Below are 72,089 nucleotides of genomic sequence, written 5' to 3' on the forward strand. Positions count from 1 at the left end.
CACGATGAGACTAGACAATGTCTTGAGAGAAACAAGAGGAACCTTTTGAAATGACCTGAAGGGGATGGCAGAAATTCTCCTTATGCAAAAATGAAGGCAGCTCACTGCTCAGAATGCAAATTGCTCATGATACGGGTGCAGAGACATTATCTCTGTAGTCTAGAAAAGGCAGCCTTTGGAAGGTCCTGTTCAGTTACCCTTTACCAAGGCAGTTAGGCAGAATCTCTTATCTTGCACATGATAAGGGGGATGACAGAACTGGCCCTGTTAGGACAGAGGAACATGGTCCACTGGCTCACTCAGGCAGGAGCCAAGCCAGATTTTCTGTTGTGAACCTGAGGCTTCTGGCTACAGGAGGGTAGTAAAAGCTCTCTAACTACAGGGGACGGAAAACAGGGTTGGCCACTAGATCCATTCGCTGTCCTGTCTGAGAAGGGGATTGACTGTTGTGCCTGGCCCTCTCTTTCCACCTACAATGGGTCTCCCCAAGAAGCAAAGGAAGGTCGAGCCACATTCAGAGCCTCAGATCATCTCAGGCCGTTTCATTTGGTGGCATTGGTCCCGAGAGGAGCACAAGGATTAGAAATAGAACCTTTGTTAAAATGCCTAAACTGCCAGAAACCAGAACCTAGGGCAAGCTCTGGAGGGCACCAATGTCTCTGAAGTACATAGTGCAGTAAGCGATGGCCTGCTGGAAAGTGACTTCCAAGGCATCTACCAAGAGCTGCAGCCAAGTAGTGTTTCAGTGCACTACTCAACTTCTCTGTGCAACTGGATCTCTGGAGCTGGTGCCAGTCTTAAATTCCTGTGAGATACCAGACACCTAAAAAATTCGGGAGGTCTTAAAGCAATACAGATACCGGTCTTAGAAATGGTTCTTTTGAAGTTTGTGCTGGAATTATTTCCAAGTACGTTTTCCTTTCTCTTCCCTTCCCCTCCAATCTAAAAAAAAAAACTATTTGAGGTGAGCTGGCATAAGGATTAAGACTCCTTGAAACATGGAATCAAGATGAAGCTAAAATCTTCCAGAAAAAACATCTGAAGTTGTTGATGCTTCTTACAAACTCTTGGCTTAGAACCCCTGCTCACGGAGTGCTTCCCACTGGCTTTTTCCTGAATAGCATAAACACTGACAGTACTCATCTGATGGTCAGCAGTGGCTCTGACGCATCTGGAACGGCTTAAAGCTACAGTCTTTATGCAAAGACATGCCCACAAAGACAAGAAAGCAAATTTTCAGTTAGAAGGAAAAGTTTGGTAGCTCTGGCTCAACTGGACAGCTAGAAGAACAAGGGTGAAAGTGTCCTCCAACTAAGAGTGCACAACACGTGCAACAGACTGGGGAGTACCCTTACGAACATTGCTAGGGCAGAAAAGGATTTGGCTTAAGTATCAGGCATCTGCACATTCACAGTATGAATGGTTATACAAGCAATTGCTTGAAGGAAAAGTCTGGCTTTTTTCTTCTTGGCACATAATGAAACTGAAGACAAACAGTGTATAAATAAAACGGGGTGCTTCTGTAGTACGGAATGATAACAATCTCAGCAATTCATTGGCTCATGCCAGGAATTTCTCGCACACTCCTTACAGGTTACCAGCCTTATCAGATTGGATAAAAAAAAATAAAGTGACAGAAGCAAGGAGGCAAAAACAGTGTCTCCACAACAGAGCTTCCAAGGAGACAACAATGTTTTACATGGGGAAAATCCAAACTATGGCTTGGCAAAGGGCTGGGTTAGGAAGCACTCAGTATCCTACATACCTGTGTATCATATACATCGTATCCACAGCAGTCAGTTATCACTTGAGCAAAACCACTGAATTACAAATACTGAGAGTAGACACATACCTACCTCAGGTCTACTGCTCAGTGAAGGAATGGTGTCAGACATTCCCAGATAACAGAGACTAGTTCTTCTATTATGCTGCTCATCACTAGAGCACAAAGAATTTCACAAACGGATCGAGTATCATCATTCTTCTTTCACTAAAGGGAAACTCGAGCTAGCGAGCGGCAATGTGTCCAACTTATCCCACATCTAGCAAGTCCAATTCCAAGCAGCTCTTGGTGACCTTCTTACAAAGTCTGTGTCCCACTCTTAAAACTGAGACAAATTTACATATTCCTCCTAGCATAACATGAGAGCTACAACTAACACTATTCTGAAGATTAGAGACCTTATAAGTAACAGTTTTGATTCATTTTGGCAAGTTTTAAGAAAAAACTATGAAAGCCCTACTGAAGGTTTACAACCTTGACTGCCCAGATGCCACAGGACACCTGACAGGAGGGCAAAGGGAGAACAGTCTCACAAGCAGGTTGTGCCAGTGCTATTTCACCCACACCCGAGCTGTCCCATTGAGCTGTTAGGAAGCTCTGATGGGAAACCATACTAATGCTCCTCACACCACCAGCTGCTTCAGAGGTGAAGTGACACCACGAACCCTTCTTACGGATTTGTTTGTCCAGGTCCTCTGGGCACTGGCAGCAGTAATGTTGCTTCAGAAATCTCGACTGTGCAGAAAGTTCCCGTGTTGCTTCTCAGCATTTGATCTGGGTAACCAAATAAGTGCTCATATGGACAGTTAGAAACCCAAGAAACAGCACTACAGGTACGTATTCTCTTCTGCACAACTTGCACTAGTGTAGCCAGCCACGTTCATTCTAGGGCCTCTCCTAGATGTATTCTAGATACCTATGTACTTTTGACATCCAGCAAAGTCACAACACAGTTTTTCTGAGACAGACTCCTAAAATTCCCTTCTCTAGATGAAGTGACACAGAAGAGACTGATTCTAGAAGTCTTGGCTTCAGATCACCTGGTGTTTGAAACCCTTTTGTGATATTATTGTGCCTGTCATCTTTCCTGCCTAAACACTCAAAAGACTTAATCATGTAATATTTATGAACTGTGATCTCTGCTGCAAGTTTAACAGAATTAGAGCTTCATATTTCAAACACATCACTATAATAGGTAAGTTAATTCCCATAACTTTCATTTATTAATCAATTATGGGTTTACTTTAGCCAAGTTTAAGACTATTAACCTTCTGCACGTTTCAAAGAAGCCAAAACTACAAAGGCAATCTCTACATAAAACATCCAAAACCCCACAGTTTTGTTTCCAGGGTTTTGGTTTTCTGCTAGTTCACTAGTGATGAGAGATAGACTCCAAAGGAGCCTAGACTATACATATTTTTAGGAGAAATGCTCTAGAAAATATATAATTAACAAGTTAAGAAGCCTGAAATAATTCCACAGAGCAGCCCACAATACTTTTTCAGCTTGTCACATGACCGTTGCTGTGCCCAGCTATAACTCCTCACCAGCACCATTTTGTCTAGCTTTCATAATCTATAGAGTTTGCACTAATTTGCTTTAGGACTAGCTCCCCTCAGGCACAAAGGAGAAACTCTCTCAGTTTACAGGATGACAGCTACATCTGTTCCTTAGTTTGTGCTCTTGGGGGCTGTGCTCTAGAATACACAAATTTGTATCACAAAAACATGTACTCAGCCCACAACTGGGAAGAAAAAAACCCTTGAGATTTAAGTGAAAAATCGCTGAATTAAGAGCTTGCTGGAATTTCAGACTGTGATAAAACTTCTAAAGATTATAATTATCAGTGTCTGGATCTCTTCACTGAAGTATTTTAGATGCAACAGAAATGGACTGGAATAAACATAAGCTACAGATTATTTTGATCTAACTACTTATCCCTTTGACATGTAGACAACTAAGTATTTGTAAAAATATGTATTTAGAGTACAGACAAAATAAACTCATTAAAACTGCAACTTTTTGCTCCCAAATATAAAAAGAAAACAATATGGTAGTTTATACCCCATTTATTAAGATAGAGCCATCTATTACTTAATACACTGGTTGGGTAGCCATAAATCACATTTTCTTACTGTATTAAGACGCAAGACAGTTTGGCAACCAGATAACAAAGACAAGTTAGGCAGGGTGGAGAAACATTTAAGCTGCAGCAGGTTAAAAACCATCTAAACTGGGGAGACGTATACCAGCACAGTTATACAAGGTGCTGGCATTGGGCGATGCTCAGCATGGCACACTCGCCAGACAACTCCTTGAGTGCCCAACGGGCATGCCCAGGCCCCTTCAGCTGGAATGTCAGGAAAAGGTCCAGGGACCATCTGGGTGCTGCTTTTTTGGACACCTACCAAAGAGCGCATCACCAAAGCTACAGTTTTTCTGTGCAGGGATCGCATAGGTTTTTGTAAGAATGAAGGCTTCTGGTAAGAAAGTTTATAGTGCAATCTGAATAAATTTGTGCCCACAGTGTCATTATTCATTCTCCCAAAACAGGTTAGGTATAATTGTGTAGGAATTTGCTATCTCCATAAAGATATTACAAAGTAGTACTTATACAGCTAGTGACTACATAGATTCAATTTTAATAAATATATCTCTTCATGCTTTTGCAAAACTACACGTATGAAAGCAAGAAGTGATAAAGCAGCCAAGTACTTTTGTATCTTCCAAAAGCTATTAAAATTCTCAGGGCTACAAAAAAGTTAATATACCTTTATCGCACAGGAAGCACACACCACGTTCAATTTAAGAGCTGCTCAGAGAAGAACAAAACCTAATTCTGCTTCCTCTTTGCCAACATGCCACCAAGTTACAGCTCCTGCTGAGAAATCAGGGAGGTTGCTTTACTCCAGACAAGCAAGTTCAGATATGCTTCTGCTTGTCAGTGTAGCTGTGTGCTTATGAAGGAAATTTGCAATGTTAGCTATATCACACATACACAATTATGTTTGGGGTTTTTTCTACTGAAGACAGAAAAAAAAGGGTCAAACACCAGGAGCTTCACCTTATAAATATATTGTGTTGGCCCTAAGAAACCTGGCTGATAACAGCTGTAGCTTTAATGCAAATTTACAAAGTGAACATTTATTCAGCTTGAAAAGCATATACACAATAGTTACCTTAATAACAATAGATTTAAAGACAGTATCAGGTTAACATCCTATTGACAAACAATTTTTGTAAACGGAATATTTTATAAAAATAAATGGCAATGCTTCATTGCAATAACAGATTTAATATTTGCTTCCTGAAACAACCACTCTTAAATCAATATGGCAATATGCAAGCAAATTAAGGAAACACACCAGCTTTCTTTTCAGTCTTTAAATGATTGTAAGGTTAAAGGCATCAAGAGGTGGGTTTTTTCTTTAAAGAGTCTTGATTTAAGACATAGTGGGGGGGGACGGGACACGACATCTTCAAAAGCATCTTCAAGAGATCCTTACCTCATCACAAAACATTTACTTTATGTATCTTGCTGTGAAAACATTCTTTTTCTTTTCAAAGGCCACACTGGTAGCATTTTCAATTAAAAATTGAAACCAAACCTTAAAGTTCAGACATTTTAAGTCATCTACATTTAGTAGACACAACCCCATGGTCAAGGTAAATGATTCTTTGTACGGCACTATTGCAAAAAAGGAGAGCAATTAGCAGTGTTAATACCATGCTTTCTAAGAGTTAACACTTCAAAAGCCAACTGACCTGATTTCTGCCTATTGTAAGTTTTTTTAAAAAAGCAATTATGAACAAAAAAAATATAAGATCTCCTTTGATCAACAGTCAGGAGACAACTGTTTAGGCAAGTGTGGCAATAGCAGGAAAACACACACCAGTCAACTGGCTATAATATATACATACGGCTGAAGATACAGATAAAATAGTCCTTTTATTTGCAATGCATGCCATGCACAGACAGAAAGTTAAGAGAGAATTTTTAGAATTCCAATATATTACTGCTCACCAATATTAGGGTACTTCAGGTAGCTTCAAAAAAGACCATGAATGCACATATGCTTAGAAGCATCTTATTAACGTATATATATGGGCTATGTAGACTCTTGCAGGCTAAGGTTTGGCACATACATGATCATTTCACAGCACTAGGAAAATGAGACTCAAAAAGCATTTTCATAATTTTAAAAGTGAATAGTTTTAAAAGGAGACAAATAATGTTTAGAAAAAAATCACAGAAGATTCAGTTCATATTTTTCCATTAAATACTGTATTTCAAGGTAACCTTGGGGGAAGAAAAAAACACCAAACTAACCATGCTTCCTGCAGATTCATCTCTCTGGTACTCAGCAACTTCTGACTTGACAGCTTCAGTCTGACATGCAACTTTGCAGCAGAAACAAGCTTTAAAGCATTCAGCAAATATTTTGGCTTGCACACAGAAACTAAAGCAAATCACTTTTGTATCACAGAAATTCAGAATCTATCTTTGTTTCCAAGTAGTGCAGAACCTTAAATATGGACTTAAGGACCTGAGTAACTGTCACGATGACACCTAGCAAAGGCTTGAATTCATCTTACCAAACACTACTGACACTGCTTCCAATTTAAAGACTATCATTTTGTTAGCAACAAGTCTTCAAATACACACAAAATTTAAAGTACATAAATGCAAAACATGGCTTTGTAACTTACTTTAAGAGAAGCTTCATTCTGACAAGTAAATTATCTGGACAAGTGTCTACATGTCCTTAAGAGTATTTTCAGAAGAGTTATGCCTTTAAAACTGATAAAAACCCCCAACCTATAGACCATCATACACAGTCAAAATATAGTATAGTTACTTTTCTCCAATTCCATGGGGACATAAAGTTCTAAAAAAGATTTGGATTTACAGCCCTGATTTTTTAAATTGTAATTCTGTTCTACAAACAATGATCTGACTGAAGTAAAAACCCTCCATGTGCTACATGTCAATGCATTAATGACACTGTTTTATTTACACAATTTTCCAATGTTAGGTAACATGTTACATGAAACCTACAATTATTTTAATTTCCGTATTTTGGTAAACTGGAGCTGTTGCTGATTTCTAAAATATAATGATGTGTGTATTTATACACAATAAAACCACCAAGTTGTGCTAAGTATTCAAAGATCTTAATTCCCACACAGCACCACCACCCTGTTCTTTTCAAATATGGTCAAGGATCTTTGTAAGATTTTTTTTTTGCAAAATAATCCTACCAAGTGAGCCCTTTCTATAGCCCTTTCTGCAGAAATCAGAAAAAACGCAAAAGAATGCTTTACAAGATTGAGGCTCAAATACTTATCTGGCACGTAATCAAATTAGATTGGAATCATGCTAGCATACCTTATTACATTGAATCCTATTGTTAAAAAAAAATGAAAGATACATCAGTGGTTTGTGCACATCTTTTGAAGATGACGTGTAAGATTTTCTACACAAAATCAGAAGGTTAAAGCATAGTCCTCAAACGGAAATGAGGAATTAACTACTTGCATTCTCAACATACTAACATTTTAGCGCCTTTAGAACTGAAAATGTATTAGGAAATACACTGCAACTTGAGTAGTCAATGCTCAAGTCTACTATAATTCAAAAAGTGAGTATTTTTAGTATAACCACACTAGCAAGTTATTCTGTATATTTCAGTGAAGCAAAGCTTTAAAAAAGTTGTAGAGAAATAGCTCATTCCTTTTTTGTGTGGTTTAAGGGAGCAATAAATCCTCTCCATAAAGATTATTTACACAAAGGCAAGAGCAAACTTTCTGAGATAAGGGTTTGGGGCTTTTATTATTTTTTTTTTCCAAAGATTCCACCACATGATAAAAAAAATTAAATAAATGTGTTTTCCTGATCACATTGATAATGTCACAGCTAGAATCTCATCCGCTAGTTTATGACAAGCAACTGCAATGGGTGTAAACAAAAAACAGGTCCCCACATTGGGACAAAGCTTGGTTGCAGGTTGACTGTATAATACTAATACTGAAAGCGTGATTTAAAGTAAACTCATCTGGAATTCAAATCCAACTGAGGGAACAGTGAGAATGGCACAGTGAAGGTACACTTAGGTGCAATTTCATGCTGGTGACTTTCTTTCTCTTTCTATGCTTAGAGCAGATTTTAAACCAGGAGTTGCATATCCAATGACACATACACAAATCTTAAGTGACAATTAGCACATCTGTACACATACTTACATAAACTTATTATTTACATATTCTAAACAAAGCTCTATTTTAACAGTTGAAGTCTTTTAACACATGAAAAAAGATAAGCTACTACAAAGAATGCATAACAGGATCACAGATTTTCCACAAGCATATAAACACACATTTTAAAGTGCTTTCTGGGTGCTTCAGATTAACCCCTTGCAGTATGAGCTTCTACGTAGTGCCTTTCCAGTCATTACAAAAGTATTTAAACCATTCCCCTTCAGGTGCATTGTGAGTTCAAGCAAAATTACACCACCATCGATGTAAAAGTTTTAAGCTCTACCAACATAAACATATACATTAGTTAAGTTTAGATGAAGTTGTCAAATACTTTGGTTCATCATAGCTTGGGATAAATATTTGATAGAATAGAAATTGCACCTCTCCACTCTTAAGTTTTTTACTAAAAAAATACCCCAACATAAATTGACAGTATTCTTTGGTAAAAACAGGACATTTGGCCAGTTTGCGTATACTTCTATTTATTAAAATAGTCCAAAAGTGAACAAATGCCACTGCTGTACTGTCAATTTACAGGAATAACCATTCCTTACTCAGTGGGGAGTATCAAAACATTAAGCGTAGCAGTTAGCTATATAACGAGCTGAAACACCTTCAGCAACCATTTCAGGGGATCGATAATGTTTTCAAATAGTTTTTGCTTAACATTTATCCTTTACATTACAAAAACTGTAAAATGATCTATGTCTGCAGACAAGTCCATTACTTTTCAGTGACTACAGAAACATTATTCAATAGTGTACACTGTCAGGTTTCTGATAAGCATGTAACAAAAACCAGGAATAAGGTGTGCTGACCAACCAATATTCAACTGCACACTATTTGTGCATTACCTATACTAAGTACTAAGAAAAGCCTATTAAAAATTCAGTTAACTGCTACAAGTTACGTGAATATATAAAAACAGAGCAGATATACAAGTATAACACTGAACATACTGTACTTTATTAGCACAAAAAGCCAGAACAAGGCACAGCAAGCAGAAAAATACATCAATAGAAGGGTTAGCATAGCATACAAGAATAATGTTTATAGTACTTGCAGCCAAAATGTTCCCTACCTCGCACAGGTCACTGCCATAGAGAAGTAATAACATACTGTAGCAGCTGGTAAAGAAACTAGGGAGCACTCATAATTGGTATAAAACATTAAACAGGGGTCAGGGCATTCCAACAAAATTTTAGTGCAAAAATGTCCAAGACAGAACTATTTTAAGTTCCATCTCCAATTAAATAAGCAAACAGAACTTAGAATCTTGTTTCCAAGTAATCTGTTGAAACTATAATCAGTGCATATTAAAACATTTTTAAAAGCGCAAATGGAAAGTTATTTACAAATATAGTGTAACAGTACCTTTGAAACCTGACATTTATTTCAGATATGTCAGATTTTGTATTCTGATTATAATAATTCAACCACTCGTAATTTTCTCCATAAAAATATCAGACAACTTTAAATAATTAAACATTTTTTCTCTTCACTATTACCTTCCATTGTAAGTTACTAGCAGTCAGGACACCAAATTCTGTTCAGGCAAAAAAAGGCAACCTTTTGTTTTATGGCAATAATCTAAGCCCGTGTCCTGCCACTGAATAAGTAATTCACACTGGAAGGTATTTAACTGTCCAAGACAGTATTACTTTTGCTAACAATGCCACTTAAATCTCCAAGTGTTTTAAAATAGAATTACAGTACCGAGCAGGCATATTCAAGTCTTAACAATTAGGAAACCTTATACACTGAGAAAAGCATGATTCATCTATTAACATCAAAACACCATTAACTCTTAATGGACTGTTTCTAATGAACTGCTCTTCATGAAAAGAAAATACTCTCATTCACTAGTATTTGGAAACTTGTTTGTGAACTAAATTAGTACTTTGAGTACTGGAAAGTTTTCAAGAGATAATTTTAAAAAAATACTTCAAATATTAGCAAAACCACCTCTCTAATAATGCCTTTCTTTATTAGCATTACATGAATGCCCCATGGAAAATGCCTCATAGTTTCTTCATCCAATTACTACAGCTATAAAAGGGAAACAAAATATATAGAAATTAGCAAAAATATTTTCATTAGACCTTAATGAAAAACGTGCAGAATTGTGTCTGCTTATTGTTTCCAAGAGGCATCACAACTTAGTTTGATTAACAGCAGGCAGCATCTGACAGGATACTAACACTCAGCTTAAATAGGATATTGCAGAAAAGCTAGCCATTGTTGGTGCGCTTGCTGCAGTTAAACTGTAACACACATTTTCTAGAAGCTTATTCTGATTTCCATTTACTTTGTTTTTATAGGTTCCCGCTCCAGCCATCGCACCCTGACTTTTTGTTTATAGTGATACTCCTTTAGAAAGTCTTGCAACATTGAGGGTAGAGGAAGGTCATCAATTCCGTCATACGTAGTGCACCTGCAGATTACTGCCCGGCAGATATACTGCAGACTAAAGGGGAAAGTCCTGTTCAGAGATACAGTAAGTAACGGTTCAAAGAACATGCAAGAGCTAGGGTCTTTGTAGTGTTCCAGAAGCCCTGTAACAGTGGAGGAGTGAAACACACAGGGATCATGGGCATCAAAACTAAAGTTGTGATTCCACTGCTCAATGCGTGCATGTAGCGATCTGTTATAACGACGGAAGCTCACAGAGAAGAGGTAGTCCTCTTGCGCAGAATCCCTGAGCAAAAAAGTGCCTTCAGGTTTACCCTCCAGAAGTGCTTCTGCTTCATAGCGGTCCATCACACCCCAGTAACATGGGTTACCTGTGATCTGAAGTAAGTCTGGCACAAGGCAATGGATGTAATCAATCTGAGTATGCACTTTCCAAGCCCCCTGCCTGCTGATATGGCCATGGCTCTCTCCAGACGTCTGACGCTGCTTCTGCCTGCGTGACTGCAGACAAAGCGTTGTTGTGTCCTCTTCAGAGTCACAGTTCCCTGGAGATGTTATGTTTTTGTCCCCAGTCAGTTCAGTCATACCAGGGGCTAACTTTGGTCCCAATTTATATAATGGATTAACCTGTGCTGTAGCTTCAAAAGTATGTATTTGGGCATTGGGAGGGGGATCAACCCCTTCTTCAATACTAAGTCTACGTCTCTCTCTGAGCCTGTCTTCTTCATCTTCTGTGGAAACCACAGAAGGATCAAACGTGTCAAAAAAAGTTGAATGAGGACTCACAGGCGCTGTGTGTTGTTTAATCAGATGCCACTTCTGAGCCAGATCTGAGCCTGCAGGAAAAGGGCATTTCTCAAGCATTAGTTCAGAGAGATGGATCTTTCTTTTGTTAGAAAACAGATGTTTGGACTGTTTGCTGTAAGTTCTCATGGGAAAACATAGCCCAACAGTATCTTGTAGACGCTGTCGCAGAGAACGGCTACCTACTGTCCTGTTTGATACTGCATCCATATCATGGACAGAACTCACCCCATACCTTCTCTCCCTCCTCTGCAAACCACTTCGTGTTCTACCAAATCTTTTTTCAGTATCCAAGGAGCTCTGAGTTTTGGTAGAGCAGGAATGCTTCTTCTTCCCACCCCAAGGAGCATGCCGAGAATAAGAGTCCCTTCGAGCAAGTCTAGCTCCCGTGGTGACGCACGAGTCATTCTCTTTCTCAATGCTTATTTCAACAATCTGAGGAATTTCTGTGACACAGTTTTGGTTCCGCCTTGCCGAATTCTTTGAAGGACTTAAACCTAATTGCAAAGCCACGTTTTCTCTCAAAGGGCTGCTGGGTTGTTGTTGAGCCAGATCAGTTATCTGGATAGCTTTCTCTTTAGCAGATGAGCAACTACTGGAGTTTACAACCACATTTTCATTTTGGCTTCCACCCTCATGACTGAAGAGATTCTGGCACCTGTATTTGAAACTGTTCCACATCTTTCCTACTTTATCCATGGATTATGTTATCTAAATTCAAGAGGAAAAGAAATATTAAAATAAAAATATAGTTTAAGAAAATGAGGATATACATTCAGTTATCAATCAAGTTAGACTCAAGATTACTGTTAATTGAACACACTACACTTGAAAAAGTGCCCTAGTGTTTGCACGGTTATGTGGAAGTGACATGCATCACACCATTTTCACACTTGGAAAAATCACAATGAAGAAAATTTTGGGGAAATTATGAACATTTTATTTACAAGCAGGTCCTCCCATTTTTCTGTAGGCATATAGGTAGGTCTGCATAGTTGTATTTGATGCACAGGAAATATGCAGTCTAAAATTCTTCATTTTAGGAAGGATCTTTAAGTCGTATGTAAGGTATGACTCCCTGATAAGCTTCCAATAAGCAGCAGTAAAACAAATCCTGAAAAAGAACTATTCAAGTCACTCCAAATGATGAGAGCAGTTAGTAAAATCCAACAAGTGCACTGCAAATGTCCAGATACACCATCTAAAAGCAAAAGCTCCAGCCCCAGGTCAGATAAATTCCCCACTATAACTGACAAGATTAAAAAAATTAGCAAAAAAATAGAAACTGGGGGGGGCGGGAAGCATTCAGCAGTCTTAGATGAGGCAATCACCAAAAGACAAGGAAAGACAGCAAGGTATCAGCAGAATTTTAGAATTACAAAGTCTCCAATATATTAATAAAAGCCATACATATGAAACATCTTTAAAAAAAGTCTGGCTTTATTACTTAAGATATAAAAGAATGAAAGAGCCCAAGAAGTTTTTCTGTCTTTAGTAAGAGCACTTAAAAAGAAAGCAGATATGCAGCAGAAACACAACGACAAGTGAATCATGAAGATACAGTAAAAATATAAAAACATTAGCAGTGTGTATTGTGTAGTGTGCAACTACTACTTTAGAAACCGAGTTCAATAATTGGACCAAGACTGCCAAAAACACAGGACTGCCCTAGGACAGAGAAACAGGCTAATTCTGTACTTAAAGCCAGGCAATGCCAAGCTAAATTAGATCTAATTAAGTTCTGAGAGAAGTGCTAAACTTAAAGGACTAAAAGATGTCATCTTATTAATTTAACTCTTAATTAAAACTCCTCTGTTCTTTGGAAACATATTATTTTGAAGCAGCATTCCTCTGTTGCTGCATGTTTTCTGTTCACAGCTAGAATGGAATCTGAAGCAGTGATTGAATGCACAGGGTCTCATGAAATAATGTGGATGATAAACAAGTAAGCAATACCCTAGTGATCCAGTCTAGAAGTCCCTTAAGATAAAAGCACAGCTGTAAGCCCATAATTTTATAGCAGAATCCACCGAGACTCGAAGAGTCAGAGAATCAGTCTCATTTTATGAGAATCATGAAAGGATAATGAACATGAAACACCTAACTGTTATAGGGACAGCAAAAGGAGCAAAACCTTTCTTCCTCATCCCCTCCTGAGACACTTCAGCAAACCCAGCAAGCTAGGTATCTACATCCAATCGCATAAACTAAACGTTAAGAATTTAGTGTGGATGCAGCAGGGGGGCAGGGCAGGGGAGGCAGGGAAGTCAGGCCTTAACAGTCTCTGGAGATGACTGGCACAAGTTAACTAGAACACGGTGCTAATGCCAATCTGAACACCATCCAAGTAGTTATTAAAGAGGGACACTCTTGCAGAGAAATGTTATACATAGAAGATGCTACAGAGTTCTGTGCATACATAAAAGAGAGTAAGCAAAGAGCAAGGAACATCTTCCTGATTAAAACAAAATTCCTAGATTTGTTTTTTCTGGAATTGTCTGGACCAAGCTGGGGGACTGGGGGAGTTCCAAGAGCAGCAGAACTAATAAAGTAAAATCATGTACAGATTTGTAGGAACCATATAGCCATGTATCACACCACTGCAATAACACAGCTGTTTGTGGTGTCTCAGAATACCCACACTGACCAGGAGGCAGCATATACTTGCTGGCTGCCAGCCTGTCAACACAGTATACATAAAGTTGACTTCTACCCACTTTTCTCTGAAGTTGTACATTTCTTTCTCTTCCTAGTCACAGGGATGTTCAAAATTTGGGGGAAAGGAAAAGGAAGAGAGAGTATGGAACCTCCATTCCCTTGGGAAATCAGGCTAGAAACAGTACATGTCTTTGTGACAATGAACTGGAATTACTTTTCTAACCAAACAGTCATACACTATTCAGTGGTGTCTTTTATTCTACAATTGCTCATTATTGCTCTTCCATTGCACTGTTAGTCTAGAACATCTTTAGACTGTTAGATGGGTGGAAAAAGTTCTCTATGCTTGCCTAGAAAGCTTCAAGAACAAAGAAAAAACAAACAACCACCCCTACCCACCCACAAAACCCCCACCATACTGGCTTGACAGACTGTACTTTTCAAAAGTTAAATTTAAAAGGTTAAGTACTTTTTGTCATACTCAAGAGAATATAGATACCCTTCTTACCCAGAAAAGCATATGAGTCACTGTATCTTGTCTTGAGAATATACCTCAACACAAACTTGCTAGATTCCTTCTCCAAGTTGTGGACATGATTACTACAAAGAGAAAACCGGTATTTTTGTTAGTTGTTAGAATATCTTTTTAACTTAGATATTTACAAGTAGTCACTGGTATCAAAGGGAGATTTTACTAATTATATCTTAAATATGTGCTTGGAAATGCCTTTTTAATGCATATTAACATAAAAAAAAAGCTTCACAGAACTTTCTTTTTCATCTATTAACATTTGTCAAATAGAGTTCAGGGGAGGACCCTCAAATGAAGCTTTTGAGAACCAAGAGCAAAGCCACAGCATCTGGATTATTGAAGTGCCAGGCACAAGGGGCATACTCAGGCCTGTAAAAATCATTTCCCCACATTTTGGTCTCAAGTCCAAAGCAGTGGTTCCCAAGTTGTGGCTAGCAGTGCTGTCAGATCACCTCATACCGCCTCTCCTCCTTGTTTCCAGCTGCTACATCACATCAAAAGGCAGCTAAAAATACACACTTTTCTAATATTACTTTTCCAGGTAAGCAACTGCTGTACTTGCCACAAGGATGTTACATGATTGTGAAGCAAGAGGAATATGAACCATGATTCTAAAAATGGGAAAGTGGAACACAAGACAAGTTTTTTAATAAAAGAATAGGTCAGCACTTCACTAAAATAATCATCATTGTTTTTCAGAAATCCAAGAGGAGTTGAGAGATTTAGTATGCTCACACTACTGTCGGAAATCTAACAGTAACAGGACAGAAGAGAATAATTTGCTTCTCCACACTAGAACCAAGCCCAGGACAGGAGTAAGAGTTAAGAGAAAACATTGGGAACTTACGTTAAAGCCTTACATGCAGAACAGGAAGAAAAGAATTCAAATATGATGCATATTTACTGGAATAAAAAAACCCTATGGGTCTGAACAAACACCAGGTGAATATTAAAAGTTAATATTCCTAGGCAGAAACTCCAGAGTAATGTCAGGAAAGTACTAAACATTATTAGTTTCCATTCACTTCTGGAAGCACTAAAATTGCTGAAATGTTTTTAAAGTTAGCCCATGCTACCACTATGAAGGATTCCATGGAAGTAATCTTTCTAGAGAGTAATAGAGTTACAAGTACAAAATTGTAGTACAAAAAGATTAAAGCAAAAGTAAAGTTCTTTTGCAACTTCAACATGTACACTCATTTCTTTTTCCCTATTATGTTTCTAGTGAGTCTACAAACACAAGACAGTAACACCAACTATAATTGGTTCAGAGCAAGTCCTTAATAGAGCAAACAAAAGGTTAAGTTGCCAGTATAAGGGTTATACAATTTTCAATAAAGCCTTACTTAAAACAGTAGGTCATGCAGGCCTCTGAAGACATATCTGCATTCCAAATAAAAGCAGTAATGCTGTTTTACTGGGCACAGGTGGCAAAGGGGCTGCTAACTAACCATTTTGACCCACTGAATACCTAAAAAGGATATGGAAGCTTATCTTGAAATTTCATGCTTAATGGTACTTAACTTTATACATCATTATTATTCCTCAGTTCTGCTCAGAAACATGAACAGTCAATGTACTGCCTATCACCTCACCATTGCTAGCCAGCTGACACAGCCTGTTGGACAAGCTGCCGGGTGGCTCCAGGAGGGAGTGGTTGCTTTGGGAACCATCCTTTGCTAATGGAAAACAGTTTCTTGAATTTGGGTGACTGTCTCAGTTAAACCTCTCAACCTTGTATTAGAATAAAACTTGAGTCATTGGTAAAGTATTTAATATTCAATCTAGTAATTTTAAATTAGTTTAAATCAATGTGCAACAGATGTGTGGTTTCACAGTTTTCTTGTAGCAGAGCTAAGGTTGACAAAATACAAATTACTTCTGAACTGGCCCTAAAGCCATCCCGGTTTTACAAAGGAGCACTGCCAAGTGGATATTTTAGCCTTAAGAGAAAATAAATTTAATTCAAAAAAATCCACAAAGTGAATTCATCAGTTTTTAGATTTTCTAAGAAAAAGAAAAGTTATACTAATGTTCCTAAAGCTATCTCTTTTCAACTAAAAAGTATTTCTATCTGCTTTAAGCTGCCAGAAGTTACCTTAAAGAAATAACAGGTAGTAAGCACTCTTCAGGGATTACAGAAGCAATGAACAGTAGTATCTTAACACTATATTCCCATTTGCAGTAAATTTAGAGACATTCAAAGCCATGAAGTTTGCATGAGTGTAGTCTTCAAGTATTCTGAGTGTACAAATGATGAAACTACAAAGAGAGCTAGGAATACCATTTGTGTAATAGGATTTAAATAAAGACAACAGCTACAACCAGTTGTAATCCTGAAATACCACATATTAATAGATTACTCTGAAAACTCAGACTACTCTTTCCAGAAGTGTCACAAGATCTAGCTGGAGCTTTCTGCCTGTGACTTCCTCGGATGAACATTCAAAGCCAAGGTCGTACTCTGTCCTAAAGATGATACACTTGTTTCACTCTCACAGTGTTACCCAATTTAAAAATTAGTTGATAGGGTAAATTACATTCAAAATATTAACGCCTAAAAATGTACCATCTTCACAAAAGCTGATATACTGCATAAGGTATGACACCTTACAAAACAGGTATAGTATGCTTATTTCAAAACCAAGAATCTACAAAATTCCTTGTTTTGGTACTTTCATATGATAGCAGCTTCAAAACATTGAAAGATAACAAGGACAAAACATTGAAGGAAAACAAAACCAGGCAATTATTACAAGTCAACAAAACCAATAACCTGAAAGGGGAGGGAAAAGAGGGGAGGGAGAGAAATCACAGTCTCTCTGCTCCTTGCACACTGTTTAGTTCAATGTTAGTACGAGCCTACAAAGGCAAGCAGGCTAACACATTCAGTGATGCTGGTGCGCATCACCTTGGACCATGGAGGTAGAAGTAAAAGGAACGGAGGGAGACTACACTTCTACTTGGATTGTTCCTTACTTTTATATTATTCACTCAGCAGTGATGAGACACTCTATTATTAAAGACATTTGCTTCCATTAAGGTATGCTTGCTGAAGAGGTTAATGTCCAATTTGCACATAGCCAAATGCCTGCTATAGGCTACTGCTCCTAGGGATGCACTAACAAAGCTGCTCACATAAGCACTCCTCAACCTTATTCAGTCAAAATGAATAAGGGTGGCAAACACCTACCATTTAAAGTAACCCACTTGAGGAAGGAAGAAAGGGCAATACTAAGGATTACAAAGCATTCTCCTCCCTTCCAACACACATTCCAGAAATAATGAATTACTACTGTAATACTAGAGACAACATTTCTTAAAAAACAAGGAATATGTTAGCTTAAGCAGAACCATACATTTTTCTACACACACACAAACACAAATGTGCTCACTGCAGACAGCTTGAAGAACTGATTTGGAGGGCTGGAAGAGGTGGCTGTTATTTTTTTTAACTATACAAGGTAAAGGGGCCAAGTGTCTCAAATGTTCATGAAAGCCTTATTAGGCCAAAGTGCTACTGTTTTTTTTCCTAGCAGGCTCTGATAATTTGGAAGTGCAGTTGTATAGGGAGAAAGAAGAATCTGAATGTCTGAATACCCAAATCAAAACTCAAAGCTGCCAAGAAGAGGTAAAGAATACCAAGCTGTAATTCCAACAACACACAAAATTGGTGTAAGTCAGCACTTGCAACCAAAAGAAATGGCGTCAGCCTCTTCCTGGCCACCTGTGCTGGTGCAGGAGGTGGTCTGTACACCGTATGGCTGCCCAGTCAACCAGCTCAAGGAACTGATCCAGACTAAAATGAATTCTCAGGAAAAGTCTCAATCATTTACTCCATCTGGTTTATGACTTCTGCATAAACACTCATGTTAACACAAGGGAGGAGCAGATGAGGAGGGAGGAAGCAGCAGCCAGGGCAAGACTGCTTCCTTCCACAGTACCACTGGTTAGTTCTACTCATGATATTGAGATGGCTACTTTGAAGAGAAATCTCAATCTGAAGCCTACATAATAATCAGCTGCGGGGCTCTGGCTGCAAAGTGAGATATTAGGACTCTATTTAAGCTGCTGCTTTGAACATTCAAGTTGAAAGTTCAGCCACTGAAAACTTTTACTTCAAAAATAAAATATTGAGTTGGCTTGATGAGTCCTTCTAAAATACAGGGAAAGCGACAAGTTTCAAGGGCTTAAGCTGGCAGACTGTCAAGTCAAAGAAAAATAACGATATTTTGCCATTATTCCAACCTGAAAGTAAGAAGTAATCTCCTCCTCTCCTTGGTGCAGATTCACAATGAGCAAAAAGCAGTGTTAACTTGGATAGCTGATGATCTGCCAGTTTCTTTCCAAGCAGCTACACACTGGTGACTTCAGTTAAAAAATATCATTCCAAGATATTTTGAACAGTGGGATACATCCTTGTAGCCCCTTACTAGGCTTTGGGGTTTCAAGAAGAACAATGTCAGGACTACATGTGTTCACATGTTAGATTAGAAAATACCGTAGAGTTGCCATCCATTTCTGTTCAGAAAAATCTAAAATCACTTAAACAGAAAAATATCAATGGAAGAGGAGAATGTGAACAACACTGAACTAAAAATAGAGAGACAGTTTTTTCTGGAGTACTCTTTTCCATGTACCTACACAAGTCTAGTGGATAATAATACAACCATCATGAACAAAGCTAGCATTTCTAATTATATAAGGATCACAGAAATACACATAGCAAACATAAGTTTCAGATACTAATACAGAAATAATGCTATACAGATCTACTGGGAACTCCGCATACTGATAGATATCTATGATAGAAGCTCTGCCAGTTCAAGACAATGATACATATTAATTCTAAGTAAAGACACCCTCAAATCATTTAGGCAGTATCCTGATGGCCACTCATACTAACATGTAAATCCACACAAGTAACATTAAAGAGAAGCAGTTCCCTTTAAATTACCTCCACACACCCTAAATAGGCAACTTTTACTTTTTCAAATGATTAGGTGAAGTTACAAGAAAAAGCATTAAGTTAGCAAATTAAGATACCCACTACAGAAAAGAACTCTAGGTGACTCGCTGAAATAATGTTTTCTGTACTGCTATGTTTAACTCTCCTCAAACAGAAGCTGCCAATATACTTTTTTTAAATTCATGTGGGCAGAATAAATGGCTCCAGTCAGTGTTCGCGTTCAGTATGGCAGCCCTCTTGATGACCTCTACAAAAGCCATAAGTACTCTGAGAAAAAGTTATGGAGCTCTCCCCTAGTTGGGCAGAATTTGTTTCTACTTTTAAGGACACTAATGAAGCATATCCTTCTCTGTCAAGTTCTAAAATATAAAGAGGTCTCAAATTGTTACAATGAGTGATCTAATGGTTATTCAGATGTAATTCTTGGGAGTTCTGAGTTAAAGAAAAACATACCTTAATAGCTATGCCTCACTAAAGGCAAAGGAAATTTGAAGCAAAGTTGAAAAGATGGGTCAATCATATCCCACATCCTTAAGTAGCTCAGTAGAAACATCCAATTTAAGATATTTTGAAAACAGAGCATTTCATTCAATTGCAAATTGGCTATTTTGCAAACAGATAGCTCCTCTGTTCTGGGATCAATTTATACTGTTTTAACAGTCTTATTTGTTCTCACTACATTTTTCAAAACCTCAACAGCCTGCCTAATGCCTCTCCCTGACCATAGTACCCTTGCCCCCCACCAGCTTACAAGCATCTCCTTTACATACAGAGCTCTTCTCATGCATCCAGCTACTTCCCATATTTCCCTTCTATCTGACCAAGCAAAAGATCATATGCTCAAATACAAACTAGCTAGCTGCCACCTCTTAAAACTGATGAAAACAAAGTTCTACTTATCCTTCTCTAGTGATGTATCAACAGTGGTGACTATATAGGAAAAAGCAGTATTGCTATTCATGCAATTTGCAAGACGTACTAAAAAAAAGCTGCCCTTCTTTCAAATTTCAGTGAAATAGACCCAGAAGTTCAAAAGTTTCTAGAACCCCAACAACTGAGAAGAGTGACAGCCTAAGCTGTGATTTCTTAGGAACTGCAATTATGAAGTTAGTGTTAACCTGAAAACTAAATGTTGTTACCTGCACTTAAAAAACCCCAATATTCTCTTGCACTATGAGTTGCTTAGGTCAAAACTTTGCCATTTCTGATGAAAATAAAAAACCCACTGAGGTTTATGGATAGCACCTGTATTTTTTGTTCACTGCTAACATTACTGGAGCAAAGCACTTGATAGTAGTAAGTTCATACACACGTAAAAGACAAGAAAACTCAGGAAAATTCCACAACTAAAAACAAGCTTCTCTTTGCAGCAACATGAATTACTTGAAATATTTAAAAGTATGAAACATTTAGTTATAATTTATAGTATAACTATATTAATGGATGACCTGTAAATTGGTCAAACTCCCTCATGCCACTGCAATACTGAAGAGAGATTAAACTTCAAGCGGCCGGGGAGAAAATTGCTGGACCAGCCTGGTGTCTTATCCAGCTACAGCTACATTCTACATGAAGAAGTTGGTGGCCTGGGATAGACAGTTCTGATAGCAACCACAGATCTATAAAGTGACCTTCATTATGATTTAAGTCCCAAGCTACATTCTTTCATGCCAGAATTTTGACAAGTAAACTCTCACTATAGCACCACTGGCAATTTTAGTTCAGTTTCTGTATGAAACATGTTTTCATAAAACAGAAGCATACTGGAATAACTGCAGAATGAGACCAGGAGATTTAACCTGCAAAGTATCTGGCAAGCAAGGAGTTAAAATCCTGCCTAAAACTACCCCACAGCTGCTGTCAGCAGTCAGGCTTGTCAAGAGAAGCTCTGGGCTGTCTTGACAAGACTAATTGGCAGCATGCATCTGGTTCCCTAGGCTGGTAAGGGGTAGGTAAAAGAATATAAACCCTGCAAAGAAGCAGCTGGAAAGCTGCCAGCAGGTCTAGCCTGTTTCATGTTTTCACTTTGATCCACAGGCAACTTTATCCGAACTATATCCAGTTAAAGCTATCAGAAACATTTTTCTGCAGTTTTCCAGCTGAAAGGAACCTGTGCTTTATGGTTCTATACCTGCAAGCTCTGCCACTGAGCACCCACCAAGCCTTGCTGTGCAGGGTCACGCTGCGGCACAGCCAACTGCAACATCAATGCTATTACTAAATTGCAGTGGAATTGAACTGATGGTTTTCAAATGCCACCAAAAATTAACTAAAGGCATTCTTATAACTTTAAAATTATGGACTAATATGCCAGAAAATAAAAACTAAGACTGTCCTGGATACTCTGTATATTGGACATATAAAGCATGTGCAATGACAGTTTATGATACATAGCAAATTACAGTGCATCTTTAAGGAAAGGAAAAAAAGTAAAAAAACCTCAACAAAACAAAAAGTAAAAAAAAACAAAAACCCAACAACAAAACAAAAACCCCACAGCATTCTGGAAACTAGCTAAAAGTAGACTGCATGAACTATTTCAAGTAGGACTTCCAATATATTTTGACCTCTACTAGGAATCATGATTTCAGTGAATTTGAAGCTTTCTGAAATTCTGCCCTTCGGTTTTTTGCAATATTAAAATTCAAGTTAAAAAAAATTTAAACATTAGCCTTGCAGGTTCAGCCCCTGAGGTAGGGAAGTTTTTCTTAAGAGTAAGGGAAAAAATATATCAGTTTGTTAGCTTAGCAGAATTTTATATTACTGAACCAACAAGTGTCTAATTTATAAATATTTATAGTTTGTATGTGTCTATATATATGAAATATATACATTGATATATTTCAGATTTTAATTTTTTTTTTGCAAGACAGTTTAAGTATAAATATTGAAAAGTCAGAACTAAATTTCTTTAAAGCAAAGTGCTCAGCAGAGACTTTATCTATGCCTCTGCCAAGTTTCACATTTTAGGTGGTTTACTTTTAGCTTGCTAGTCAAGAATTCCAACAATGTACAGTAGCACAAATATTTCCAGAACATTATTTAAATAAACAGAGATTTAGAAGTGTTAAAAGGCAAAGTCAGTACTCATACATAGTTCTGTATGAAAAATATTCCAATCAATAAGTGTTAATGCAGAGTTATGGTGGTTGTGAAAACAAGAGACTGTAATGGAACTGCTTGATACCACTGGTATCACTAGAACAAACTCACCCTAACAGCCATGGAGTATGCCACTCTGTTTTTAATTGAACATGTTATATAAATAATTGCACCATTCCTTTAACTGATAGTGATGTTAAACAGTACTCATACAAAGATCCATTAGCAATCTTTAAAAAGAAAAAGCTCAGGGTAACGAGACTATAATTTACCAAGTTTAGAGTTACTACTCTAACAATAACAAAATATGTTTCTTAGAGTGACAGCACAGTAAAGGATCCAGCTCTTTGCAATACTTTCTCTCCTTTTGTGTTCTGCACCTTTACACAAAAAAGACTAATGAGTAAATGTAGAGGCTCTCTTGGTCTCTAGTCATGAGCAAGGAGACATCTATGTTTTTAAGTTAAAAAAAAAAGTAACACTTTTCTCCTGCCATGCAACACAAGAACGCTCATGATTTAAAACATAGTATCAAGATGTACCATGAAAGCTTCAAGCAAAAAAGTTTAACTCTTCACATTGTCAAAAATGTAAGACTGACTTATATGCACGGTATATGCATTAGAGAGACTGAACAACCATTTATGTGAAAATCGGGTCTGTCTTTCCTCTTAAGAGCACCTATTGCCTCAGTCTGTTACAACTGAGGTGTTAACTAGATTATTATGTCACTATTTTATCTTTAGGGAGCTGGATTCTGTTGCATAGTAGAGATGCAAAGGAAGCGATACTTTTTGTCAAGACGTGGCTACATCTTTCTTCTTGGCCTGAAATAATGCAATCGGTTACATCAAAACTATATGAATGAAATGCTTATTCTAGCAAAGAAGCACCTGTGTATATTAAGTAAGCAAGCCCCCATAGGATGAGAATTTTCTAAGAAAAATGTGCATATTTGGTTAGCTCCTAAATTCTTCTGAAAAGAAAATATATAAATGCTTTGCCTTTTGATGTTGTCTATCTAATCCTAAAGCTGACACCAGTTTTCACTAAGGATTGTTGCACCCAGACCTGCCTAGTCATAGACCAATAACCTACTGGTTAGCTAATATGCATTCCTATTATTCAATAGGAAAATGTCTTACCCGAAAAAGGCAACTCGCTGACCTGTGATACCACTCTAATACCCGACACACACAACAGCTCATTCAGTATTGGAAAGTCACTAAGTATCTATGGGCTCCTGGCCGATACAGGTAAGTTTAAGTTATAGGCTGCAGGAACTCCAAGAAGATGCAGCACAGGAACGGACTAGAAAAATTAATCTTTACAACAGCACTACCAGCTGCACAAGACTAATAAAACTAATAATCCTCTTTTGCCCCTAATCAGATCTATGAAAACAGAGATTCAGTTGTATGAATGGTTTAAGAGACCACTTCATGCAGAAAGAGTGTGCAGCACCACATAAAACTGAGCAAACCTAAATCAGACATTGACTACTAGATGAACTTGTCAGAGAGCAGGTATTTAAAAAATAAAAACAAACAAACAAAAAACCCAACAAAAAAACAACAACAAAAGCCCCCAGCTCCCCACACCCACACCCAAACAAATCCCAAAACACAACAGAGATAAAGTGAATGATTGATGCTATTTTACTGTATCAGCCTGAGATGGTAATTTACCATCCCCTGCACAAAAGGAAGAGAGGAGTACAGGTCTTTCTAGGTTGTTTCTCATTAACAGAATTTAGCCATAGCCAGGGCACCCTAAGGGTGATGGTCCATGGTAACTAACCTACCATTGCTTTGCTATTATTAGAAGGGATATCCTTGCTTCCCTCCCATCCTTTTACATCAGTTCCAACATTCATCTGACCTCTGTTTTCACTATAAGCTAATTAATGGAAGCACCAGACATACAAACAGCACTTCAGCTAGGAAAAAGAAGCTGGAAGAGAAGTGACGGTGTGAGGGTAGCAGAAGCTCTGGGGTCTTATGCAAAGAGAGAAAGAGAGAAGTGAGCTGTTAACACTGGTTTAGCCGTTTCTGTGAAACCTCACTCAAAGTTAAACCAGATTCACCTTATACCAGGAAACATGTTTTAATAAATGAAAGATCAAATGAAAGTCATAATTGTGCAGCAAAACGATAACATGAGGCCTTGAGACCAAGACTCATCTAAAAAAAATACTATATGTTTCAGAAGATCCAGGAGCTGTAACACTGTTAACAGGAAAAGCTGTTAACATAAAAATACAAGAATTATTCCTCTTCATTTTTTCAAAAAGATGGTTCAACTGTTACTTAAAATACCAGACAATCCACATAAACACTTTCAAGGAGACAGGGACAACCTCTTTAATAAATGATTTCAGGAAGCTATGAACCTTAAGTATCCTCCATGATGAAAAAGAATTTGATTCTTGATGTAGAAATATACATTCCCTCAATTTATCATTAGGAGACATGTGGCAGTTTCCACATCTAGCTACTGTCACATAGTGGCCAGGAGTTCCTGATGGAAAACATGCACAGTGATCACAAGAATGAGAATTCCAAATTTTCATTTGTAGATGAAAACTAAGACATTTTCTTGATATGATGATTAGCCACAGCTTGAGCACCCCCCAAACCATTAGATAAAGCTGAAGGGTCTAAGTAACTAAACCCAGTTGTGCAGCTTCACACAGATCTCAAACTCTTCTGCTATAGATTGGCAGGAGTCTACCAGTCAGGTGGGGGGAAGGAGGGGAAAAACAGAGAACTAGTGTTTGAGTTGCACATGAGACTACAAATTTCTGATAGCACTGACATCAGTGGCACACAGACACAGGGGACTAGCCAGTAGGTAATTTAAAATGTCATGATTTGAAGAAAAATGAAGATTTACCTTCATAAGAGTTCTGATAACCAGCCAGACTAGAACATCTTTCAGCAAATCTGTCTGTTCTCTCCTATACTGAATAAGTGTGGAAAAGAAACTCCTCCTCCACTGGGTTCTAACTTCCTCTGAAGTTCACACTGCTGCAGTGGGCTCTGCTGCTAGTTCAGAAGGTCAGCAATAAAACTCAGTGAAGGTGTTCTAACACAACTTCAACTATCTACATAACTGACATGGATTTTGCTACAGCAGAACTGCATTTAAAAAGGGTACTTCAAGGTGTACTGTACCAACAGGCAAGGCCATCTTTCTTAAACCTTGAACTAGCCACCTCAAAAGTACAGAAAAAGCACAGAAATTCAGCCTATTTGTTGGGCTTAAAGTCTTCTTCCCAACAAGAGTGATGTGATGTGCCTTTGAAAAAACTTTTTTTTTTTTTTTTAATTGATTAACATCACCTAATGCTTCCCATTATCAGACCACATTCAGTGGCTTTTTGCAGCTTACTTATTTGGTCTGAATTTTATAGCCTGGGTAGCCACCTAATTTCAAAGTTGAAGTTGTTGTAGGAAAACCACTCAAAAAAGTTACATTTTGGGTGTCTTTAAAAAAAAGCAAATACCACCACCACCTCCTCATCTTAGAAATTCAGGAAGTGTGGACTTTGTGTGGAATATCTTCTGCTATCCTTAGAGAAGTACAGCCAAACTTGGTCTAGTTTGGAACTCCTGAAGAAAAAAAACTCTTTAGGTTCATTGTCTCAGTAGTCTTTCCAGATTTTATCTATTAAGGTCTCTAAAGAATCAGATTGAGCTTTTTTTGGATGACTGTCACAGCAATCAGTACTGACCAAATGCGTATACCCTACTCATACAAAGTATGGTCCCTACAACCCACAGTTACATACTAGTATGAAGGGTGGCATCCTCATTACACTCAGCAGTAACATACCTGTTTGCACACAGGAGAAACCATCTCTGTAAAGAGTACAGATGTTGATTGGAGCCTAGAGGTATTGGAGAGCTGATGGGACAGGAAAAGACGAGGAATGAGTCCATGGTTCTGGAGCTGATGTGCGCCAGGACTGTCTCACAGTGATTTCCCACCTAGCTTTGTGCTGTAAGACCCCTCTCAACCTCCCCCCACAATTAACTTGGGACAATTCTGGTTCCCAGGCTCTCCACAGCTTACTGCAGTCCCAAGATGTACTTGAAAGAAAAATCCTGCTGAGCACGCAGAGTCTCCAGGGAATTCCACAACGAAATGTTGCCATGTTCAGATCACAAATTTCCAAAAAGAGAATTGGCTCAATTTTGCCAGATTTTCATATAAAATTAAAACATTACATTTCAGCCAGAGGTCACCCACTGAAAAATGTCAAGTACATGTTCCAGTTCAGAGGTGCACTACAATATCTCCAAGAAGAGACTGCCATTAAAAAATGGCACAAACAATTATTCTGGGTTTTTTCCCTCAAACAGATGAAGAATTTTGGCTGAAAGCTTTCAACAAAATTAAACTCAAGGCAAAGAAAAAGCATAAAGTACTTCAGCCCAAAAAGATCAGAGTTCAGCAAAGTTATAAACAACTGAATACAGCACCTCTTAAAAATTTTCTAGCACTTCCTATTATCTATGGAAGTAAGAGATGAAAAAACACCACCAGTGGGAAAAATGACTCATGTGAACTCCCATTCTCACTTATGCAGCAGTGCACTTCGCTAAGAAGTTTACAGCTGCGCAACAAAATAGGACACTTTGTCAATGACATAGAACCACAACTATTCAAATTGTCCATCAAGAGTTTGCAAAATGAGGGGTGAACAGTTAGATGCTCTTGGAGTTATTTGTGTAATGGACAATGTCAGGTTCAGTGAAATGACAGGGCAGAATGATCCAGCAAACAGAAATAAAACATAAAACTATCTTCCTCTCTAAAAATTCCAACTATTTGTTTACTTGTTGAAATCAGGTAACATTAACACTCTATGCCATCTTGGTTTTTTCCAGAAACATTATCCAAGGGGAAATCAGAATGACCTTTGCAAGCCTCAGAGATATTACACCTAACTGGAAGACTTCACAGACTTAACCTTGTACAATGGTATACTCCATCCTAGGAGTACTAAGTGGAGGCAGCGAACAAGAAAGTGAAGTAACATGGACATAAACAGAACACAATATTCTCTTAAGTTATTACAGAAAACAAAGAGACATGTGGCAGTTTCCACATCTAGCTACTGTCACATAGTGGCCAGGAGTTCCTGATGGAAAACATGCACAGTGATCACAAGAATGAGAATTCCAAATTTTCATTTGTAGATGAAAACTAAGACATTTTCTTGATATGGTGATTAGCCACAGCTTGAGCACCCCCCAAACTATTAGATAAAGCTGAAGGGTCTAAGCTCCTGCTTAAAAGTCTCACAGTAAGCAGGAGCTAAAGTCCACAAGGACCAGATAAGACCCCTCAAAGAGTTTGAAGAGGGGAAAACCCCCAACTCAACAGTAAGGAAACACAATGACCAGGAGAGGTTTTTCTTCACCCTTCTCTCTTCCAAGCAGTCCTGGACATTCTCTATAACCTCAAATCATATATAAATAAAAACAGAAACAGTCATGGCCACTAACTCTTTACATCCTGTTACCATTGCTCAACTTCCACTATGGGCAATTTAAAGCTATCTGAAGTTATCACAAGAAGAGCACTACACACAGCCAGCCTAAAATTGGAATACCTTTGACTATAGCTACACCTGGTCCAAAGTTATACCTTTGTCTAAATACTGGTTGGTTGTTATTGTGGGGTTTTTAGTTTGTTTGTTTTCTAGAATTTTGGAAGGGACCTACAATGATAATCTAGTCCAACTGCCTGACCAATTCAGGGCTGACCAAAAGTTAAAACATGTTATTAAGGTCACTGTCCAAATGCTTCTTAAATACTGACAAGCTTGGGGCATCAACCACCTCCCTAGGAAGCCTGTTCCAGTGTTTGACCACCCTCTCAGTAAAGAAATGCTTCCTAATGTCCAGTCTCAAACTCCCCTGGCACACCTTTGAACCATCCCCACCCATCCTATCACTGGATCCCAGGGAGAAGAGCTCAGCACCTCCCTTTCCACTTCCCCTCTTCGAGAAGCTGCAGAGAGCAATGAGGTCACCCCTCAGCCTCCTTTTCTCCAAACTAGACAAGCCCACAGTCCTTAGCCGCTACTCATAGGACAAAGCTTTCACCAGCTTTGTTGCCCTCCTCTGGACGCATTCAAGGACTTTAATGAGTTCCTACAACAGACTTCCCCCACAACAGATTTCTATGGTCATATGTCCTTTCCACCTGATGAGAGGGGGAAAAGATGCAAAAGCAGCAGTAATTCTTTTAACAGCGCTACCTGTTGGCACTACATTACAGCCCAGGGATCACACACAAGCTTGGTATCACCACTACCAGTGGTTGTGCTACTGCTGACACGCTGCAAGCTTCAGCTCTGCAGGCTCCATGCACACAGAGACTGATTTTACCTCTTTCTCCTCCCTCACTACATGATACACTCCTTTGCTGCTGCTCCTCACCAAGGAGGCTCGTCTGTCTTCCTTCTGTGCACTCCCATACAACAGCCAAAGCACATGAATACACATCTTACTCCTATATACTTAATTCCTGCACATACAGGATAGGTATGCTTGCAAAGACTTTTGAGTAGCAATTTTCCACATGCATTTATTTGAGCCCCAGGCTCAGCTCCTGCATAGAGGCATTTAACTACCTATGCTACCTCAAATGTTGAAGTACAATCACTTTCCATTAGAGCTAAATACATGGTTCAACTCCAAAATCAGTAAAAATATTATAAAATAAAATACACATGCCAAGCTAAATGAGTAGGAAACAAGGATTGGAAGCACTGGATTCATCTACGTTTAAGGGATTTGCAAATAGTACTGTATCAGTAGGCCTACCTAGTAAGATTTTGTAACAGAGAGGTAGCTTTGTACATTGACATTCTTTTCCTGATTTGGCTTCCATCACTGTCCCAAATCAAAGATCGGAATTTTTGCCAACATAGCTGTATCTGTAACACCACCATAACTCCTGCTATACACAAACCATGAGGATTTCTGACAGCACAGTAATGACAGCTAAGATCAAGACTACTTTTCCATTCCAATTACAAACCCAGCTACGTTTGCAAAGTGTTTCCCTTTAAAGCATTCCTTATAGTGGTACTATGGTGTTTTTATAAAAGATAAGTACATACTGAGCATTTGGAAAATATACAGAGATTAATGAAACCACGGAACTAAAATATCCTTCAGAAGAGAGGCATCAGCTGGATACTATCACACACTATTGAACGACTAAAGTACGTCATCCAGCTGCCACAGAGTGCCACTGTTGCCTCCTGAGCCCCTCCAGGACACTAAAGGAATGTACATAAACTAGCAAGGCAGAAGAGAAGAAATTCTGTTAAGTATGTCATCCGTGATGTCAGCATATTCTTAAATCAACAACTGTTAACTTGCTGTCCTCTCTAAGCCAGAATAACTTGAAAAAAGACAGGGTACCATGCTTTAGAGATGACAAGCTCACTGTTGGCAGGAAGCTTGGAGGTAGTAGGCTTTAAAAACACTTCAACATCAACTTGTTTCTAAGAGTGAAAATTACAATACTTCCACAAAATTGCTATCTATTTTACAAGTAAGCTGTACTCCAATAACTTTCTCACTAAATTAAATCAGTTTTTTTACTTCCTTGAGCAACAGCTCACAGAAGATCTACAAATTACCTAGGTAACAAGAGTTTTGAAAACCTTACTAGCACCTACTCCTATGTTTGCCTTTGGCAGAAAAAAGCTTTGACTCATTTTTTGTGTTCAGTTAATCCACAGTAACATTCTTCATAGAAAGACTGCTGGAAAAACTCAACTTGCTGGAAACAGTAACTATAATTACTGACCCTCTTCAAGTTAGCCAAAATTAAATTGCAAAGTAGATTTTTTGGCATTAGAGCTATAACTTAATGGTACAAAGAAAAGCAAGCCTGTGAGTAACAGAAGAAACGAAGCCCAACATTTGTGAGAACTCAGAAAATGATATACAAGCAGTGAGTCTGCAGGAAAAAATTGAGAACAGATCCTGAATAAGACTAGCCTCCTTCTAGATTTGTACTGCATAACAAAAAGGGCGAAACTATTTCTTTGCACATCTTTGCTGTATCAAACTTTTGTCAAACAAAGCGTTAATATTAAAAAGGAGGAATATAATCATATCAAATTTAATAGTAACGAACAAATTGTAAGCCACAGCTGTATGGCATTTTATCTCCTTACATAACAATATACTCTTTTCTCCACAATTTTCAGGTTTATTTTACTCACTGCTCTCTGGGATTATGAGAAAAGAAAAAAAAAAATCTTAGTGCCTCTATATTTCTCAGGAAAACAGAAAACACCATTGCAGGTGTCCCATTAAAAAACTTGTGTGAAATTATACCATGCCTCTGTCAATGAAACTGGCAAATCAAGATTCTTTTCAGTTACTACAGGCTTTAAAGCAAGTAGAGGGATGACATATTCCTCAACTATGCATAGATATACTATTAGTATGACATGTTAACTTTACTAGTATTGAGATGATTGGCTTATCACAGCACAAAATTGATTCATCTCTCATATCCGAGTTTAAAAAAACATGATAGAATTCATGGGCTATGTAGATCTTTTGCAGGTTTTTTTCTACTGCTACACAGTCAAAATAAGGGAATTATTTGCATGACAGAAACAAAACATGATTTCATAACATAACTGTGAGCCTATAAGCAAGAACTTACAGACTAAGAACAAAGTCATTTATATCTTAAGAACCATTTACAAAATAGGTATAACTACAAATCTTCACCTTATCTCTTGTCATCTTTGATGCTCAGGAAGAGTATTTTCTACCCAAATAAACGAACTATATTGCTGAAAACAGCTGTAAAGTTCCTCTGGAGCTCTCTAACAACCAGAATTTCCAAATATCACAAATATAGATAGCCTCAAAACAACAACTGGTGATACATTACTATGCTAATTTTTTCCGTTCTTAAAATTTGATCAATACTAGTTGCAAAAAAAGCCAAACAGCACTCACCAAAAAAATACAACATTGATCAATAAATGTGGGGAAGGGACGAACCAAACAACACACAAAAGCAGGGAGATTTCAAATTTTCAGACCACTTAAGAGTTAGCCCCTAGTAGCTGGCTTCCAGACCTAGTCCTGGAAACAAGTATAAGTTTAATCAACAAAAACTCAGCTTTCCCTGAATTATATACTTTTCTATGGTCTACAGTAGATAAAATGTTTTTTCCAAAGCCACATGCCATACGGAATCTAAGTCCAAACCTTAATCTAAAATACAAATGACTACTACTTTTTCAGACACAAATTACTCTACTGGTCTGGACCTTAAGGCCCCTAACCTCATTTATTCTGTTCACAACTGTTATACAAATGTCAAAATAGAAAACTTGTTCAATGCAGTGGTCAGTCATCCAGTCATCCCCACAAGCAACTCTAAGCTATAGATGAGTGTAATTACTTGATAGTTTTGAATTTTAGTTACATTCCTTCTGACAAAAACACTGAAAAACCTTTAACAGATGCTTCGTTCCCAAAGGAAAACAAAACCATGTCTTATGCATATAAGGACTAACAGTTCTACCAACAAAAATGCTAAATCCTCTAACAGATGCTTCAGACCCCAAGGAATTTGAGAGAACAAAACCATATCATCTGCACATGAGAATTGACACTGGTCAACCCAGGCTCTTGAGACAAAGCAGTTTTCTCACTTCTTATAGCACAACTGTTTCAGCATATATATAAAAATCAAACCTTCTGCCAGATTGCTAGATTTTCTCTTTTTAGTTCCAGTAAAGGGGAACAATGGATCAGCAGGTCAATCTGAAAGAATCCTTATATTTAATCAACTAAATTTTGCTAGGATACAATTCAATGGGCAATAAAGATACCTCTATAATATAGACTACCATGTGGATTTACTGAACTTGCAAACATTTTAATTAAGATATGAAAGCACCATAGAAGACCATAACAGAAGTTATTCTAGAATTGTCATACTGAAGGACTAATTGCTAAGTTATCTTTACAAGAACAAAAAAGAATTTTCATCCTCAAAGTGAATAGGAATTAAAAAATCAGTAATTCTACAATTTTACCAGCGCACAATACGTTAAACAGATTTTCTTCAAAAGTCCATTTTAAACATTCTCTTCTCAATATTACTAAGTCATCAAAAGAAACCAACAATCACAATGTCATAATCCAAGATGGGACAGAATTTTGTTAATTGCCAAACCAGGCTATAAGCTAATAATGTCAGCAAATACTAACAGACAGACAACGCACTCCTGAATTACAGTAATGGGATGTAACATAAGAATAGCCCAGACCATCAAAAGGTAGACCTAGTAAAAAAATCTGTCTGGCTAACACATGCTGCTCAGCAAAGAATACAAGAACAGGCAAACTACTTATTAACACATCCCTGATATCTTCTCCTAGAGTCAGTACTTCGCAGTTCAGGGCCTTAAACCCAGAGGTAGTACCTTTGCATTCTCTAAGATTATATTAAGAGAAATTTTAATCTCATAATTTTAATCTCAATTATTACATATTATTTGTCTTACATCTGGAAGAACCAGAGGTCCTGTTGTCAAATTTCTTGCTTCCATAAATAAGGCGTCCAGATCTTAAGGACAATAATTATGAGGAACATCTTCAGTAGATAAACCACATACGTTTTTGAAGATAAAGCTGGTCTGATACTGAAACTTTAAATCCAATTTATATCCAAATCTACCCAGCATTGTGACAATTTGCATTAAGGCCCTGACTCACTATTAATAAACAAACAAATAAATAAAAATAGAGCAAAATAAAAGCAGATCATGTTTGTTGCCAGATTTAAAAGAATGTCAATGGTCCAAATGAGTTAAGCCACTGGCTAGAACTTCCAGAAATACCCAGTGAGATCTTGGCAGCAGAAGGTTTACTCATTGGACTCAAGAGGCTTTTCTTACATTAAGAGTGTGGCTGGATGAGAGAGACTTAAGAGAAAACAAGTCACTGCAGTCTGTAGGGACAACACAACACCATCACCCCTCTACACCTCCTCACCCCATCACACACCATAGCCCACTCTCTTAGGCCAATGCCAACTTTCAGAGTTGGTCTCCCTAGCAAGCTGGTCTCCCTCAACAAGCCATTAGCAATTAACCTAGAAGAGAAAAGAAAGGAGAACATCATGGATTAAACAAACTGGTTCAATTAAAAAAAATTGACAAGCTGTGCCAGAGAATCTGGGGATACCCAAGTGCATAACAACGTAGGTACAATTTAGGATAGGTCAGATAGAAGCTTTATTAACTACAGTGACAGTGAAAGAACATTGACAGCATCTCTCCTGGTACTCTGCCAAGCGATCACAGAGACCCAAACTATATACTATTTCATAAAAAGGAAAAAGGTGAGGAAAAGCAATCCTTTCAATATTAACAAAGCCAGGTACCCATCCCTGGAAGAGATGGATTCCTTATAGTCCCTCGCTAAACAGCCACAATCCTAAGGAGGACTCAAGCAGTAAATAACATGACAATATGGAGAGATGGTTCTTGGAGTGGCTATAGGAGTGGCACACCCACCAGGTATTATGCTAGCTCAGAAGTGGGGAGTTGGAAACAATCACAGACTGCTAGCTTTTAGTTGAAAGGAATGTTCATTTAGTAAAGATAACCTCTTAGCCAGACCTCTCAATCTAAGTATTAATAATTTTACCACCACAACCATTTGGCAGCTTAAAAATGCACAGTTATTTTCCTCTTCCAAGCCATGAGTAAGACCAATGAATGAGAAATGAGACCTACTAAATCTAAAATACTGCAAGACACAATTGAATAGACATTTTAACTTATTGAGCAAATTTTAAATAAAAAATGTGTTTTGATAAAGTTGCTGGTTTAACTATTCATCCAGCACATCTGAAGTAACAAACTACAAACCAATTTTAAAATGCTATTTGTATATTTAATTGAATTCCACTTTCTATCCAAGTGAGGTTTAACATATGTTTAAAAAAAAGTACATAATTCACCATTCCCCAACAGAAACGTGAAAATTAAAGATCTAAGGAAACAAAGCATCAACTAAGCAATATAAGTGTTTAACCAAATCTATCACACAAAGATCCCAGTCCACTGAGGATTAAAGATAATTTGCAGCCTAGAATTAATTCAATTTCTCCATATGCTACTTCAAAAGAATGAGACCTCTTATTGCACTAGTGGAATGATTAAAATACTTCCTTCTTCACAGAGGCCAAATGTAAAAGCTCTCCAAAAACAAAGTTTAGTAACGGGTACTTTTTCCATAAGCAAGTCAGTCAGTAAATCACACTCTGCTGTGCAGGCCTTACTGCAAACCCAAAACCTAAGGCACAGAGGCAGAGTGTATAATTAGATATAAAAGCAGATGTACCTAAGCAGACAGAATTCAAGGTATCAGAAGTTAGAGACATCTTGCACATGGAAGTCTGGTGTTCAAGTTCTTTTCAAGAAACAGGGTACTTGCAGGTCTGCCCTATTAAACACGTTCATCCTTACTTAGCCAGGTGCCATGAACAAAATTAAGTCAAAGTGGCATAAGCAATTACTACAACCCAAGTTCTTATTATTAAAGGCCAAACATTCTAAGATATTATCTTGATGGGTTTTTGTCACAGTCTTGATCAAACCTAATTCATTAAACTGCAGTCCTTGAGTTTCTACTGGCCTAACAGAAATATGTAAAAGGTGCTAAATCCCAGACCTTTTTATCCCAGAATCACAATTTTTAGTCCTTATGATTGACATTTGGGCCTTGAGCAATGAGGCCCAAATGATTTCATCTGGGAGCCAGGCTGACTGTTGAATTACTATCAGCATTCATTCTGCTAAAAAGGAACAAAAATGTTATCAGATTTAGTATTGCAAAAAAACTATTTTCAATTGCTTCTACTGTACTTAAATTTTTAAACAATCTTTCAAATTTCACCTCTGTAAATATACTCCAATCAGAAAGCACTTCCAAACACTGTAAAAGCTTCTGCCTGTAAGAAACTGGTGTTTGCCATAAGTATTGTAATAAAACAATAGTCTAAGAATGCTGCCTGCATCTTCAACAATGAGAATATTTATTATAAAAACCCGAGTTTACAAAGAGACATTATGCACTGCACTGAAATTGTTCTTATTCTGTTGCAGCAAAAAGAAAAGCAAATTCCTGCCCTCTTTGATTCTTTAACTACTGTAGAGACCCAAACTTTCACAAGAAAGGACTACTGGCTTAAATACTTCAGCTGACAACACAGTACATAATCAAGTAGTATCCAGCTAGCCAGGAACACACCATATATGGCCACATAAAGAAAATACTTCAGAGTCCTCAAGAAGTATTACTTATCTGGGCAGCCTCCATCTCCCCCTCCTTCTTATCCCAATCCTTCAAAGACAGGCTTTAAATGTTTTGCAGCTGTCCAACATTAAGGCTGAAGAATTCAACAACCATGGCCATGTAAAAGCACAGGGTGAAAATCAACTACCACATTATCCAGGCACTCAGGACCAGTTACAGATCCAGAATAGGTTCCTGACTGCAAACTTCTTTAACAAAATCTATATAAGGTCCCAAGAGCAGATAAACCTGTAAAATTATTCTTCCTTCCTTACAGATAATTTGTCAAAGGAGTTTCTACCATATAAACTAGTGCAGACTATGCGTAACTACATTGAGTTTTAGCCAGCCTCTCTCACAACCAAAAATACCAACCACCACCACTGCACACATTTTCTTACTGAGATTTTCAGGTCTGCATAATCTTATAACCATGAAGTTTGTAAGCCATTTCATATTTCCTGAAACTAAACTGCACATTAGATGATTCACCAATTAGTGTATTCATGAAGCTTTAAAAAGCAATCAAAATTTCATTTTTGTTGAAAAATTTAACAGAGATGTCCAGCTGTATGCTTGGAGAGAGCATGTGGGCTTTTCTCCTTTATTTAACTTAACTAACAGCTACGTTAGCTGGTGAAAAATATTCAGTGTGTCAGAGTTAATTTATAGAGCTGACAAAGTATAAGGGCTCCAGAAGGTATAGCATACATTTACTACATTTTAAATACAATATTTTAACTAGATATAGCTCAAAGATTAAAATAAGTGGTCCAACAACCAAACCACACAAATACGTATCATTTCAGGGCACTTCTTATTTAATGGAGCAATTGCATGTTTGTTTCAAACTAATGCATAGGCTAACAGCATCAGAAAAGTTGATAATCTTTCTGACCTCAAACCCCATAAATCAAAATGCATTTTTTAAACAGGGTAGACATTTTTAGAAGACGGCAGGCATCTCAATACAGTGCAGGCCACGATCAGATGAAGCGGAGGCACTGCATATTGCTCAACACAACCAAACCTTGTGGCCTTAATGACACTTCTGGGCATAAATACCACAACGTAATATTAAGTTCTAATTTCCCCTTAAGGTTGAAGAAACTACCAAGCATAGCTCTTAGGGAAACAAGAGGCAAGGAAACCAGCCTAAAGTAGACAGCTACTCAACTAGCTAGCCTATTCCAATATCTTGGAATAGGAATCAATATTTTAGGAGTTTATGGTGAAGCCTTTATATCAAAAGTTCTTTCTTTCATTCTACAGTCATGAATGTATATTTTAGTGAAGAAAAAGTTATCCTGTTTAGATTTTATGTTTGTTTTCACTATTTGTAGCAGTAATGAAACATCACCACTTCAAATCTTAAGAATAGATAAACCTACTGTATGAAAGTTACATGGAGTTATCTGAATCCCATGAAGTACCTACCAAAAATTGAGCTATTTAGTGACAGGCTATCACGGGACAATGTGGTTTACAACTATTAACAGCAATCATCACTATCCTTTGATTAGCCTAAAGTACATCTCTTACTTAACTTTAAGCATAATTAATGAGACCAGGAAAATGCATGTTATACCATCTTGGGTTATTAGTCCATCAGGGAAACACATGAATTGCCACATCAAATTCAATGAACAGTCATCTCTCTAGAACCCTGCTGCAGAATGACAGGTTTCACATGTTTCAAAGAAGATAAAAAAACCCCAAACCTTTCTTAATAGAACACTATTGATTTCTAATCCCTCCCATCTGTTCTTTCTTAGATGTATCTGCCATCATTAAAAGAGGAAGAGAAATTTTAGATACTCCTCCAAGAACTAACCCAGACATTTTTCCAATGCTCTTATACATATGAAGTCATGTCAAGCTATTGCATGCTACCCAGCTGTCTGAATTCACTAGTTGATTGTAGTGTTAAAGCAATTCTGAAACCAGAGTAGATGCAAGACATTTAGATCAACTGGAAAATCAGAACAGATTTCAGCAGTTCAGTCCATCAGGTCTCAAAATTGTTTTGTTTTCTCTTTTCTGTAGTTTGCTTTGGAATGACAGAGAATACACCATAAAAGTATAGCCAATTCACTCTACCATACTTATTATTGTACAAAACACACAAAAAGACAGAATTAAATCTGCTCTGACAGAGACCCTATTGCTAAGGCTATTGCTTTGATACCAGGTCCACTTGAATATCTTGGTTTACAGAGTGACAACTGAGTGAATTAGGAGGTTGTTAACTTGGAAACTTGCCTTCTTTCAATACCTCACTATAGCAACCTCATCAGCTGGGGATATTCAAGGTAACAGGGGTTATGTTGAGGCTGAAGGCTGCATGACATCTTCAGCAGGAAGCTTTTAATGGCAGAAACCTGCATAACATGAGATCTTGAGATGTGTGAACCACACCTCAAAGTTTCTATGGATGTAACAGTTTAACTATAAAATTGCCCTAATGTCATCTGTGTGCACAGTGGCACATGACAGATTTGAACTCAGAAGAAAAGTTATGAGATCCAAGTAAGGCAAACGGCATTTGGCAGCTATGATGTACTCCATGGTCATTACCTAGTGACACAACCCCAACTTCCCTTCCTGAAATGGACTTATGAAAGGACATTCCAACCTCCTCATTAATTTGTTGGACTCAAAACTTCTGGCACCCATAAATTACAATCTCCATGTTGCACAAATACACTCTGTGAGGTGGAATGGGACTAAAAAGTCTCTTTTGTAAGAGTACCGTATCTTGGAGTAACATCCATAAACTGAAGTTAACCAGGTTTACATTAAAGAAAATTAGGAATTACGCCCTCATTGTAGAAATTTACAAAATTATTAAAGTGAAACTACTCTAAAGCTACATTTTAAATGATAATACACTTAAAATGTAGTAAAATATTTACTGTGGTACTTGCAACCACGGAAGGATCCTTCTTCCATGCACCCAGAAGGAAAAAAAAAAAGCTATCGCTCATCTCTAAGGGAATTTTAAGTTTAAAAAATAATTACACAAAAGATGCTAAGATAAAGAAAAACTCAAGAAAACAGAACACTCAGATGTATTTTAAGTATTTAGTCATGAAAATGCAGTTTAGTTTTCCGCACAATGTTTTGAAGCCAGGAAAAAACCTCTCAAAATTTTCACTCATCTTGATATCCAATGCACATACTTAGTTCACCTGTATTCTGAAGGAGACAGATCAATTTAAAATTATATGCAGTCAACTTCCATGCAAATTTATGGAACATATTTAAGTAAGGTTATATACATGCAGGCTTCAGTAGTACTTTCCATTCATATCATCTCCCTGCAAATAGTTCACTTGGGCCACATCTATCCCCAAAATATTTTCTTGTTATAGGAATATACTGCACCAACAAAAGCATTCTTGAAGTTCTTGCAATTTATGTGAAAAAAGCCATACATCTACCAAACTCACAAACCATACTGTAATTAGCTTCAGTGGAAAAGCGCTCTATTTATCATAAGAGGGTTTGTGTGGCATGGTCAGGGATCACACTTCAAATGATGGGATATGGTACCCCATATGATGATTAGCCTAAAATTTATAGCTTACAATCATAGAAATATTGCAGAAAACTTCAACAAGCTTTAGAGGAGACAGGAGAGAAAAAAGAAAAAAAAAAGATGCATTCTGTAAGTATTCAGGGAGTGGAAGCATAACTATTGTACATGCTGTGTTCATAAGAATAAATGATCAGATGACACAAACCCGATGAAACAAACATATCGGAGACAGAAATGTATTCCACGAGATTAAACTATTGTGATTCAGTGCAAGTATTGAATTACAAATTTAACAGCAGCAGAAATAACACGATTTACTGCTTCTACGATTCCAAGAAACCATTCATAACTTTGAGTTAGATGCATATAAAGACGAGTTTCAAACTTTTATGAGTGTTCATGAGGGAAACAGCCTGATGTTTAACGTACCACCCTCCACAGAGGAGTTAACAGTAGGTTGCGTGCCCTGAAGACTCCTTAAGGGCAATCTTGCAAGTGTGATTTCCATAATGACAAACGTGCGCGCAAACTCAACTACAGAAGACCGCCGACCAAAGCCCCCTGCTCCTGCACCAGATTCAAAATTATCCTGCAAGCCCCAGAGGAGCAGCAGCCCGGCGCTGCCGTCCCGCCAGCTGCCCGACACGGGGCACCCCCGACCGACCGCCTCGGGGTGTTGGTACCGGATTCGGGCTGGGGCAGGCTTAACCCCCTGCCCCCCGGGCTTGGCTGCAGACCCCGGCCCCGCCTCTTTCGGGAGGGTGGCCGGGACAGAGCGGAGCTGCGCGTCCGTCCCCCCGCCCGGGGCGGCCTTCTCCCCGGCGGGCACCCCGCCGCGCCCTGGCCCGGCCGAGCCCCGCGGCGGCAGTCCGCAGCCGAGCCCTCCCCCTACCTCTCGCCCGGCCCCGGCCCTTCCCCCGGCTCCCTCGGGCGCTGGCTGCCCGCGGCCTGGAGACGGCGGCAGCTCCCCGCCTCCTTCACGGAGCCGCGGCCTCGGCGGGCAGCAGCGGGGCCGGGGCCGGGACCGAGGCGGGGGCCGCGGTGGGGAGCGGCGCAGGTCCCGTCCGCCGAGCCCGAGCCCCGACCGGGAAGCACCTACCGCTACACCGCGGCGGGGACAGCGACGCCTCAGCGCCGTCCCGGCGGCCCCAACGGCCGCAGCATCCTCCGCCGCCCCGCCCGGGCCCGCCGCCTGCCACTCGGCGCGCACGAAGCGAGGCGAAGAAGCCCCCTCCCCGGCCCCCCTCCGCCGAATGGAAAATAGTTCCCCGGGCCCTGGAGCGGAGAGAGCGGGAGCGACACCTTGCTAGCCAATGAGAGCAGGCCTGGCCCTCCGCGGCGCCAATGGGAGCGGCAGGCTGGCTGAGGCGGGGCATCGCCCAGCCTACCGGGCCGCAGCGTTCGGACTGACCCGCTAAGGATGTCTTCGGCGGTATCCTCATTGACGACCATCTTGGAGTCGGGCACGATGCCCAATCTGGGAAGGGTCTCGCCGGCGGCCATTTTGGGTTCGGGCGAGGGGCGCGGGAGGGCCGGGTTCACATGGTGGGGGCCGACGGGAGGAAGCGGCGGGGGAGGAAGCGGCGGGTCGGCGCAGTTGGCACCGGCCGCGGTTCTCTCGCAGCACGCAGAAGCTGAAGCCGGGTCGAAAGTCACCCACGACCCTCGGCGTCAGAATACGAACGGCGGTGGCCGCCGCCCGGCGCTTCTCCCCGGAGCGGAGGCGGAGCGGCTCCCTGCGGGGGCCGGTTACGACGTGCCCGGCCGCCCTGGCGTTGCGGGACAGCTCATGCGCACCCCGGCGGGGACAGCCCCAGGGAGGCACCGCCTCGCTCGGCCTCCGAAATCCCGCCGAGCCGAGGCCCGGGACGGGGCTCGGCCGGTCCCCTGCGAGCGGGCTGGCGGAGCCCGGCTGCCCGGGCCCGGCGGCGGTGCGGGCCGCGGCTCTGCTTCGCGCTGCTATCCCTTAAAGCCTTTGAAGAAGCGTTCAGAGCAGCTCCGCAGCGCGGTTTGAGTGCATACTTTTAAAGAGATGGCTACATGGCTGACATACCTGCTGAGGCAGCTGCTCGCTCAGGAACGCCCCCCGCTGCCCTAGCATTTTATGTGAAGAAGTCAAACGGTTCCTTGTAAGCAGAAGGGACTACTAAACGCTTACAAATTGAGACTCTTGAAGACACGTGGGTATCGTTGGAAGGGAGTAATAACCCTGTTCAAAACAGTTTCCTCTCCCTTCCCTTCCTCTGTATAATGGGGAGCAAACTCATTGCTTGGCTAAAGTACAGATGTAGTATGTTTGATCATATCAGACAAAGGAATCGCTCATTGCTGCACCAGCACAAAAAGACAACTTGGTATTCCAAGTAACAGAGAGCATCTCATCTTTCTGCATCTACCAGGCAAACCGGGAAACTACAGTACAGAGGGTAGACGATTAGATGGGGAAAAAATGCTTAGATCATGAAGGCTCAGAGGGTAGGGGGCAGTGGGTTGTACTCTACTGGAAGCCAGTAGCAAGCAGAGTATGGTGCTGTTTGACATCTTTCTCAGTGACTTTTGAGGAGGATGCAGGTGATGCCAAAGAGGGACACTGGAAATGCTGGAGGACAGAGCTGCCATTTAAAGGGATCTGGACTGGCTGGAGGAATGGCCTGACAGGAAGTCTATGAAATTTAACAAGGACAAATGCAAGGAAGTTCAACAAGTCCAGCACCTGGGAAGGAAGAGCCCTCTGCAACAGTACAGGCTGGGGACTGGTGGGCTGGGGAGCAGCTTTGCAGGAAAGGACGTGGGGTCTTGGTGGACAGCAGGTTGGCCACAAGCCAGCTGTGTGTCCTGGCAGCAAAGGAGGCCAAGAACATCCTGGGTTGTACCACCAGGAGCACAGCCAGGGATAGTGATTATCTGTTTCTGCTGAGCCACGTGTAGAATAGCGCGTCCAGTTTTGGGTCCCTGAATGTAAGGAAAACCTCAACAAACTAGTGAGTTCAGCAGAGGCCACCAAGTTGTCCAGGGGAAGGTGCAGCACTTGCCCTGTGAGGATAGGCTGAGTTAACAGGCCTCATTAAGCTTGGAGAAGAGACAGCTTCAGAATACTTCTGCATACAGAACACAGCCTAGCATATACATTACCAGCAAAAACCCCAAAGATGAAATAATACACTGTATAAGCAATTCTGCACCTTGGAAGGGGATGAAAAATATAATGAAACATACATAATTGATGTTAGTTGCATTCAAAATGATACTGATGAGGCCAATGTGTGAATTTACATTTCTAGAACAGGGTAGCACTCGTGAAGGATTCATGTGCACCCAGCACAGATGCAGCTAAATTGCCACTTGGCAGTCCTACGTAAACAGTGCAAGAAAGAATAAGCTAACAAGTAGTAACAACAGGCAAAGTAAATAGAGTCAGCATAGCCAGGATCTAGTTAGTCTAACAGTACAACAAGGGGAAATGCAAAGTCCTGCACCTGGGGAGCAACAGCCCCAGGCGCCCATACATGCTGGGGGCCGACTGGTCAGAAAGCAGTTTTGCAGAGAAGGACCTGAGGGTCCCGGTGGACGTGAAGTTGAACGTGAGCCAGCAATGTGCCCTTGCCACAGACAAGTATGGTGGTATCCGGGGCTGCATTAGGAGGAATGTTGCCAGCAGGTCAAGTGAGGTGATCCTCCCCCTCTGCTCTGCACTGGTGAGGCCACACCTGGAGTACTGTGTCCAGTTCTGGACTCCCCAGTACAAGAGAGACACGGAGCTACTGGAGAGAGTCCAACAGAGGGCCACTAAAATGATTAGGGGATTGAAGCATCTCTCCTATGAAGAGAAGCTGGAAGAGCTGGGACTGTTTAATCTGGAGAAGAGAAGGCTCAGGGGATCTCATCATTGTATATAAATATCTGGAGGATGTAAGAGGTCAGAGCCGGCATCTTTACAGTGGTGCCCAGTGACAGGACCAGAGGCAATGGGGACAAACTGAAACACAGGATGTTCTGCCTGAACATCAGGAAACACTTTTTCACAGTGAGGGTGACCAAGTCCTGGAACAGGTTGCCCAGGGAGATTGTGGAGTCTCCATCCCTGGAGATATTCAAAAGCCATCTGGATATGGTCCTGGGCAGCCAGCTCTAGCTGATCCTGCATGATTGGGGCAGGTTGGATGAGATGACCCCCAGAGGTCCCTTCCAACCTCTACCATTCTGTGATTCTGTTACATTTCATATCACCACATCACCTGAGAGCTTTTGCTTCAAAAGCATCAGTTATCTTTGTGCTGGTTTTGGCTGGGATAGAGTTAATTTTCTTCATAGTAGCTAGTATGGGGCTATGTTTTGGACTTGTGCTGGAAACAGTGTTGATAGTACAGAGATGTTTTTGTTACTGCTGAGCAGTGCTTACACAGAGTCAAGGCCTTTTCTGCTTCTCTCACCACCCCACCAGGAAGTAGGCTGAGGTTGCACAAGGAGTTGGGAGGGGACACAGCTGGGACAGGTGACCCCTACTGACCAAAGGGATATTCCAGACCATATGATGTCATGCTCAGCATATAAACCTGGAGGAAGGAGAAGGAGGGGGATGTTTGGAGTGATGGCATTTGTCTTCCCAAGTGACTGTTAGGCATGATGGAGCCCGGCTTTCCTGGAGATGGCTGAACACCTGCCTGCTGATGGGAGGTAGTGAATGAATTCCTTGTTTTGCTTTGCCTGTGTGCACAGCTTTTGTTTTACTTTTTAAACTGTCTTTACTTCAACCCACGAGTTTTCTCACTTCTGCCTCTCTGATTCTCTCCACCACCCCACCAGAGGGGAGTGAGTGAGCAGCTGGGTGGTGCTTAGTTTCTGGCTGGGGTTAAACCATGACAATCTTTTCTGCAGTTACCCAGTACTTGTATAAAAGTTCCATAAATCAGTTTTAACTTCAACTTGTAGGCTGTTTACCTTTTTAATTATTTCTGTAGCAAACTAGCATTCATTTTCTTTTCTAGTATGTAGTAAATATTTTTATGCTAGATACTTAGAAACCTCTCAGAAGTATAAGTTTTAGTAACATAACCCTCCAGATTTGCTACATCTCTTCTTATTCATAGAACAAATCCTCCTCATGTTATCATTTTTGTCAGGATTAAGGTTCAGCAAGAGTCTTCATCTAATGAAAACACCTGCCATTCTGGTGTGCTACTCGGGCAAAGAACTAGTAACTGAATAGATGGAAATAATCAACTGCTTTTTTCTCACCATCGTATGTTTTCTCTTGGGGATCTGATGATAGGATGGAGGAAAAGAAAGAAAATAGGCTGCTACTTGCAATAAACAAGAAGAAAATTTCCTAATACCAGAAGAGCTAGGCTGTAGCCAGAACCCAGCAGGATGGAGACTGTGCAGCTGGTCGTTATCATTCCCAGGCTTCACCAGCCTGCCCTGCACAGCTGTGGGATCTACTTAGATTTTGGGAGGAAGCATCGGTGCAAGGGACCAACACTGAGACCTCAAAACATGCTGCTGCTTGCTATGGTATTTCTATACTAATGTTTGGTATGGACATCTTAAAGAGCTGTATCAGTAAGACTCCAAGAAGGATACAAGAAAGCCATGAGTAATAGTGGATGCTCCAGACTATGAGGCTGCAATGAGCCTATTAAAAGAAATCAGATCACCTCCTTTCTCAGGATGTGCACACACTCTTGAATGCAAAGCACTTCTCTGGGGAAACATCTGGGCAATCCCTTTTTTCATAAGGCAATTCATTTTCCTGACAGAGGAAAATGATCCATTCATTGTGGGAGGACAAGGGGACACTGTGAAGAAACAGGCCATGGAAGAAGGTGATCAGAGGCTGGAAACTGAGCAGGCTGCTACCTCCCACGTTGGCCTGCTTTCATCTTTCGATGTTTATTTCCCGGGCGTGCTGCCAGCTCCTGTGTGTGCTGCCAACAATGCAGCGCAGCACTGCTGGGCATACCATGCACAGTGCCCTCAGCCTTGCCACTCCTAGGTAACACTGCTCACTTTCTGTGCTATCAATTGCCATGGTTGCTTAACCTGTCCTGAGCTACCACACTAACTGTGTTTCCCTAGTGCAGCTCTGCCGGATCATTGCTTCTCAGTGTGTCCCTGACTGATCCTGGTTCTGCGTGAAAAATTGCCAGACCTGGCAAAATCTGCAGCTCTGGCTCCGAGCACCTTCTCCCACTCCCTTCTCCAGGGTTTATCCTCTCTGCAGCCTAGAGCAATTCTGAGAAAGCAAATGCAGGCATAGACCTTAAATAAAACTTTTTCATTCCAAACAGAACTTCATAAAGTTTGATGAAATTAGTCAAGGCACATGTTCTCTCATGGCATACTCCTTGAGAAGCTGGTGGCTTATGGCTTAGACAAGTGTACTCTTCACTGGGTAAAAAACTGGCTGGATGGACGAGCCCAGAGGGTTGTAGTGAATGGGGTGAAATCCAGTTGGCGGTGGGTCACAAGTAGTGTTCCCCAGGGCTCACTATTGGGGCCAGTTCTGTTTAATATCTTTATCAGTGATCTGGATGAGGGGATCCAGTGCACCCTCAGCAAGTTTGCAGATGACACCGAGTTGAAAGGCAGGGTCGATCTGCTTGAGGGTAGGATGGCTCTACAGAGAGATCTGGACAGGCTGGATCGATGGGCTGAGGCCAATTGTATGAAGTTCAACAAGGCCAAGTGCTGGGCCCTGCACTTCAGTCACAACAACCCCATGCAGCGCTACAGGCTTGGGGAAGAGTGGCTGGAAAGCTGCCCGGCAGAGAAAGACCTGGGGGTGCTGGTTGACAGCCGGCTGAATATGAGCCAGCAGTGTGCCCAGGTGGCCATGAAGGCCAACGGCATCCTGGCCTGCATCAGAAATAGTGTGGCCAGCAGGAGCAGGGAGGTGGTTGTTCATCTGTACTCGGCACTGGTGAGGCCATACCTCGAGTCCTGTGTTCAGTTTTGGGCCCCTCACTACAGGAAAGACATTGAGGTGCTGGAGTGTGTCCAGAGAAGGGCCTGGAGGAGTTGGTGAGGAGCCTGGAGCACAAATCTTATGAGGAGCGGCTGAGGGAGCTGGGGCTGTTTAGTTTGGAGAAAAGGAGGCTGAGGGGAGACCTTATCGCTCTCTACAACTGCCTGAAAGGCGGCTGTAGTGATGTGGGTGCTGGTCTCTTCTGTCAGGTGGCTGGAGATAGGACGAGAGGAAATGGCCTCAAGTTGCAGCAGGGGAGGTTTAGGTTGGATATTAGGAAAAATTTCTTTACTGAGAGGGTTGTCAGACATTGGAACAGGCTGCCCAGGGAAGTGGTTGAGTCACCATCCCTGGAGGTATTCAAAAAGTGGGTAGACAAGGCACTTGAAGACATGTTTTAGTGGGCATGGTTGATGGTTGGACTCGATGATCTTGAAGATCTTTTACAACCTAAATGCTTCTGTGATTCTAGGATTCTCCCCTCACTCTTAGAAGCAACATCAGTCACATACCAAACCTCAGTTACTGCATCAGGAGTTGTAAAATCAAATTGTAGTTCAGCAAAGCAAAACAGCGCCCTTTCAATTCTGGCTGATGTAGCAAGCAGCCTTCTCTGCAGACCCAGCATCCTGCCCTGTGCCCAGAAGTCTGTGTGAAACATGGTGCAGCTATAGTGGTAGGGCTCTCCTGTGCTAGCATGCTGCTTCTAGGTCATAGTGACACAGCCAGAGGATTGCCCATGAAAGTCAGAGCAGCTGTCAGAAGTGTGATCATTTAATGCCGCCTCCTTACTTCAGGCTTTTTGCCTTCGTACTGTTGCGGAGGATCCACAGGGGAAATCACGCACAGACCAATGCGATCAAGTGAAGTCCATTTACTACAACTTTTAGCACAGTTATATACCTTATGTGCTTGTGCACGCGACTTATACAATACTCTAATTGGTCCAATACCCCGGTTCACGCGACACTATCTTATCCTCTATTGGCTGTGCAAGCTTCTTCACGAGGTGTCCAGCAGTTACTTATCTCATTCTTCAGCATCCAGGAGTTGCTTGTCAGGCTCTTATCTTCCTTTTTCCCAGCGTACAAGGACACAGCGTCCTTGTCTGCTCCGGCACTTTGTAAACTTATGCTTCGTTCCCACCTAATGGCTGGATTGCTCACATGCCCTCGCCCAGCCAAGAAATCCTCAACATCGTACTGGAACTAGATGAATACTCCTCTCTCCTTCAGCCAGGCAGAGGAGAAGAATTCGTGATGGAAAATCTAAGATAATAGCAAGGAAACAGAGCTGGAGTAAAACAATAACCACTTTCATTATCCTGCGGAAGTCTTGGTGTCTATGGATAAATACTGTCAGCAAAGGACATCTTAAAGCAAAATAATTATGAGCATTTACGAGATAAGCCACAACATTTGGGAAGAGGGACTTGCAGTAGGGACAGAGACCTCTGCAAAGCAAAAGTGGACAATCCTGGGGAAGGCAGAGCAAGCTCACACAAGTGGGGAGCCTTGCCTGGTGTCTAATCCAAGAAAAAAATCCCAACGTGGGACAGATTTTGGATTAAGAATTGAGGAACCCCCATCAGCAGGCCAGCCAGCTCCATGCAGCTGGGCACCTTAAGCTACCAAGCGCTACCCTGCTTTGCCTTCACTGACCTCTGACAGTTTTGCTTGCATGTAAAATCAGCCATAGTACAGTGATCTGGTTGTTTGCAAGCATATTCATTGTTAATTTTACAGAACCAAAAGTTGCATCTTGCCCAAATTAATAGAAAGCAAATTTGCACTTAAAAATGTGAGAACCTCAGATATCAGAAGAGAGAGATATTTTTGAAATGTTGACCTGAACATCCAGCACACCTACCCTGGACAGGGACTGCCCTTCAAAGAAAAGGCAAGGCTGCTTAAATGACTGGAACCAAGCTGGGGAGACATAGGTCCAAAGGTTTTTAATCTGGGCTAATGGAACATGACTAGAAGTAGAGGGGCATGAAATAAGGATACCCTGGTGTAATCACTGTGGTGGAGGAAGAGCTCAGAAGCAGTTACTTGCTTTCTCCTTCAGTCCTTTGCTTTCTTCTGCCTGCTCTAGTACAGCTGAACTGGGGGAAAGACTAGAAGCCTTTCTGGATTTTTCTGAAGCTGAGTAATTTGGGTGGATGAAGTAAGAACATCTATGATGCTCCTTTCTCCATCATTGCATACCTTGAATAAGCATTGACACCAAGGCTGAAACATCAGCTTTCTGATTCAGTTGCAGGTTCCCCACTTTGCACAGGTGTTAATAGTTACTCCTCCTGCCAGGCAAAGGACAGCCAGGCTCCAGGACAGCTTCAGGCAAGTGACATTCAAAAGTACTCTGACATGTCCAAGCACCACCCAAGACTGTAGGATGTGGTCTTGATCTTTTTTTTTTTACTAAGTAATACAAAACAACTGCTAGAACCCGTCCCTAGCCTAACCTCTTTTGCTTACATGCTTGTTCATTAAGTAGCTTCCAATCATCCCAAGAGTCCAGAAGTCTGTTCTTGCAGGTGCAAGGAGAGTATCATTTTAAAATATCTTCCTTTGAAATGGATTTATTTGTGATCTACTCTGGTGCTGTTACTAATTTGTGAATTGACATACTTTCCTTTTGTTACCAGTAAACAGCATCTACCATGACCTTAAAATGACAGGGTCTGAAGGTTTTAAGAGGAAGGCAGACAATTTGCAAAAAGTCAGTGCTTAGCATTTTCTGAAAACCAGGTCCCTCTTTAAGGTATTTCAAACTGAACACATAAAAGCAAAGAAACCCCAAATCATTAGTTACTTTTGAAAATTTTAGCCAGGGAACACTTTTTTAGTGCTGGTTGTGGAGTCATTAATTATCATTGCATAGAATGTAATAGCAAACCAGTGCTCCCCAATGGGCAAAAGCAAACCACTTCTCTTCTGGCTTTTCTTTTTTTTTTTTTTTTTTTTCACAGCAGTAATAAAACATATTATTATGCACTTCCAACCATGAATGTTCTCCAGAGCAACTTGATATTAAAACCCTAATCATCTGACTGGATGAGTTTTTACAGATTGTTACAGCAGGGCGAGCCAGGAGTGTTATTAGAGTGGCCTGAGGCATGGTGCTATTCCATGGAAACTGAAAACCAGTTAAAAATTTAAAGTGTTCCAAAATTCATTTTCTCAAAGGGGATTTGTGCCACTGCTGACATTAGAGCCGTTCCTATTCAAGCAGCTATATTCCCAATGAGACCTTCGTTTGTGCCTATTTTGTCTGAACAATCTGGTTTATTTCACCGTGGCAGAATACTAATGTGAGCTGGCGGTTCTGTTGTCTGGACTTGTTTCATTTTCCGTCCTTTCTTCGGCAGCACTCACATAGTTTTTCAGGCTACAGCAACAGTATGAAAAGATTGGGTTGCAACCTAGTTAATGCCACCCAAATACATTCCAGGTTTGTGTTTTCAGTGCTCAGTCCCTCTGACTGTGCACTGTGCTGCAAGACTGGCAGACCACGCCTTCCATGATTCAACATGGAAGACCAGTTTTCAGCATTGATATAGCACTTTTCATCTGTAGAAGTCACAGTTAGTTAGAAAGAGACAAAGCAAAATGATTTATAACTCAGATGCCTGACAATAGCATGAACAGGGTTGCATTATTTTATCTTTCTGAGTTTTAGAAGGAAACTTAGGTGCAAACAGGTAAGGAATCAATGCAAGAGACATGGGCCAAGGTTTTTGAATATAGGTGTGAGCAACCTAAAAAGTTGCTTTAAAACATCTCTTTGCTCCCCAGGTCACTTGACTGTCAGCATAATTTGAGTATAAAATAGAGCAGCTGAACAGTCCCCAAGAATATCTGTGCAAGCTATATTCTTCTGTGGCACTGCCTACCAGGAGGTAGTTTAGAAGACGTTCTGGTTGGTGGCTTCACTCCACTTGGAGATTTCCACACTTGGCAGCAAAGAAGTTTTGAACTTGCTCTGTGTTTGCAGAGCACTGAAGATCAGTGATGTAGGATTGAGGATTTAGATCTCTTACTCTCATAAAAATCTGATTATAATCAGTAATATTCAGTGTTATTGGCTACTAATGTGATTTCTGAAGGCTGACAGCTAAACTTAAAGAATGGAAGAAAGTCTTGAAGGAGTCCATACAATGTCAAAACACCTGGATGATTTAACTTAATGATCTTGTGTTTGAACATGTGCATGTGTGTATGCATAAATATAAATATAGATAGTAATCAATAGGAAGGTAGTAAAAAAAAGAGAGGACATGTCTCCAATTTTCTTAACTCTCCGTCAAGAAACATAGAAGATACACAGTGTGTTTATTTATTTATTTGGGTTTGGGTTTGGTTTTGGGGTTGGTTTTTTTTGTTGAGGGGAGAATACAAACTGGGAAATACAACTAAAAACATAATTGAAGAGAGCTGCACAAATGAAAATTATAGGCAAGTGAAAGTGAAAGTGATAGAATACTAATAAGCATACAATTCATGTGAATCCAGTGTCATTTACATAAGGGTAACCTGGGTTTATGTTAAAATTAGCTCCTATTTCCTGTATCAGGGCTGTCTGGATTTACTACAGATTGGACACTAAAAGATGTTGTCCCTATAGTACCAACTGAATAAAGACTTGAAGCTTTCTTTTCTTGAAGCAAATTCACAGAATCACAAAGTCACAGAATGGTTGAGGTTGGAAGGGACCTCTGGAGGTCATCATGTCCAAGCCCCTGCTCAAGCAGGGTCAGCTAGTGCAGGTTGCCCAGGGCTGTGTCCATTTGAGTTTTGAGTATCTCCAAGGATGGAGACTCCACAACTTCTCTGGCCAACCTGTGCCAGTGTTTGATCACTCTCACAGTAAAAAATTGTCTTCTTGTGTTTAGATGGAATTTCACGTGTTTCAATTTCTGTCCATTGCCTCTTGTCCTGTATCTGGGCGCTACTGGGAAGAGTCAGCCTCCCTCTTCTTCATTCCCTCCCATCAGGTACTTGTACACATGGATAAGATTCCCCTGCACCTCCTTTTCTCTAGGCTAAAGAGTACCCCCCTCTACCAGCCTCTCCTCCTATGAAACAGGCTCCAGTCTCTTAATCAGCTTTGTGGCCCTGTGCTGGCTGTACTTTTCCCAGTAAGTACACATCTCTCTTGCATTGGGGAGCCCAGAACTGGACACAGTACTCCAGGTGTGGCCTCACCAGGACTGAGTAGAGGGGAAGGATCACCTCCCTTGACCAAAGCTCCTCCTAATGCTGCCCAGGATGCTGTTGGCATGCTGTTTTCCGGGCACAGTGGTACATGTCTGCAGTCCCAGCTACCTGGGAGGCCAAGTCCACCAGATCGCTTGAGCCCAGGAGTCATGGGCTGCAGCGTGCTATGCTGAGCAGATGTCTGCACTAAGGCCAGCATCAGTATGGTGATTCCCAGGGAGCTCAGAGTCACCAGGCTGCCTAAGAAGGAGTGAACCAGGCTAGGCTGGAATGGAGAGCATCAAAATTCATTGCAATAGACAAATTAAAGAAGTTGAGAAAGTTTTAGATGTGAATTTGTATTGGTTTTGTGTGGCAAGGTTTTGGTTGTGGGGGGGTGTTACAGGGGTGGCTTCTGTAAGAAGCTGCTGGAAGCTTCCCCTGTGTTCGAGAGAGAGCCCATACCAGCCGGCTCTAAGATGGACCCGCTGCTGGCCAAGGCCAAGCCAATCAGCGATAGTGGAAACGCCTCTGTGATAACATTTTTAAGAAGGAAAAAAGTTGGGACAGAGAAAAACAGCTGCAGGAGAGAGGAGTGAGAACATGTAAGAGAAACAACCCTGCGGACACCAAGGTCAGTGAAGAAGGAGGGGGAGGAGATGCTCCAGGCGCCGGAGCGGAGATTCCCCTGCAGCCCGTGGTGAAGACCATGGTGAGGCAGGCTGTCCCCCTGCAGTCCAGGGAGGTCCACGGTGGAGCAGATATCCACCTGCAGCCCGTGGAAGACCCCATGCCAGAGCAGGTGGGTTCCCGAAGGAGGCTGTGACCCCGTGGGAACCCTGCACTGGAGCAGGCTCCTGGCAGGACCTGTGGATCTGTGGAGAGAGGAGCCCATGGAGCAGGTTTTCTGGCAGGACTTGTGACCCCGTGGGGGACCCACGCTGGAGCAGTGTGCTCCTGAAGGACTGTACACCATGGAATGGACCCATGCTGGAGCAGTTCGTGAAGAACTGCAGCCCATGGGAAGGACCCACGTTGGAGAAGTTTGTGGAGGACTGTCTCCCGTGGGTGGGACCCCATGCTGGAGCAGGGGAAGAGTGTGATGAGCCCTCCCCCTGAGGAGGATGAAGCAGCAGAAAATAACGTGTGATGACTGTAAACCCCATCCCCGTCCCCCGGTGCCACTGGGGGGGTTTGGTAGAGAATCTGGGAGTGAAGTTGTGCCTGGGAAGAAGGGAAGGGTGGAGGGAAGGTGTTCTGAGATTTGGGTTTATTTCTCATTACCTTGCTCTGGTTGATTTGTAATAAATTGAGTTAATTTTCCCCAAACTGAGTCTGTTTTGCCCATGATGGTAATTGGTGAATGATCTCTCCTGTCCTTATGTCGACCCGCAAGCTCTTTGTTATATTTTTCTCTCCCCTGTCCAGCTGAGGAGGGGGGAGTGATAGAACGGCTTTGGTGGGCACCTGGCATCCAGCCAGGGTCAACCCATCACAGAATTTTAAACCTAAAAGGGAATTAAATTGTCTTAAATGTGCTGTATTTTGAAAATATTTCATGATAGTTTGACTTATTTTTTTAAATGAGGGGAGGTTTCTATCACATGTTCAGCTAACTAAATAGTAGCTATTCATTTTCTGAATTATTTTTCTAAGCTTTATCTCCTAGTTTAGATCAGGATGTATTACCCTACCTACCTTGCCATTGATACAAAGGGAGCATTAGTGACTAGTTTAGGCAAGATGTCTGGTGCTCAGGTAACAGAGAGTAAGACAACTCCCTGATTTCCTACCTCACACACGCACATACACATACACACACAGTGGTTTGGCAATGTAATTAGCACTGAACCAAACACATTTGTCAAGTACATACCTCTTCCCAAGCCTGCACAGCTGGGCAATGATACACCACTACTGTGGCTTTACTTGCTCAACGTAAAGCTAGGCACTGCTTAATTTACTTCTGTGTCACCCTGTACTGTTGGGGTGACAGTGATAACAGTGAGCTTTGGGGCATTGTTGTTGTTTCCCACAGACTTACCACACTGTTTGGGAAACTCTTCCAGTTGCTCTTCTGGACTTCAAATGGGTTGTTCGGATTGACTTTGGTTAAGTCACCCAGGTTGCAAAATGGGCTGAACAACAAACTGCATGTCTCATCAGACTTCCACTTCACCAGTGAGAATTTCCATGAGTGCCATGCTTCATTGCCAGCTACACAGACCACTTTTGCATTTAGGATGGAGTCTGCTTTTAGGACATGTCTATCAGGACCAACATCGACTCCAAGAATGTAGACATAGACATGTCTGAGAAAGCAAGCAGCAAGTTATAGTTGTTTTCAAGCCTCTTCTGAGGCAAGAGGAGGCCTCAGGGGTACATCTCAAAGTGTAAAGCAGTGACCAGATTAAAGGAGATTTAAAGCACACATTAAAGGAGCCCTTATTAGAGTACCCATTAGAAGAAGTAGGACAACTAGAACATTTTCTCAGGATGTGCTCAGAACCACACAGGAATTGTTTCAAAGAGAAGTGGCTTATGACTTAAAGAGACAGTTTAAAGTGTTTTTGGACATCATATGTCTCTCATCTTTACCCCAGATTTAGCCTTGCATGGGCAAACAGACCAATTCCAGCACAAGGGGCATTTCATTTCTTATTAAACAATGCTATTTAAATGTTGGCAGTTTGAAGCAATGGTGCAATGCTAGATTTTTATGCTCTAACTTTTATGACCCCTCTTCTCCACCCTTTTTGTGTTGAAAGCCCATTGGGGTTAAGCTCTACATATTGGCTGTGTGGTAGCATAACCTATGGTCAAGTAATACTACTGCTTCCAGTGCTTATTTTTCTAAGCAATCCTATTGTCTCCAATTGGGCTATTTCCATTGATAAAGACCATTCTTGTAGTAAAGGAATGTTCTATTAGATTTTTTTATTTGTAACTGACAAGTAGACGGCCTTTTAGCTGGTATGGGTATATATGACCAGAATAAGATTTACTTGAAGAAACTTAAACATTCATGCCAATCCCTCCTTAAAACTTAAATGTCAGAGTTCCCTATCTCTGAAATATCTAACTCCCACTGATTCCAGTGAAATAGATACTAATTACCCTTAGAGGATTTGAACTTGGAGCATAACAGAAGGCAAAATATAACTCACAGAAATGCATAATAGAAAAATAATTATGATATCATAAAAATTACTTGTAGTGCTATTGTAGTGAATATTCTGCACTTAGATGTTTCCTTTAAAAGGATTTGCAAGATTTATAAGTCTGGTTCTACAATGTTTTAGAACTCAATCTGAGAAAGACCATGTCTTTAAATTGCAGCAACCACCTGAATTTAGTTTAAATCAGTTCAACTTACAAGAATTAGTATATTTTTTTTCAACAGGCTCTATCTTCTCCTATATGTATTTATAATATAAGCTATACAATCACTCAGTTGTTCCCATAAAAGGCTATACTTCTGCAAAGTTCTAAAAGCAGGCCCTCAAATCAGCTTATTGCAGTACCTGTTAGAGACAACAAGCTATATTGTCTGTTATTAGGAACCAGATATGTGTCAAGGTTTGATGTTAGCTACCACCTGTGGGAAACATAAAAGAAATTGGCAATAGTCAGCATTTAACTCTGTATGACGCGAAATGCAAGCTATGAGGCTAGTCCCAAAATGTAGCTGATTTTGGCCCACTAAGTCAAATTTTCATTTTTAGGCACAGAACACTGTAGATCTAAACTGCCAGTTTATACCTGCAGACAGACATTGAACTATCCAATTGCCTCGATGACACATAACATTTTTGGTGTGCTTTTGAGCGAGATGGTTTTAGATGTACCAAATCTGGATATCCTTACCTTGGGTTCAATAGAACATAACACGTTTTCAGGTGCCTTGTGGTCTCACTTTGTGAAATGAAATCATTCAGGTAGCTTTCCACACTCCTCTTCATCATATATATTATATCACTTATTAACCTACTCAAGGCTATATATTACAATCCTTAGAAAGACTGCCAAGTCTCATATTCCTCAGAATATCCGCAGGCCACCCAGGTGAAATTTAGATGGTAAATCTGAGCTGCCCATTCACAGCTGGACCTGAGCCCATCTTTCCCTGGGCTTGGCCTATGCTTTTTGAGTGAAAATTACTGTAGTGCCATCTAGTGCTGCTCTGCTGATCCTTGCATTTGCTGTATAGCATTTCCAAGGATGTTGCTCTGAATTCATTACTTCTAGCTCTAAACACCAAATCCTGAAAATGCAATTAACTTCCTCGGAAACATTTCCCCCTTCCCCTCTCCATTTTTTCTCAGGCAAGTCATAATATAGATTATATACATTTCTATAACAGACCTTCCAGCAATGCATTAAAATTGGCTCTGAGCAGTGTGACTGTGTGCAGTGAAGAAGGAACTGGAGATTATCTTGCAAAGAGCATGTGTTCCCATATCTTCAAGATGTGCAACTTTTAAAAATAGGTATGCAGAAGTTGCCCAGGAAAGTACGCCTAGAGAAGGGGCCTGACACCTTCCAGTATGGCCAGTCTGGGTGTGAGGCTGGTGAGCACCAGCAAGGAAAGGGGACATGTTCTTGCTTGCAAAGATCATTTTGAAGTACCAAGCCCAGCCCAAATGGTGAAGAAACTATTCTTTTCCCTGTATATATGGGGTGCTGTATCTGTTTGAAAAATCCATAGGGATTACCACACGTCAGGAGATGAAAAGACTTCCAAGACTTTCGGTGCAATTCTGTTTAAAATGTACCTGGTTCATATAGCAGTTGTCCCTGTTAACTCATCCAGGTCTCCTGCGTTCCCAGACTAGGAGCCCCAGAGGATTTTGCTGCGGGCATGGGACAGCTGCCCTAAAAGTAACTGTAGTTGAAAACCAGTTATGCAACTGGCAGCATCTGGCTTTCTGCAGCCTGAAGCAAGGCAGTGTGCCTTGAGACACCTAATGCCATATTTCTGAAGTATTTTTAAAGTATTACCTCAAAGACAGCCCTAGTGAGAAACCAATGGGAAATAAGCACTTAGGGGGCTGTGAAAATCCTGCTGGGTTCCTGTCTACATCTGCAGAAGCTTTTAAATCTGACCTCAGGACACCTTGTGGTCAAGTAAACATGCTTTACTAAATGTGACACTGATTTTCTGTGCTGTGGTACAATGTGACCTCTGGCCTGTGTGATTAAAAGTAGCTGCTGTCACCAGATGTTCCACGTGTCTCCCTAGGCTGCTTATTGAAAGTGCTGGCAGCATCTACCACCAACCAGTCCAGCACCCAGTGGGCCAAACAACTATTTCTGTTTTCTTGAAGAGCTATAATGTCGAAGCATTTATCTGAAGTAGTTTGAGGCCATGCCCATGATAACAACTAGGGGGTGAATAATTTCAAGTATTTAACAGGTTCCAGTTAGACCAGTAAAGTCTATCCTACGATTTCTTTTATCTCACAATCATTGTAGTTCAAGGCATATACTGGGCTTGCTCTTGAAAAGTCCTACTGACACTCTCAGCATTTGCATTTTCATTGCACCTTCAATGCTGATCTAAAATTAGACTCTGTTCCTGAAATGCATATATTGCTTTTCAATATGCAAGCTGCAAATTGAACAATAAATTCTTGTCTTATATACTTAGTGTTGAATTAGCTTGAGATAAGATAGGAAGATTTACCTTTTGCCATATCTAAGGTCACAAAGTAAATAACAGAAACTGTTTTCTGTGCAGTCTGCCTGAAAGTTATAGCAATTTATTAGCTGACAGAGCAAATTTTGCCTGGTAGCAGAACTATGGATAAGATAGTAAAATAGGTAAGAGAGGTAATATTATAAAACTCTAAATAAATATATATCAAGAATTTAACCCAGCATACAAATCTAGAAGCATAATTGCTAATTTTTTAAAACTTAGGAATAGGCACAAACTTCCACATACTTGATATAAATGTCTAGACCTTATCTTATTTGAGTGAATTAATGTCTGTTTAATGAGCAGCATGGTGCCAACAATTTTATAGAAAGCCCCACATGCTTTTTAACTCTGGAATGTCCCCAAGCAAGTCACACTCTTAAAAAAAAAAATAAAATTGTGGGCCTCATCCTGCAAAGGCTTGTGTATGTGTCAAGTTTTACATGCTGTGAAGAGCATGATTTAAATGGAGCTACTCACAAAGTAAAATATTAAGCATCTGCACAAGTTTTGCCAGGTTTAGGACTTTGTTTGAAATACATTTATGTGTTCTTAACCTTCATTTTGAAAAGGCCCCTACTGCCCACTGTTCCGTTTTTGTGTCTCCAGCACTTTCTGTAGCTGTTCTAGTATTACTCCAGCCTGAATTTGCTGGAACATTTCACAGGATCCTGTAAACTATGCAAGAGGAAACTGCAAGTAGGAAACCTTCCTAGTCTATACTTTTTGCAGATCAAGAGTGCAATATATGATCCTTCAAACAATATTAATAGATCTCCATGAGTTAGTGACAGATAGAAGAATTTGATCCAATAAAAAGTGTCTAAAATCTGCTTAGCAGTAGTAAGGATGTCCCCCTGTGAATGCCAGTAACTTTCATTTTTTAAAAAAGTTTCTAGTGCTGCTCCTGAAAAAAAAATATTCAAATTTGATTTGAGAATGACACAGTATAGTACCATCTTCCTGAGTCTGCAGAAGATAATTCCAGAGTCTCTGCTGCTGCCCAATCTCTTCTCAAATTGCAAAGCAGTGAAAAAAACTGATGTGAGAAGACATTTTTCAGATTTTGCCATGTAAGTGCTATAGAACAACAGCAAATGTAATGTCTTCCTGAAGTCTTTGAGGTGACTGTATAAGCTATTTCAGAGGTGTTCATTGTCTATCTTGGATAGTGCTCAAGTTAGAGAACTGAAAGCAATGATTTATAATTACCGTCTGACTGCCACCCATTTGGAACATATCACAGGAATTGTGGGAAAGCCTGATACCATTTAATTTAAGGACATTCTTACTGAATTTTACTTTCCACTCTACATTAGCTCTGATAAGAGTCTCAATTTTAGGACTGTGCTAAATATGTCTTAGCAGTAAAATATACCAAATGTGCAAGTGAACTATCTAGATTTTACTCTTTTTTAAAGGTGAGGATTACATTCCCATTGTATGTAGAAAACATTTCACACGTTTTGTGAGCACAATGTATTTAACATAAAAATGAGTTAATTGACAGTGTCACAGCTAAAGACAGTACACAACTGTCTCATTCTTTTAAATGTCAAATAGATGTTCTGTTCTAGTATGCTTCAAATTGGTTAAGAGACTTAGATACAACAGGTGTAGTTTAATTTTTCACTGTCAAGCAATAAATGTAACTGAAGAAACAATATAGAAACAGAAGGCTTTAAATATAAATATTTCCTTCCCCTAGGAGTTGTACAGAGGATGTCAACACACATGACTTCTGAAGATTCAGCGACATCTGACTCCACATTTTTACCACATATGATGTGATATTTGGCATATAAAGTTCTCCTCTGTGATACTGTTCCTACTGCTAAACCTTTGAACCTGGCCTGATTCCTGTAAGAAGGAGAAGGACTTTGGTCTTGTCTGCTTTCTTTTGTGTGTGGAGGGTTTTTTTTTCCCCTCTCTTTGCTGCCTTTACCCCTGGGACAGAACCAGTCTAATCTGTCCCTTTCTTCCTGGATGATCCTGAATGTGGTTTCAAGCAACAGAGTAGGGAGTGAACCACTGCTCTGATGCAAGTAATTTCCAAAGAGCAGGTACTTGTGTGAATAAATCACCTCTCTCCACTCAACCTGATGAATGAAGATAACTATTGACTCCTTTATTAAGCATGTCTTTTTGTATGTAAGGGTCACATAATGGGTGTGTGCGCATGAGCATGAAGGGAGAGGTCAAAACATACTGTTACAGAAGATATTGGTGTTGGATGTTAGAGGGTGATGCAGGGAGGTACTGAGGTTTTCAGAGGTAAAGAAAGGAAGGAGCAACTGTGTAAGAAGGAGTCTGGAGAGAGGAGGGTGAGAGTGAAAACCAGTCTGGGCAGGGAGACTTAAAAGTGGGTGAATAAACTGAAGGAAAAGCAGCAAACAGCAATGGACCAGACAAATGGAGGCTGGTGCAGAAATAGCAGACACCCACCCAGACTTTGGAGTTCAGGGCATAGTTGTGTCCAGGAAGACGAGGCCCTTCCCAGCTGCTGCTGTGCATCCCTTTAGTCAGTGGGAGAAAGAAAAGTATTTAAAGGCTATGGCTTTTACTCCCTGATCACAGCCTTAAATGGCTGCTTTGAGGAAGAGTAAGATTATAAATTGCTGACGTAGAGAGAAAGGAACAGCAAGGAGAGGGAGATAGGCGTCAAACCTCAATGTGGCTTGTGATTTTATTTCAGGCTGCTTGCCAACATATTTATTTTTCTGGTTACTATTGGATAATATTAAGATGTGTGTCAAGTTGTGACCTCTTAAAGGTGTTGAGAAGGTTTTCAGTCCTTAGCAGGGAGAAGACTTTGCCAATCGCTAGGTTAAACATTTAATATGGCCACAGGCTGGCTGTGAGTGCAGTGGAGGTGGAGCAGGGTGGAGGTAGTTTCTGATAAAGAGAGGTGAAAGCAAACTGGACACTGAGCTGTGCAGAGGCCTTTAAGTGAGAATGTCATCTGTAGCCTAACATCACATTGAAATAAAATACATTTATAATGAACTCTTCGGGCCTTAAGAAAGATTTGGATGCCTTGATGCCCTGGAGCATGGCAGATCAGTGCCTGGGATCCTCTTCCCAGCTGCTGCTGCTGCTGCTCCCCTACTGGGACGGAGGTTGTCCAGCCTGGACTGTCTGGCCAGCTGGGGCACAGAAGTTCAGAAACCCTACTAAGCACCCGAGACCTTGACTATGGCCAGTTTTGATGGCATCAGGGAGCCCCTTTCAAACTCTCTCTCACTTCAGATACCTTCTTTATCCCTTATCCCACCACCTTTAAGAGTGAAGAGGAAATTGGTGAATGCTCACTGGATACTGTCACTAAGCTTTGGGACTTAGGGGTCCAGTGCAAAGGTGCTGCAGCACCCATCTCCCTGATGCATGAAGTCCTCTATAAGCTTTCACTACTACAGCAGGAGGCTCCCAGAGTCAGTACTGCAAAGCTCTGCTGGCCAGCCTATGGAGCAAGGGAAGGATGGAGGGAGTTATTTTACCCGTTCTCTGTTCCCTGTTGTCAAGTAATAGTGCATGGGCAAGTCGGCTTTCATAACTCACTGCGGATGATCTGATATTTAATATGAGTTGCTGGTTTTGCTTTGCAAAGAATTGACATGCTGCAGAATTGTCAGCTCTGGAGCCATCCGAGTACCCCATTTCGCACTGCTGAATAACACACCCATCTCTCAATGGCACCATTTCCGATCCCCTCCATTTTAATAGTCAGATTCATTTTCATTCTTTATTACCACTCCTTTAGCTTTACACAGTTCACTGCTGTAACACCAAATAATCTCCATCTGGAATATCACTTTGGCTCTATTTTTCATATTACTGGGAACTCATTTAGTTTTGCCAGTGTTTCAGTTTAACTCTGCCTTCAATTTCTTTTTTTTTTTTTAAATTTTGGTAGTGCGTTGCTGGAAGATTGTTAGATGAGTTTCTGGGTGGATTGCATTAGCTTCTCATTCTGATTTAAAGGTACCAAATGCTAAAAGTTAACAGGTTGTGTCAGAGCAGAAATTTCACAATTTTTTCAACAACCAGGAATAATGCTTATAATAAATTTCTTTTTTGTCCTCCTAATGCTTGCAGTATGTTTGTGATGGACACTATCAAGATAGCAAGTTTACATATGAATTTTCAGATCTGTTCAGTTGTGTTCTCAAATCTCTGTAACTGCTTCTGGGTAGTGGAATGCATTCCCCCCCCCCCCCCCCCCCCTTCCCATGATTATGTAGTTTCATGTCTCAGTAAGTCTAAAAATTATTTTTACTTAATAGCAATAATGTGGACTTCTATATAACTTTACTTGTCTTTCTGTAAGATTCATTTCATTCTATTATTCTTTTCTCTTTTATCCCTACAAACATAAGAAGTGTGTTAGAACAGTCTTGCCTCTTTACCAAAGTGCTCGATTAAAATCAGCTAAATCCTTCTTCTCTTTATAATTTCTGTGCATGCAGAGCAGAAAGCAATGAACTCATTCAGGACCAGGCTCTGTCCTCTTTTTCACAGGAGTAAATCCGGAGATCTCTGCTGACTGCTCTGGAGTTGTGGTTAAAGTATCTCAGTTCAAATGAGATAAAAATTTTTGCTTTAATATGTAGCCAGAAGCGCAGTTCTCTCATTGTCAGGAAGATGCTCATTCCTATTAGTGTTTAAACTATGTCTTCAGGATGGTTACAAAGATGGTTGTATCTTTTTTCAGCATGGTCTGAACTTACATTGATAACTAAGGGCATTTTACAAAGTACTGCAGAAATTCATTGCACTATGAATAAAGAGAACTGATTTTTTCACTTTCCCTTCAAATTTGAATGCATTTGAAATCTCCTTGACTTTCTTTGCCATCGTTTCACATAGTATAGAATTATGGTGTTATTGCAGCAGGTTGATACCTACTGGTGCAGCAATACAGCTCTCTCTGATCTGAGGGATTATCTGTGGATCTCTCTTAACATTTTTCCCCTTCTTTGGTCCTAAAATTTGACAGATTCATACTCTGCTCAGAAGGCTTTCTGTAATATGACTGAAATGTGTTTTATGATGAAGTGAGCCAAGAAAAGGACTTAGAAATTATTCTTTTTCTCTTCTATTCATTTAGCACTGCTGTGTGATTTGAGATTCTGTGGCAGAAAAAAAAAATACTCAGTTGCTGATGTGACTTTTGTGATCTGCAGTAAATATTGTTTGAAATTGAAAAGTTTGAAAAGGACTTTTCACTCTCCCCGAATGTTCAATAGCCTACCCTTATCCAACACTGTAGATTTCATTCTGGGCTTCTGCATGTAACTTCAGGAAATTCTCCCCCAATAAATGGAGCTTTCCTTCAGGAAGAGGGACTCCAAGGGAATCCTTCCTACTTTCCTATGCCTTTGCAAATCACTCACTCCACACAGGTAAGCTCCCTTCCTTTGGGGGGGGGGGGGGGGGGGGGGGAGAGCTCTTGGGCTTACCTTGAGGGCTGCAGGGAAATTAGAGAAGGCTGGCTTGTGGAATCCTTGGCATTTGCCATTTCAAAATCCAGGCTGGGTATCTTTCTGCTGGAAGTGGTGGGCTTGATTTTTGAAATCCAACTGCCTCTATTATGTTGGAGTAAGACAAGATGATCTGCGATGACTCTTCTGGCTGCAGGGCTTATGAATAAATTAAGAGATGAAGAGCCATAAAGAGCCCATGTTCTTGGGGAGTCCTCTCACACACAAGGAACAGAAAGAGCCCATGTTCTTGGGGAGTCCTCTCACACACGAGGAACAGTAAATATGTTCACGTGCACAAGAAGCAGAGTTGGAGAGGCTTAAAGGACCTTCAAATTATTATTTCCCAAGATCTGCGAACTTTGCTTCCTACCTTTTTTAAGGTGAAGGTTTTCCATAGAATTCATCTATAATTTGAACACATCTGACACCTCTATTGTTACATTTAGGAAATCTGAAAAGATTTATTTTTGAGTAGTAATTGCCTTCTGCTCCTGACAGAGTAGTACTGACACAGCACTGTAACAGCACTGACACTGTGGATGTGGGATTCCCATGTGTCATTCATTCTGTCGCAACACATTTTTCTACCTCTGAAATTTTCTTCAACTCTTACTGACTGATCTCATCAATATGCTACAATAGAAAGACACTGAAAAACAGTTGCAGATTCTGGTATGATATGTTGGCTTGCTAGAAAGATTTACTCTTTTTATGAGATATTTACTAAAACTAATTAAATTTGTTTAAGAAAACCTGTGAGTTGCATTATTGTTTTTAAAAATTGCCATGATTTCAAGAAAGCCTCTTTTTATAGCTTCTAGGCTCTTAAGGAACATAAGTTTTCCATAAAATAATGCTTTATTTTTCAAAAAGAGTTGGTTTTACTCCAAATGCCAAAAGCTAAGACATTTGAGAATGCAAAAGTCTTTTTCTATTTTCATTGGCAAAGAATTCCCATTTCTTATGATATATGATTTTACAGCTTTGTAAGGTGATATGAGCCACTATTATTGCTACATTTGTTTTGCTTTAGAGTAAAAATCAGCAGGGAAGAATACAGGGCTTTGCAAGAGAGTAGAGAGTTATAGGTACATTAATTATCCTGGCACTTTTAATATTTCTTCAAATAAATTTGTCTTAGTGTTACAGCTCCATTACAGTTAAATGCTAGTCAGCTTTTCAGTGTTCTAACATGATTTTTAGGATTTAGAATGGCATCATATGAAATTGTCTTTCAGCCCACTATATATTTTTGCAGTAAAGCTCATTGTTTAGATAATTGTTTACCTTGTCTGTTCTCAATCATTTCCCTCTCATTTTTAAAAAAATCCAAAACATTATTTGAACTAGTGATGTCTGCTTAACTGACGTATAAATTTAATAGTTCTTTTTAGATGTACAGATCCTTCAGAATGACTTAGTGGCAACATTTCAAGTGCACCTTTGTTGCACATGCCTGAAGCTCGCCTCCCATGTATTGTTCAATCCATTTGTGCAACGTGCTGATTCAGGGTATGCTCCATCCCTCCTCTCCTTGGCTGGGCACACAATAAACTCAAGGCTCTTGGTCATGCAGTAACAGTGACTACCAAGGCAGTTTTTGCATGCAGCCGCGTGAGCAGGTGTGTTTGTGCTCTTTGAGCATCTGGCCTTCATGGTCATACAGAGCAAATTCCACCTTGGAGGCCTAAGGATCTAGAACAAAGCTATGGATAAACTAGGAAGGCCCCAGAAAAAAAGGAGACTAGAGGCCTAGCTTTCACCTCCTTGAAATTTATTCCATAGATTCCAGCATAGGCAGTCTTTCATACTGATTCAAAAGGGAGCCAAACAAAGCTCTGAGTTTGCATAAGCCTACATACTTCTGAAGTGAACAATTCTGCCTGTGTCCAAATCTCCTCCCTATTGTCCTGTCCTGCATGACCTATTGTCCCCTCACTCCTCCTGCTCCCGCTCTGTTCCTTCAGTAGATCCTGCAATTTTGCACAGGTCCTTCTCTCTCCAGGTGTGTTTACCTCTTTCCCTGCAGGAGAGAAGGAGCTTTTTGAGAGAGAAAAAATGCATACATGTGTTAAAAAAAGACAAGCCTGGTCATAAGGAAGCCATTCAATACCTTATTTATGTACAAAATTTCATTGCAGATTCAAAATCCAAATTAGAGAACCCCATTAATTTGATGTAGCATGCATGACTTCAGGCACAGGTAAACAAATCCAAGACTTGCAACTTTTGTCATCTTTCCTCTGTGCGCTGCTGTGTGAATCAGTGAATATGGATGTGAAAGTCAGTTAAGTGACTTGCAGAGTAAGTTTCCAGAGAAGTGAAGGTTGCAGAATTATCTCTTCCTGGATACATCCATGGCTTCAAAGCTTGCTCTCAAACCCACTTTCAAAGTCAAAGTTGCTATTTGTCCACAAGCTGCCCAGAAGCCACTATGCACTCAGACTTGGGTCTGGGACAGCCCAACTGACTTGCTTTGCACTGAAAAGTGGGGTTTTATCCAGAACTCATAAAATTGCATACCAGAAGTATGCATGCCACATGCATCAATCTAGCTAGACCCTCAGCCTTCCCTGATACTACCGTTCCAGGAATGTCCATCCAGTGCAACCAGACTTAGATGATAGTATATCCAGGCAAGTCTAATGCCTCTTCTGGAAGGCAGAGTGCAAGAAACAGCCTGGTTCCTCTGCTCCCATTTCATCTGGGAGTCCACAGCCCATCACAAAGTCCATCAGAGTGTTTCAAAATACTGCTCAGCAGTACATCTGTTCTTTCAGCTCCTATCCTGAGGGTCAGTTCCAGGTTACATTTTTCAGCTCTTATATATAATAAGCCTGATTTTTTTTTCTCAAGAGTTACCTCTTCTTCTAGGTCAAGGCTTGTCATAGTGTGTACCTTAGTTTATAGAATATTTTATTACCTTACAAGACATGCTGTCTCACCTAATACCTTGTTTTTTACTCCCACAAGGCCAGCTGAGGTGGAAGGTTCTCAGTCCACCCAGGCTGGAAGAAGGAAACCAGGACAGATTGGGACCCCTGGGGAGAGGTGCTACAGCAAGTACAAGGAGGTACCAAATTTAGGTGTTCCCAAGACAGGGTTTGTCAAGTGTGACGAAACCCACCAAGCACAGCAGATGCCCTACGTTACATAGGACACATAAGCCTTGATGGAAAGCACAGAAGAGGTTGCAAAAGAACTGACCAGGCCTTTGGCTAATTGGTGCCTCCCTGTGTCCCTTTGTTCTAGCCCATACAGCAGAGAACCAAGATAGCTAGCTTGCTATCTATCTGGCCAGTTTTAAAACAAAAAAATCCAAAACCAAACAAAAAAAACTCCTGACACTCTGCAAGTGCAGTAGCTTTGGCCAGTCAAGCCTATGCCAGAGTTATTGTGCAGACGGATTTGCCTGTGAACATGCAGAGCCCAAGTGGCTCTGTGTCACAGATCAACTTGTAGGCTAGTCACGGTAGTGACACTACTGCTGACAACTCCAGCAAATTAGGTTGCCTTGCCAGCAGCCAGTATAGTGATGGCCAAAACAGCCAGAACAGTTGAGTGAGCTGTAGCCCTAAGGCAGGCAGAAAGGAAAAATGCAGGATGTTGCTGAGGGCAAAAGGTTGGCATTCAGCACAGCTGTCATTTACTTACTTGGTAGTCTGTGGAGAACTCTGACATATATGTGCATCAGCCATGCCAAAGCCCTTTGGCGGGGCATGTGTTTTGGTTGATTCTTCTAGCATGAAGGGAAGTTCCCTCTGAGGGATATCCCACAAGAAAAGAGACACTCCCAGATGGGCACCGGATTCATGGAGGAGAAGTCTAATTACCAGCCAGCAGATGATCTCTTCAGGGCTAGCCCATGATGTCACATGCACAGATGTCATCAGCAATGATGACTAGGGTATGTAGGGGAATGACTCCAAAAGGAAAGTAGGGACTGCTAGGGAAAGACTGAAGGGTGATTGCTCCTCTAATAGGGTCAAACAGGGCTGTGAAAGATTGTTGAAGTCTAGTTGTGTTTGCCAAAATGCCACCAGCTGCCCATGGGGCAATGCCATATAAGCGTGGCATTGCACTCACCCTCTCCCAACGCACAATCCTTTCCCTGCAGCTGCTTTTCCTTCAGTCTGGATGTCTGGGTGAGGAAATCTTGCAATGAATTGCCTTTACAGTTCCACTTTTGCTGTAGGGGATTCCTGTCAAGCTCATAGAAGTTATGGACCACAAAGAGAGGGGTGTGGGATTGCTGGCGCACCAGGTTCACTACTGGTGAACTTCAGCCTGGAGCTACTGGAAAAACTGAGGTTTGCAGTGTAGACCAGTGGAGCAAGACACAGGGTTTGCTGTGCTTGAACAACTATAACAACCTGAAGACCCAGAGAAGTTAAAGCGCAACATATTATTTCAGTGTTGCTAATGACAAGTATTCAAAATTCATAAGGCAGCAGCCCAAAATCATAAGTTGGGGGGGGGTGGTGGTGGGGTGTTAACATTTTTAGGGTGTTAGAGTTCATCATTTTTCTTTGCTATTACACATGACATAACATGATTACAGGACTTAGATTTAAGAACTCCACATCATCCTACTATTGTAAGATACATAATAAAATTATGTGCTTCTAGAGCAATGATTAAGATTTTAGGTTATTTCCATTTTATTTCATTTCACTTCTTTCATGAAATTGCTTGAGTCATATGGCAAGAAGCATATTTAAATAATTTCTGGAAGGAAACCGATAAATGTAGAAAACTGCCATGAAGCATGCAAGTCATATAACAAGTGCATTCTTCTTGTCACACAATGGCTTGAATTCTCACAAGAGTCTACTCACATTTAAATAGTGACAGTCTTTGGTGCCACTGAAGTTTCATAAATTCTTAATCAAAGGACCCCACAGCCTTTGATTGCATGAAAACAGGTGACATCAAAACTGGCACTTTTCAGTGTGGTTTACATGCAGATTAGAGACACACTACAGACTTACAGTTTTTCATTGCATGTGACAGCTCATGACTTTCTGGGTTTCCTTTCATGTGCAAAAACATCAGGGCTTACAGTTCTCCTAATGATCCATTTAACTAACACAAAGGAAACCCTTCTATTCTATACAGAAATACAAGCTTCAAACTTCAAATGTATTCCATTTCCCCAGCTACACAGTGTCGTGGTTTAACCCCAGCCCCCAACTAAGCACCACACAGCCGCTCACTCACTCCCCCCCCACCCAGTGGAATGGGGGAAAAAAATGGGAAAAGAAGTAAAACTCATGGGTTGAGATAAGAACGGTTTAATAGAACAGAAAATAAGAAACTAATAATGATAATGATAACACTAATGAAATTACAACAGTAGTAATAAAGGTATTGGAATGTACAAATGATGCGCAGGGCAATTGCTCACCACCCGCCGACCAACACCCAACTAGTCCCCGAGCGGCGATTCCCCGCCCCCACTCCACTCAGTTCCTATATTAGATGTGGCATCCCATGGTATGGAATACACCGTTGGCCATTTTGGGTCAGCTGGCCTGGCTCTGTCCTGTGCCAACTTCTTGTGCCCCTCCAGCTTTCTCGCTGTCTGGGCTTGAGAAGCTGAAAAATCCTTGACTTTAGTCTAAACACTACTTAGCAACAACTGCAAACATCAGTGTTATCAACATTCTTCGCATACTGAACTCAAAACATAGCACTGTATCAGCTACTAGGAAGACAGTTAACTCTATCCCAGCTGAAACCAGGACACACAGACATCTTAGGAGTGATCAGGACAGATCTGAGCTAGGGATCTATACAGTTTTAGACGACCTGAGTTGTCCAAGACATCTGCATTGGGCTGGCAGGTATGATAAGGACTTACAGGAGATCTAAGCCCTTTTGCAGAAGCAGCTGGAGGCTAGTCAGGATCTAAGAAGACAATAGATGCTTCTGATTAGGCAACTGAATCACCTAGTGTCTAACATTTCAGAGCTGCACTTAAACAGGATAGTTGAGGAAATCCATACATTGGGACGCTCACCAACTCCTGTGTCTGTATATGCAAGCAATCATTTTTAGAAGAGTTGTCGATGTTGCACACGCACATTTCAGGGACTGTGCCTTGTTCAGGAGTCAGTGTTGGATCGGTTGCCTCTCTGTCCTTCATATTTTTCCCATTAACCATTCATGAAATCTTGCAAAGATGATAGAAGGCACAAACAGGAGCCAGAGACTGAAGTAACTGACATACCATACATCTGAGCAGACACCAGAATTGATATATAGCTGAACAGGATTACTTAGGAGACACAAGCAGCAATGCAGGAGTAGTAAATCCTTAGATGAGATTCTCATTTCTTCCCTGTGATGTCCCATGCCAGTAGGCCTGGTGCTTAGTATGGTCATGAAGATGAAAGAGAAGTAGCTGCTCAGCCAGTCTTTGGCAGGCTCCTGCAGCAAGCTACCACATGCCTCCAAAAAAGGCTTTTTTCCCCAGTATGGATACCATGGCCAGATGTTATAGGATAACAGCTAAAGAATCCACCTTAGAGAATCCACTGAAAAGGTTATGTGGAGGATGGCCTGCAGCCTCTCCACTTCTTGCCTTTGAGACCAAGCTGAGAGTTACGAGAGCCTCTATCCAGATCCAGGATGGAGGAAGAATCCTTGTAGTCCCTGCTCCCCAGCAAGGCAGGCTCTGTTGCTCCTCTGGGACTGCTGGGGGAACACTGCCTCCTACCCACATCAGTTCCTGTTGAGAATTCCTCTCTATTCAGAACAGTAGCAAAACTCCTTTTGACTTAGCAGAAGTTTCATCCTTGGAGAAATCAAGGGGTAGCTTTGCATTTCCAGCCTGAGTAGCTCTTATCCCAAGGAGCTGGAAAACACTCCAGTACCTTGGTGGTTCAGCAGTAGATGCTCAGGAAGGAGTCTCTTTTTCCTTGAAATGATTGTTGGAGTTGGCCAGAATCTGACCTATTAAAGCTGGAAGGTTACTCCTGAATTTTGAATATATCTCTCTCGGTCCTAACTAATTTTTGCCAGCTATAGTCTTGTTGAATGAACAACTTGAAATAAAGTGCACTGAAGGTTACATGCAGCTGCAGTCAACTCTTTGTAATACTTCTGTACTAATTTTTTTAATTCATGGACATTCACGTTGCCTGTACAGTCCACATACCTATCCTAAAGCACTAAATTCACTGAATGCAAACACTTACCAAACAATTTGGGGGTATGAGGTGTGGGGGGGGAATGCTACAGACATCTGTGGTTGTGATAACAGCAGTTAAGTAAGTACTTTGCTCTGACTTCAGTTTCCTGGTGACAGGAGTGGAAAACAATTACCATTCTCCCAAATGAATTCAGAGTATATTGTCTTGAGAACATTCCTTGCAGATGACAGAAAGAGAAGAAAGTATCCTACCAGATGTACTTCCAGCTCTTCCACAATTTATGTCTCCTGCCAATTTGGAAGCCTGTTTATTTGGTTTATTAAATACTACAGCTTACTATTTAAAATACTATACAGCAGAACTGGAAGAACTATATGCTTTACTACGTTATCCTCCTTTGTTGAGCTCTTATCTGACAAGGTCATTATGTAAAGAGTATAGGCACGTATAACCTTCAAGACACAATTTGACAATAAACTGTTCTCTGTTTAGTATGAGCTGTAAAATCTGCAGGATGACTGACAATTATAAACACCTTGGGAAGTGTTGAAAAAAATCCCTTTTACTACTGGATTTCGATATCTATATTCTGTGTTGGAGGCATGGTCTCTCTAGCAGGAGCTGTGCAAGCAAATAAATGGGATCATACGAAATGGTTCGTTCTTATGACTCCATTGCATCTTCCTCTTACCAAAGGATAGTCACCATTAATAACTCTTTCCCCCTCTCTTCAATTTCTGCATCAGACAGAAGAAGCTAATTATTGTCTTTCAGATATCTGGGCAGCTGGAGAACTTCTTAAGCACTTTACAATAAAGTGTAAACTCCTGCCCCTGTGGTCCCTACATGGCACAATTCAGTGAAGAATGTATCCTTCACAGGACCTTACATTCTGTATTGGTCTGTACTTTAAAAATATATGTGATACAAACATTTAAATAGGTTCACTGCATTTAGTTTTTACTGGCTTTTTCCTGAGGCAGGCATTACATTGATTAACCGCCATGCCATGCCATTATCTGTGTATGATACAATACAGAGTACAGGTGCACACTTCTGAATTAGCTCAGATTACCTTTGTTCTGATAAGAATGCATGCAGTGATCCAGGATGGAAGTGAGAAATGCACAGAGGAAGGCAGCACAGTCCTTGTCCAAGACAGGTACTCACAGGCTGGTTGTCAGGCACAAGGGGGTTCCTGCCTCCACTGCAATTTGCACATCTGGAGGCAGCCAAGGAATACAAGCTCTAGGGGGAAAAGAAAAAGGGGGGGGGGGGTGTCAGCATATTGTTAAATTGATGGGAAAGGTCATATATATCTGTCACTCCATCTGAGCAAAGTAAATACAGGTTTCCCTATATTTTGACAGCATTAACAAGACTTACAGATCTATAGCTGGAAGGGATTTCCTGGTATCATTTACTCCATTCCCCAGCACCAGCACAGAATGATGTATGTATATCAAGCTATTCCTGACAGATGCTTATTTTTGAACAGCTTCCAATGAAGGTGATTCCACAATGACCGCAAGCAGCATCCTCTCACATTACTTCATTGCCCTTCTAACTAGTATTTTTTTCTAATTGCTAATACAAATCTCTCTTGTTGCAAATTAAATTTGTACCTGCACTGGACATAGTCAACAGCTGAATCAATTTCACGACAACTGAAAACATACTCGACAGACTGCTATATTTCCCCTTCCCTCAGTTTCCTCTTTATTTTCTGCCTTCCTTCCTTCTGTCTTTTCTCAGAACTCAGGATTTCCGAAGAGCCTGTCATCTCCATCGCTTTTCTCTCAGGTCTCTCTAGTTTTTCATTCTTTTAAAAACACAGTGCCCCAAACGGGACTTTATTCCACCTGTGAAAGAAAAAGCCAATGCCAAACAGACCCCCCAAATTATCTTCTTTGGCTTATGTATGGTCCTATTATTAACACTTCCCAGAACATCATTTGTCTGTTTTGCAATCCTGCCATGTAACTGACTCACGCTCAGCTTGTGACCCATGTAACCCTGGGTTCTTTTCTGCAGACAGGACTGTGGTGAGCCCTGCGTAAGGGTCTTGAGCTGACTCTGAGGGACAGGCGAGGGTAGATCACATCATGTTGTGACAGCTGTGAGGAAAGAGAGCCTCAGGGCCTGTAT

The 72,089-nt window shown here is 40.7% G+C and overlaps 1 protein-coding gene across 5 annotated transcripts; it reads right to left on the bottom strand.

Moving 5' to 3' along the window:
* Positions 1 to 6,049: 6,049 nt before the first annotated feature.
* SOCS5 (suppressor of cytokine signaling 5) lies at positions 6,050 to 41,548 on the bottom strand. Of its 5 annotated transcripts, none has more exons than XM_049833732.1 (3): positions 40,847 to 41,548; positions 14,424 to 14,515; positions 6,050 to 11,968 (listed from the first exon to the last, which is right to left on the bottom strand). In XM_049833732.1, exon 3 carries the CDS (start codon positions 11,954 to 11,956, stop codon positions 10,346 to 10,348), a length of 1,611 nt encoding a protein of 536 aa, XP_049689689.1. In that variant the 5' UTR covers positions 11,957 to 11,968; positions 14,424 to 14,515; positions 40,847 to 41,548; the 3' UTR covers positions 6,050 to 10,345. The 5 variants fall into 5 exon arrangements, with proteins under 5 accessions (XP_049689689.1, XP_049689688.1, XP_049689690.1 ...); XM_049833731.1 differs by lacking the exon at positions 40,847 to 41,548 and adding an exon at positions 40,535 to 40,834; XM_049833733.1 differs by lacking the exon at positions 40,847 to 41,548 and adding an exon at positions 40,328 to 40,428.
* Positions 41,549 to 72,089: the final 30,541 nt, after the last annotated feature.

Source organism: Accipiter gentilis, chromosome 30 (assembly GCF_929443795.1).
Source record: "Accipiter gentilis chromosome 30, bAccGen1.1, whole genome shotgun sequence".
In the NCBI taxonomy this organism is placed as follows: Eukaryota; Metazoa; Chordata; class Aves; order Accipitriformes; family Accipitridae; genus Astur; species Astur gentilis.

Coding starts and splice junctions, on each gene's coding strand:
- SOCS5 (XM_049833732.1), bottom strand. CDS start 11,956: ATGGATAAAGTAGGAAAGATGTGGAACAGTTTCAAATACAGGTGCCAG.